This window comes from Lactuca virosa, chromosome 3 (assembly GCF_052849685.1).
Source record: "Lactuca virosa cultivar CGN04683 chromosome 3, Lactuca_virosa_CGN04683_v6, whole genome shotgun sequence".
Lineage (NCBI taxonomy): Eukaryota > Viridiplantae > Streptophyta > Magnoliopsida > Asterales > Asteraceae > Lactuca > Lactuca virosa.
In genome coordinates, this window is record NC_136428.1 from 85366793 (window position 1) to 85438881 (window position 72089).

General features: G+C 39.5%; 1 protein-coding gene, 1 long non-coding RNA gene and 1 pseudogene across 3 annotated transcripts; all 3 read right to left on the reverse strand.

The window, feature by feature from the left end:
- Positions 1-969: 969 nt before the first annotated feature.
- On the reverse strand, positions 970-3198 carry LOC145163755 (aluminum-activated malate transporter 9-like; annotated as a pseudogene). Its single transcript, XR_013739731.1, has 5 exons — positions 3045-3198; positions 2631-2899; positions 2417-2554; positions 2183-2329; positions 970-1151 (listed from the first exon to the last, which is right to left on the reverse strand). The product of XR_013739731.1 is annotated as an aluminum-activated malate transporter 9-like (transcript).
- Positions 3199-3408: 210 nt separating this feature from the next.
- Positions 3409-5102, reverse strand: LOC145166113 (uncharacterized). The gene is made up of 2 exons (XR_013740386.1): positions 4090-5102; positions 3409-3651 (listed from the first exon to the last, which is right to left on the reverse strand). It is a non-coding gene; the product is annotated as an uncharacterized LOC145166113 (long non-coding RNA).
- Positions 5103-19330: 14228 nt separating this feature from the next.
- Positions 19331-47286, reverse strand: LOC145163756 (uncharacterized). Its single transcript, XM_079082536.1, has 3 exons — positions 47186-47286; positions 21101-21782; positions 19331-20950 (listed from the first exon to the last, which is right to left on the reverse strand). The coding sequence occupies exons 1-3, from the start codon at positions 47284-47286 to the stop codon at positions 19331-19333; spliced, it is 2403 nt and encodes an 800-aa protein (XP_078938662.1).
- Between the last annotated feature and the right edge of the window lie 24803 nt (positions 47287-72089).

The window sequence follows — 72089 nt, forward strand, 5'->3', positions numbered from 1 at the left end:
TGACAGATTGTAATTCGGTTACTACACCTGTTGACTCTGCAGGAAAACTAAGTCATTCTACAGGAGACTTGATAGATGACCCAACCACTTACCGAAGCTTGGCTGGTGCCCTACAATACCTCACTTTCACTCGACCCGATATCTCATACGCAGTACAACAGGTGTGCATGCATATGCATGCTCCTCGTCTAGCACACATGAATGCTCTTAAACGCATTCTCAGGTATATTAAGGGGACTCTATCTATGGGTCTTCACATGCATCGCAGCAACCCATCCATTCTTACAGCATACACGGATGCTGATTGGGCTGGTTGTCTAGACACTCGTCGCTCTACTTCTGGATATTGCGTTTTTCTTGGTGATAACCTTCTATCATGGTCTTCTAAACGACAAACCACAGTCTCACGATCGAGTGCAGAGGCGGAATATAGAGGTGTTGCAAATGCAGTTGCTGAAATATGTTGGTTACGTAATTTATTACTCGAATTGGGTCATTCTCCAATGCGTACTTCTTTAGTTTACTGTGATAATGTTAGTGCGATTTACATGTCGGGCAACCCCATACAACATCAACGCACTAAACACATTGAGATTGATATTCACTTCGTTAGAGAAAAGGTACAACGCGGCCAAATCAGGGTTTTACATGTGTCGTCTTGATACCAGCTTGCCGATATATTCACCAAAGGTTTACCACAAGTACTTTTTCAAGATTTTCGATCCAGTCTAAGTGTCCGCAATCCTCCCCCTTAGACTGAGGGGGTATATTAGACTAGGAAACTTTATGATGTATATTATATATTTTGTAATTCTCATGGTACTAAACTGTAACATTTGTAAGTATATATATATATATATATATATATATATATATATATATATATATATATATATATATATATATATTCTAGTCAATGAGAAAGAGCGAGACACGTTGAATATTTTACAATCCATTAACTTCAACACAGAAGAGAGAAGAAGATTATCATTTGAAACAAAAGAAGTCTATCACTTCAAACAGAAGAAGTAAAAAATAAAATGTAATGTCATACACACTTCAAGTTATAACATATAGAAGAAGTAAAAGAACCTGATTTCATGTCACGAAATGCAATGCAATGCAATGAAGTAGTCTTCCCGTTCCTGATTCTTTGTTGTTGAATTGTGTTGTAAGAGTAAAAAATAAGAACATATATTAGATTTATAGGTGGAATAAAGTATTATGTGATATATTTTCGGATACTGATAACCATTCCAAAATTAAGCAAATTGATATCATACCATAAATACTAACATTAACAAATATACTAAAATAATTTAAAAATCAATATAATAATTGTCATAAGTCATACCAAAAATATTTTAAATCATACCACCCTAAATGAGTCTTCTTCATGGAGAAACCCTATCCGCTTATAAGCATATTAAGATATAATAACTGTCATAAGCAAATTGATATCATACCATAAATACTAACATTAACAAACATTCTAAAATAATTTAAAAATCAATATAATAACGGTCATAAGTCATACCAAAAATATTTTAAATCATACCAAAATTAATCACATTATTATAACATTTTAATTAAGATAATATCATACAAAAAATACTAACATTAACAAATATACTAAAAAAGTTAAGAAACAATATAATAATTGTCAAAAGTCATACCAACAAACCATCTTAAAAAATAGTAAAAAAATGTTTGGATTACTTTTTTAAGATCGGGTATGACTAGTTGTTAATCAAACTAATTTTTCATATTTTATTTTAGTCACTAAACTCTTTGTTTGTATGACCAATTAAAAATTTTATTATTTTTTATTACTTCCAACCCAGTTTATTTATACAAACTTAGATATTTTTTAAATCTTAAAAATTTGTAATTTATCTTAAAAATAAAAATTAATGAAACATATATGTAAGGGTCAAAATAAATTAGATTACGCTTCAAATAAATCAGTTTTCTGTATTAATACTTATTTTTTTTTTAAAAAAAAAATCCCAAGTTATTTAAAATGTGAAATTTCATTAAACATATATTTCAAATTTGAGATTAATTGTTGTTTAAAAATCGTTGTGATATTATCACAAACAAGAAATATAACATAGGCCAAGATTAACATTTTATAATTTTAATTTTAAATAGTATTATTCTAAAATATAATTCAAATTACCTGTATCTCCGAGAGTATACATCCATGTAATGCCATCACCATAAAAGAACAATGTCTAAGAGCACCACTAACTTTCACAAAATTTCTCCGTGGATATTTGTACATCTTGTAACGACCATGTGGAAGCTCCCAAATTGTAAATCACATCTTAAAAAACATATCAAACACCAAATCATACATTTTGACTTTTTCACCTAAATAAAAAAAGGGTTTGAACTTTGAATGTAAAATTACCAAAGTGTCCTCTTGACTTGTAGATTCCACAGCCGATCTATATCCAGTATAAAGCTGATCATCATAAGCTTGGTAATTGAGGATTTTTTATGGGATTCGTTTATATTCAACACAATTTAAGTATTGGTTAATAATACCGGAAAAGAAGCCATGACATAACATAACATATGAAATTTGTTACATTTAATCCTTATAAATCACAAACAAACAAACCTTCAAGGGAATTAGTAACATTGTAGAAATTCTTGACAACCAAATTATGCAATTCTTCACCAGCCCAAAATGGGATAAATGCCAACATTTACAAGCAAACCAACACCAGCTCCCAATGGAATTAGCAAAAACCTATCAACAGCTGTTCCCATAAACTCATTTGTTCGATACCCTGATGCAATTATGTAACAATAAGTCAAAGTAAACACTCTGAATCCATATTCATATGCCTTCAATGTGAGTAAAGTTTTGCAAAAGTTGCAAGTGATCCTACAAAAGAAATAGCAAAGTAATTTCGTTATGTAATAGGAATAAAAGAAAAGTAGGATGATATATATATATATATATATATATATATATATATATATATAATAAAGAAATGAATAAAAGTGCATCCGTAATTACTAATTAGTACCTATTGTAAATATGTTAATGATAATAACAACTTCATCCCATGCAGCCCCAAAGCGTTCACAAAAGTGAGCAAACTCAGCCATGGCAAGAGCGAGTCCACCAGCTGATAAATTCCCTAGTCCACGGTTCAATCCTTTGCTAAATGTTGCTCCTTTTTAAAATTAGGGGTAGTTAAGTAAATTTATATTTGTATGAATAATCAGTTTTCTTACATGGAAATTTGTAGTGTAAAAAAAGTAAAAATATAGATAACTTGTTATGGAAATTCAAACACCCTTGTTGGAAATTCATAATTTAGATAACATGTGAATCCAAATTCGCAACCAAAACAGTACCAGTGATTGTGAGTGTTAAGGCATTCAATCTTGGTAATGTGCTTCTGTAAATCATATTACCACACTCCATCATTGTACACGGAAGACCAACTCCAACGCCCAAAAACACATCATCAACAAAATCAAACAACTGAACTACAACTCTAAAACAAAAATACCTTTCTGTTTTCCTTAATATTTGTAATTGGAGCTATACTCGTTCTCCTTTTTTGCTTATTTCTCCCCTGATGCTTTCTCTGTTGTTGAAATCCAGCAATTGTTCTGTTATGCTTCCTGCAATTTAATGTCATACTTGAGGTTAAATGAGATAACAATAAAGAACACCAAAAATTTGCATAAGAAATTGTAAGTGTGAGTAATTCGTTCATAATTTTGTGCAAGTATGGAAGATGTGATGTGTTGGAGATCTTACAATTCACTCAGCAGAAAAATGTGTGTGTACAGAAGTTAAATTTAAAATAGACAAAATTGCAAAAATGGTCCAGTGGTATGCATTTTTTGGGGGTTTTAGTCCAAACCACGACTTTTTTTGGTTTCGTGGTCCTTTTGGACTAGTTTGTATGTAAAAATAGTCCCTCTGAAAATTGAAATGACTATAATACCCTTTGGGTATTTATTTTTCATTTTTCTTTCATTTTTTTAATTTAAAATGTATTTATTTATTTTAACAATTAAAAAATAATAGAGGACCTCTCTCTCTCGTATACCCACCTGTTGCGACCATGGATTCCCATTTCTCTTCTCTTCAATGCTCAACTAATCTTCCATAACCTAGAGAAAACTAGATTTTCAAAATGAAATCATAATGTAAATGAAAAGGCAGTTGGCGTGGAGCGGCAGATCTATGAGGGTGATAGGTAGTGTTTTCGATTGAAAAACACCCAAATCAAAATTATATCTGCAAGTATGTATCAGCAAAATTGATCAGAAATGGGTATCTCCATTCACGATGCCTCCTCTGTAGCTGCCAACAAACTTGCTCGATTCGATACACACACTTGATTGGGGTCCAATACACACATTGAAAAATTGAAACACATACACACACAGTGAAGAACATGAAAATAGTATGTAAACCCATTTGAAATTGGAATCGCTCAGTTGGATGGTTTTCTCATCGACTGGTGTGCTTCACGAACTAAATCCCACTCCCTCCCCTTCCGAATACCTTTGTTGCATATTCCCTCTGTTGTACATTTTTGCAGGTTTTAGAACTTACATGAGCATATTCCCACAGTTACCCACCTACAATTTGGGTCAAATGAATCTGAGAAAAAAAAAATATGAAGGAATCGATTTCACCTCTGTACCACAATCAACACCTTCGATCATAGTCGTCACCGGCCTCCACTGCAACAACCACCGATAGATGCGACACCGGAACCACCACCATCAATCCATACAAGAAACAATAGCAACAAGGTCGCTTCCTTCCTTCCTCTATCTCAATCTCGATTTCTCTTAATGATTGCTGATATACCCACAACATAGAGGAGCACATCGTTTTTTAATTACACAGTAGTGCATGTTCATCGATTTCTTTACAGCCGTCGGAGAATTTAGATTTGGCTGCTGAATCTTTTCCGGCAACCCAGCAAGTCAAGCCACAATGAAAACAAATAAAGCCGCTACACGTCGGTTTGAGCATAAATTTGATGAGGTTGGTTTCCAATCGATTTGGGTGTTTTGCTTTAGAGTGTGTATGTGTGTGTGGGTTCCTAGAGAGAGAGAGAGAGAGAGAGAGAGAGAGAGAGAGAGAGAGAGAGAGAGAGAGAGAGAGAGAGAGAGAGAGAGAGAGAGAGAGAGAGAGAGAGAGAGAGAGAGAGAGAGAGAGAGAGGTCCTCTATTATTTTTTAATTGTTAAAATAAATATTAAATTTAAAAAAATGAAAGAAAAATGAAAAATAAATACGCCAAGGGTATTGTAGTCATTTCAATTTTCGGAGGAACTATTTTCACATACAAACTAATCCAAAAGGATCACGAAGCCAAAAAAGTCGTGGTTTGGACTAAAACCCCAAAAAAATGCATAGTACAGGGACATTTTTGCAATTTTGCATTTAAAATATAGAGCGCTTTTAACATAGGGAAATACAAATCAATGGCGTTATTATTAATGACAGATCAAACAAATAAGTAGTGAAAAAGCCTCTTCTTACCTAATACAGCTTTCCCAATCTTGTTCAGACTTGGAATTGCCCTCAAAAGCAACGTAATCTGAAGTACAAATGAAAAGGTTTTTACGAATGGGCTCCATGTACAATTAGAGTTAGAGTCAACTAAATTTGTGAAGATGAAGGATATGACATGCTTCATAGATGTAGTGTACGAATACTATGATATCTTCCACTAATTGGAACGCAGAATATTAGGGGAAATTAGAAGGTAAACAATAATCCTAATAATTTATAGGATTGATTGAATTAAAAATTAACGATCGCAATACCTGCTTGTTAAGAGGATGTCGAAAGTCATCGGCGTCGAGATCACGAAAGAACAAAGGAGAGGAAGAAGAAGCTGCTTTAGGGTTTCTCGATGAAGAAGACTTATTTAGGGTTTTAGCGAGTAAATGTGAGTATAGGAATAAAAAATGTTGTTTAATTCCCAAATTAATTCTGTAAACGAATTCATGAGTAGCTGTATTGGATAATAAGTTGTACATCAGATAATAGGTATTGTACCTCTTAAATTTCAAGAAACACGCAATATGTTTAATAATATGATAATAAGTTTTACATGAAATAATAGGTATTGTACCTCTTAAATTTCAAGAAACAAGCAATATGTTTAATAATATAGTAAAGATATTAGTTTTGGTCTATATCTTAGTTACCATCAATGTCTTCCGTTAAATAGACGAATGATAAAATGCCCCTTTGGTCATTTTCTAATTTTATGTTGGGAAAATACTCTTTATAGACATATTTTGGGGTTGAATTTCAAAATATAGACACAAAAATTAGGATTTCCGGTTATAGACATGGATTCCGCGGAGGTAAGCTCTGAGGGTTCCGCGAAATCCACTGTAGCTCCACGGAATAGCAAAATCGTAAATAAATCAGGGTATTAAAAAAATAATAATAATAATAATAAAAAAACCACAAGATCCATTCCGTGAAGCTACCTCCGAGGAATTGATCTTCAGGAGAAAAAAAAAAATCCATCTCCAATGATTCTTTTATGTAAAGATCTCCGATTGACCAATTTTTTCCACCTCACATTCATTCCAAACAATGTCAAGAAAAATTCATACTATCATAATATTTTCTTGAAAATAATTAGTTGGGAATGAGTATAAACCCCGAAGAATCGATGTGGAAAAAAAATTCTGAAGATCCATTCCTCGGAGCTACCTCCGCAGAATGAGTTCATTCCTCGGAGGTAGCTCCGCGGAATGGATCTTGAGATTTTTTTTGCCACATCGATTCCTCGGAGAATAAGTTGATTCTGCGGCGCCCTCGGAGCTCAACTCCGCGGAATCCATGTCTATACCCGAAAATTTGACTTTTTGTGTCTATTTTTTGAAATCCCCCCCCCCCCCAAAAAAATGTCTATAAGTGGTAATTTCCCTTTTATGTTATCTTGTTTTTTGTCCCTTTCTCTTTTGTAATAATTAGTAAATTAAAGTGTTGGGCGGAGTTGCACAGCCGATTTGATGCCAATGGCTCGAGTGCTATCTTTTGGAGATAGAGATAATAGAGAAAAATATTGGCATCCAAGTGTGGTAGAGCAATGATGATGGAGACGAAGGATCAGAGGGCTAAAGTTATCGGAGAGTAGGCAAGGGGATAGGAAAAGAGGGCGGTGGAGGGTAGAGCAGTGGTAGGTGTGACATCCCGAAATTTAGGTCTAAAACCGTAAACAGTCAATTCATCGCGAGTTTTTTTATAACTTAACCTAGTGAGATTTAATGCACATTTTGGGGAAAAAATAGTGTCATAACAATTAAAATAAGATATCAGATGGTATCTTACTTTCAGTTGTGGAAAATCTCAAACGAATCACAAAACACAAACTGTAACCCTAGTTAATACGTTTGAAAAACAGAAAATTCGTATTAAGCGTTTGTAAGCGAAGAAAACACTCTAGTCTCGTAGTACATGTTCACCTGTTTCCGAAAATATAAGGAACGTCTAAAACGGAGTCCGTATGCAAAAGATACGACCGTTATAAGAAATCAAACCGGTATAATACTGATTCTTAAAACTGCATAAACTGATTTGATCCATTAAGACATTTGCACACTTCAGATGGAAATTCCGAGAACGTTTTTGGACTCAGGTTATGGTCTATTATTTAATTATGTACTTTGATGATATTAGGCCCATTAGCTTGGCCTAGACAGCTCTGACGTGTCAGCCTTGCCTGGTACGCTCCAGGCAGGCCTGCATGGCATTCCCTTGCCAGCCTTTTCTGGCGCTCCCTTGTCGGCCTTTCCTGGTGCGCGCCCGCCAGTCTCGCCAGGCGCCTCCGGGCGGCCTTACCCAGCTCCTTGCTAGTTGGGCCTGAATTGGGTTGGCCCAAGGCCTAACCTAATTCCCCTTGACCTAATTGTCCCCTATAAAGTGAACAATGCCCCCTCCATGGAAGAGGACTTTCCCCGGTGGCTCAGCCGCCACACTAGACTCCGCCCGGGTGGCTCATCTGCCACCCTCCGCCTTCGGCCGCCCTACACTATCCCAAGCGCCAAGATGGTTCTCCCCAGATAAGGAGAACCGTCTCATCTCTACCAACCAATCTAACTTGAACATCGGAGCCTGCTCTCGGGGCACAGTCTATGGTGCGGTTCTAACGACTTTGCTCTGTGATGTCCAGATCTCTGTCGTAGCAGAAGACCAGAAGATCCGCCGAAGGTCGATGTCGCATCATTTGGTGCCATCCCGGACTCGAACGAGCAACCACCATCTCAGTTGGTCTCAAGCTCGTTCTTGCCTAGCTCTATTTAGATCTGTTGCATTTTTACATCAGGTTTGCTAAGATTTCTTCATGTCTACCCTCATCTGATCAGATCCGCTTGGTTCTTGCCAAGATCTTTTCAGATCGGTTTTGCCATCGTTTAGATCTCAAGATCTACTTCATTTTCAGTTCAGATCTCTAGATCTATTTTTCGTTTTTAAGCTTAGATCTCAAGATTTGTTTAGTTTTTAGCTCATCTGAGCATCCATGAAGCTTGCAAAGATATATTGGATCTGTTTCCGTTTACACTTTGGTGGTTTTTCAACAACTTAAGGGAGGAGAAAAGAAAATTTTACAAGTTTTTATCCTTTTATCAAGTTCATATTACAAGAAAATCGTTTTTTAGTTAAGATTTTCTGTGTACAACCTCACTCCCTGCAACATTTATTTGTAAACAAAGTTGTGATACTTGTATATTTCACACAACCTTCAATAAAAAAGAATTTGCTCAGATGGTGGGATGTCAAGTCCACCAAGCAAATTACACCCTTTGTTTGCAAAGTCAAAGTCCAGGCCAAAGTCAAACTTCCTGACTGACCCTACTCGCCAAGTCAACCCGTTGACTCGTCGAGTCCTTATACTCTGAAAACTCTTAGAACACGACTCAACTCGCCGAGTCACCCCAAGACTCGTTGAGTCCAACGATCTCCGAGTCCCATCCTGTCCAACTCACTGAGTCACCCCTCGACTCACCGATCTGCGTCTTAATCAGAAGAGGTTTGGGGTTCTGCGACCTGACTCGCCGAGTCCAAGAACAGACTCGCCGAGTCCAAGGCAATCTTCAACAGACTCGTCGAGTTGTTCTTCCAACTCGCCGAGTCCATGCACATGTTCATACAACTCGTCGAGTACACCCATGTGACTCGCCGAGTCTCTTCAGTTCTCAATCCATACAGAGGCTTTTCGAGCCATGCAGGGGCTCCAATCCATAGATCCACTCTTCTACAGCCTAACCCTCACATAAAGTTGCAAACTTTACGTGAAACCAAGGAGATATAGGCCCAAAACACACTAGGGCTAGGGTTCATGACAAAGGGGCTTTACCAACAACTCTTAGACAGAAGCTTTATGACATTTTGGACCATCACAAGCCTAGATCTGAAGTAGCAACCTCAGATCTAAGCCTCTAACTTGAAATAGCTCACAATCATACCAAAAATGCCCCAAATCTCAAATGATAAAAGATCTAGATGCAAAAGAGCCCAAGCAACAGATTATTACCTCCAATATAAGCTCCAACTGAAGTAGATCCCGGATCTACACCACTCCTTAGCAGCAAACCTCTTGATCTTCAAGCTCCTTTCCAAGATTTTCTCCTCCAAAGCTCTATTCTCTCTATTAATGGAAGCTCACTTGATTCTAGGGTTTCTGGATCTCAAAAGGGTAGCAAAGAGGCTGAGGGTGGGTTATAATGTGCTTTATATAGGGCACAACCCCCGAGATTAGGGTTTTCTCTCTTCAGCACCGACTCGTCGAGTCCAAGCCGCCGACTTGGCGAGTTGGCCACTTAAACCGCGATAGAATCCCGCTCCGACTCGGCGAGTAAGCGGACCTACTCGTCGAGTCCCTTTCCTAAATTTACACTTTTGGCCCTTCATTGAACAATTGAAATTTTGGGTGTTACAGAACTACTATACAAGCTTTAAAATAACACATTACAACATAAAACTCATTATTGGACTATTTTTGTCAAATAAACAAAAGTTTGGGAAAAAGTTGTCATTTACGGTTTTTACAAGGCTCAAAAATGTCAAAACTGTTAAAATGGAAGTTTCTATGAACATTATGTTTTTCAAAGGACTAAAAATGAAATTTGTTTATTGGGCTAAAATTTTGGGCTTTTCGACCCATAGGCCCAAAGTTGCGAAAAATATGGTTTTAAGGAGCTGAAATGGTAAATTTCTCAAAACAGTAGGTAGATAAGTAAATAAATCTATTTTTGGGGTTAAAATGACCTTATTTGCTAAAAAGGATTGAAAATGCAAAGATTTTGGATTTTGGGTAAAAAGTGTAAAAGTTGCGAAAAGTGTGGATTAAAATGCAAGTCTTTTAACTAAAGGGTTGAAACTTTCTAAAAATTTACTTTTTGACTTAAAACATTATTTAAATAAGTGTTTGGGTCAAAAATGTCAAGAAAAATAGTTCAAGGGCCTAATATTTCATTTTTTTTATAAAAAGGACTAAAATTGCCAACTTTACCAAAATAAGGGGCTGAATAGGTCAAACTAATATTTTTGGTCAATTATGTTAATAATAAAATAATTGGGTCAAAATATACAAAACTTTATAACTTATGAGTTTTAAATAGAAAAATAACTATTTTTATAAATCTATGAATCATTATAAAACAAATTCGTGATTTTTACGACATATCGATTAAACAACTCGCAACATTAATACTATACAAAACAAGTAAACAAGTAAACATTCTAATGGTTGGGATTGAGAGATTCTAATCATGCTTATTGGGCCTTCGTGACTCATTAACATGACTTTTGGGCCTAACATAAATAATACATGTTATTGGGCCTCTTGTGACCCAATTACATGCTTAAGGGACCCTCAATGGTTTTTACATGCTATTGGGCCTCAGTGGCCCATTAGCATTACTAGTAAGGTCCAAATAAATCATATGCGAAATGGGCCAACGCGCTTTTCGTATACTCGACAACCTCAAATAACATACGAAATTAGTATGGTCTAGTAGTCCTCTTCTCCTCGTCTGTTAGGCTTACCCTCTCTTCAAGTAAACTAAAATCAGGTCATTAATCAAGGTTAATCAAATTCATGTGGATTAAGTGAGTAATAACGGGTGACACCAATAAGTTTCGGTCGTAGTCTGTAGTTGTAATCAAAGTCTCCTGGAGGGAGAGCGAGAGTTTGTGTATAGATCTATACGGGGTGACTCCCCCACACCTAAGCTGTTCGCTACAGTTAGACTCGGCCAGTCTAGGGTGACAAAGTCTTAAGATCAAATTTTGGTGTTCATTAGAATGCCAAGACAGACGAACTAGTCATTATCATGCATGGTTATAACGACTCACGTAGAAATCCGATATCATTTAAGTAATCAAGGGAAATCATATTCATTTTATGTGACGATACAATAATGTAAAACCATCATAAATTTTTATCGGAAAACATCGGGTTTTCCGGGGAAACCAATCTTGCTCATTTGTACTTTCAAAAACTATAATGCAAAACTTCTCATTTATTCATGTTTTGAAATCATTCACGCATATACTTACAGGATCATCACAACATTTTCAAGAAAAGTCTTAATACAGAAAATATCGGATTTTCTGGGTTTTACGAACGACATAAACTATTTTACATCAAACACACTTATGAACTCACCAACATTATATATGTTGACCGTTTTCAAAATAACTTGTATTCTCAGGTAATCGTTAGACAAGGAAGCATCCAGTGTGTTGAAAGTTTCTTTTGTAGTTGCTAATCACCAAACACTTTATATTTCGGAATCATGTAATGTAAACCTTGTACTTGATGTAAACAATGCCAGTTGTACTATGTAATGTTTGGTGATGAATGTGTTATGTTTCATGTATATTCATTGTGATGATATTTCAATTTAAGTCACGCGAGCCCTCGGACGTTTCCGCCGTCTGGTTCGGGGGTGTGACAATCACCAATGCAATCTAATAGAACCGGTGTAAATAAACTAACTAACTACAATTAAACTAAAAGGGGGGGGGGTGTTGTGATTGCTTGAAAACTAAAATACTTGAATAACTAAAAAGCTTGCAATTAAGCAAGATGGTGAGATGCTCAAATGTTGAGAATAATTGGTTAACCAAGGCAATTCAACACAATGAACATTTGTGTGTTTATCATTAGGATTCAACATGAAGCTTATCATTCATCCCAAATTGGTTATAGAAATCATGAAGCATGATATGCCAAGATTCCTCTTAGGTAGTATAGAGGTTGGGGAAGCCCACAACACACCTTCTTAATCAAGATCAAGGGTTTAATTGAAGCAATTGAACCCAAGAAGTTAATTAGCCTTAAGAAAGAAGGAATCCCCAATTCCTAGAGGATGTCAATGCTTACACATCCATAAAGGAGCTATGATTCATAAACTAGAGATTATTTTTACCATCATAAAGCCCTTGTTCTAAGTTAATTCAATGATTCAATGCAAAACCAAAGAAATAAACTAACAATAGCTCATTCAAGTGCCAAGCTCATGATCAAAGCATTAAACAAGCATAAGAAATATGATCTAGAACCATAAACATAAGATAATTGATAATCTAGCATGAATCCTTCAAAAACCCACAAACATTCAGAGGTTTTAACCAAAGTTAACCAATATAGAGAGTTTAGCCACTCATGGCAATAGAACAACAATCACAAAAGTCTAATTGCATAAAGAAACTACCAAATAACTTGGAAAGATGAAAAGAAATGAGTCTTGAGCTTCCAAATCGCCTCCTACAGCTCTCCAATGGTGTAAAATCGAGAGTATGGCTGCTAGATCTCATCCCCCAAGGTAATGGCAAGCCAAATGACCAAAATGCCCAAACTGGGCAGTTGCGCGGGTACCCGCGTGGCGAAAATTCCACCCGTGCAAATGTTGCTGTAATGCTATTGGTCCTTCCTTCCTCCACTCCACCCTTCCACTACCAAAGATTCCTTTGGTCCCCTCCATATCCATGTGATTTAAACTAACCAATCATCATTTAGCTACAAAGATGGATGCTCCAAGCCCAAAAATAGAAGTTTATGACCCATCTTCACAAGTCCAAAATATCCAAGTCTTCAATTCTTTAAGGCCCAAGTCTTCTTTTATGGATCCGTCAAGCCCAACAATGCCTCGAGAGCCCACAAGTCCGTCTTCACTCTAATCCACAATCACGATAAGCACCAAAATCCTGCAAAATACCTCATGCAACATAAAAAACACCCGGTACGATCCATACTAAAGAAAATAAATAAAATACAATGCAATAATGATAAAAAGATCTAAAAATCTAAAATAAACTAATAAAAATAAGGAAATAAAATAAGCTATCAAATCACCCCAAGCTTAAACCTAACTTGTCCTCAAGTTAGAACAAGACTAAAATGAGCTCGGGATAAGCTAAACTAAAAAGGAAAAAGAAAGGTACCATAGAACTTGGTCAACATCAGTCAACATGGTCAGAATTAGTCCTTCATGGACCCTACGCATCCTCAAAATGTTCCCCGATTTAGAGCCATAAACCACATTCTCAATCACTTGATGGGCGAATAGATCACGACTGGATGTAGTCGCGGTGTGCAAGACAAAGGAAACAGAGATGCGCCCAGTGGGGGCACTTTAAATCACTAATGTAGACCATAGTGCACGAAGGAAAGGCGCATCTTCACACACTATGACTCCTACATTTGTCAGGCTAAAGTGTTTAATACGAAATAGGGTTTTTGCAGCACGGCCTCCGGGCAAACATCCGGTTTCAGAGGCTTCTCCCTTGTACTGTCCTTTACAGTCTACCGTCTCATCGTCAAGGCCTTTTCTCACCAAAAATCAAAAATAAAATAAAATAATAAAAATTCTACTTAACCTAAATCTAAGCCTAGCAACTTAAATCTTCAATCTTGAACTTCTGTTATTTGGTATTCAGCTTCTTTGTTGCTTGATATTCGGTCTTCTTGAATCTTCATTTTTTTTGAACTAAAGCCTTGAACTTGGATTCTTGTTCTTCTTTTTGTGCTGCTCTTTTTTTCTTCATTTTTCTTCTTTGTTTTCACTTGTCCAATTTCTTCAATTTTTTTGTGTTTTCTTCTTTGAGGTCTAAGGAATTTCACCATGTAACAAAGGATGGAGGCTAACATGAACACCTAAAGATCATTGACAATGTGCCAAGATCAACTAAAAAGGGTGGGGAATGACTCAAAAATGGGTGTTACCGAAAAGACTTGGTCCAAAAGATGTGAATTGGGGGACCCACTTCAAAGTTCATCAAGCACCTCAATGCAAGGTGTGATAAACAAAATCTATCTAACTATCTACTCTAGACCCCTAGAAAAATGATAACCTATCCTAAAAAGGTGGCGAGAATCTAACTAAGCAAGGCTCGGGCGAGACTCGGGAGTACTAAGGGGTACTCCCCCCAAAACCAAGACGTGATTCTTCAATATCTTCAATGTCTTCATAATACCTTACCGGGCTAATCTTTTCTCGCACACATTGGCTTAACCAACCACATCCCTCCGCACCTAGACCCAATCAAGCTACCTGCATCTGACCCCCACACAAGCGGTCTTGAAATGGTCTGTGAGGCTCAAAACGTGCCCCACTTATCAAATACAATGAATTCCATATCAAGACCCGGGACCAATCTATGATTCAATACTTATGACTCGATGCTCTGGTACCTGTAGGGATGAGAAGACAAGAGAGAACAAAAATGCATGAACTTAAACTAGGATGCATCTAAAAAGTATGAAAATTAGAAAAGAAAGAAAGAAAATATGCAATATTTTTGAATTTTTCATGCAATTTTTATGAATGACCTAAATGAGTTACTCTAAATGCAACTATATACAACCTAAATGCAATAAAAATAAAATATAATAATACCTCACCCCAAGCTTAAAATGAAGCATTGTCCTCAATGCTTAGGATAAGAGTAAGGATGGATCATACCGGGATCAAGGTGGAGGAGGCCCACGAGGGGGGTAACCGGCTTCGGGCCGAAAATGATACTAAAGATTTTCCATGTAGTTGTTGGCGCGGGCTTGCTGCTCCTCGATGCGGCGAATGGCTGCTGTGTTCCGGTTGCCCTGGAGGCGCAATGAGGCAAGCTGACTGTAGATATCAAGAGGGAATTCGTGCTCGGGATCGGGCTCATTGTGTTGCTGATAGGAGTGGTACTCATGTTGCGGCTGAAAGTGTGATCCCGAGGGCTGATCATAAGGTGGTGGCAATTGTCGGATCGGGAGGTCATAATGGTCTTCGGCCTCAAATGGACTACCAGCATTGGAATTGTCGACTTGCATTTCATCATCATCATCGTGTAACTCGTCAGGCAAGAACCAAGTTTCAGGCTCGCTGGTGGAAAAGGCGGAGATGCTAGGATTAGGCAAGATGTAAATTGGTTCCTAGACATGATTGAGCCAAGAAAAATGGTTATGACGGGTAGGATGAGGTATCAGTAATTCCATCCGGGTGAGGGCTATGCAGTCAAGGAGATAGAGAGGTGGGTCATCCACTGGCACATACTCAGACTCGGGAAAGTGAAGGCCCACACCCAAACCAATTAGGGTAATGAAGCCTCCGATGCAAATATCATCAGTGGTCTTCGTGCGGATGCTGTCACATTTATCCAAGAAAAAGGTGGCGAAACCGGGGCAAGACCAATGTAGATGGCTCATGCAATAGAGGAAATAGAGCTCGACTGTGTTGATTTGTCCTGGCTCGTGACGAGCAAAGATGGAAGTTGAAAGGATTCGGTGGGCGATTCTCCAACAAGGATGGATGATGTAAGGATCTTTTTGTCGACTTGGATTGAAGTTTGGAAGACTTGTTATTTGAGTCCAAAACTCTACATTAGGAACGCTCTTGAATCGAGTCCACTGATGGCTATAGATGTCGGTGTTGAAGGTATTGTTTGTGCCGATGATGGTGTTGAGGGTGTCGTATGTGAGTCGGTGCTGCCGACCCTGCAGTTTTAATGTGAGCACCCCTGGTGTGTCATCCCGTGCATAAGTGGAGAGGAACTCTAGTGTGGGTTGTTGGTATGTGCGCGCGGAAAGAGCGAGGAATTCGTGCCAAACGATGTTGAAGAACAGTTGTTGCAGGCAATCGTCAAGGCCAAGGTGCGTCATTGAGTCTTGGTGGTAAAATTTGGTGGCTCGAATTGCACGTTTTTGGAGGTTTGAATTGAATTGTTTGATTTGCGCGCTAGTGAGGACAAGGTTACCCGCACGATCGGTGTTCTCAGTTGACACTTTTTTTGTGGATCGCGAGGATGAAGCCTCACGGGAAGAACCATGAGTTGCGTGAATGGTTTTGTCCCTTGCCATTGTACCTTTTTAATAGAACCTAACAAACACAAAAACTTTGCCAAAATTATCCCTCACACTCGCCTCACACCAATCCAATCAAATCAAATAACAAGAATTTAAACCGGGCAAATATTCCAAACTTGCAATTTGGCACAATTCAATGCAATCCAATCAATTCAAAGCAAACTAATTCTAATTCAAATCAATCTAATGCATAGCACAAGCCTATTGAAATTAGAAGTTGAATGCAATAAAATTAAAAGAAATGTACCAATTTCGTGTGTTGAAACCCGAAAATAAATCCGCAAAAACCGCACCCCAAGCTTGAATTTGACCCGCAAGATTGAATCTTTTGAAACTCCAGTGAGAAACAAAAATTTTGAAATTTTTGGACAAAACTAGCGGCGGTCGGCGGCGGAGCTAGGGTTTCCGGCGAGGAGATTTTTCCGAATTAACAGTAGATCGGCGTGTGGTAGAGTGTTTGGTGAAGAATGCCCCAAGAAATTTTGAATTTGACGGAGATTTGGCGTCGGAATCGGGCTTGAACGATTTTTCCGGCGAGTTGATAATGGTGTCGGCGGACGGATGTTCTCGGAAGTAAAAGGGTGGAGGCTGGTCGGAATTAGATGGGGATTAGGGTGGGAGGGCAGCGCCAGCGGTAGCAGCGAGTGGGGAGGCTGTATTGGTCAGCATCGCTTATCCGGCGACGAAGGGGTGCGAAATCGGGGCTGCCGGTTGGAGAAGAAGAGGAAAGGGGAACGACGACGCGATGGAGGGTTTGGCAGCGCCGATCGGTGGCGTAAGCAGTGGCAGCGGCAGTGGAGCTAGTCGGAAGGGAGTCGTCGGTGGCAGTGAACGGGAGGCATAAGGGGGGCGCTCCGACGGGTGGAAGGGGTGGTATAAGGTGGGTTAAAATGTAACGGGTCGGGTTATCGGGTCGAGATTTGGGTCGGATCCGGGTAATAAGCGGGTATGGAGCGGCTACCGGGTGGGCATTTCCTTTGTGGGTGGTATTGGCTGGCCGCGCAGAGGAAGGGTTATCTTTTGCCTTGGCCGCGTAGGAAGCTGCGAGGGTGGGAGTTAGGTCGCGCGAACTAATCAGATGCAACCCCATGTTGGGGTAATTTGGAACTCGGAACCTGCGCGGCTGGGGGTCGGTCGCGCAAAGTCTGCGCGGGTACCCGCGCAAAAGTCAAATTTGTGGAGTTTTTCAAACTTCACCAAAATCATTGCAAGACTTCCATAAGCTTATTTTTAGGCCAACTTCAAGTTTAGAAACACCCAAAACTTCAAGCGGAGATTATTTATTTACAATGCATTTATTTAACGTCTTTGCCAAGACTTAGCCCTGTTTTCATCAACCTTCGTAATTTGGATTTTCCAATGTTATGTTGTCAAATTCTCCTGTGTCAAAGCCTTCATAAAATGGTTTCAAGCGATGCCCATTCACTTTGAACACTTGGTTTGTTTCCAAACTCTTAATTTCAACCGCACCGTGATCAAACACTTTTATAACAATAAAAGGTCTGTGCCATCGAGATCGCAACTTTCCCGGGAATAGCTTTAAGCGTGAATGATAAAGAAAAACTTTTTGGCCAGGAATAAAATGCTTACGAGTGATGTGCTTGTCATGAAACGCTTTTGTCTTATCTTTGTAGATGCTTTCATTTTCATAAGACTCGTTTCTTAACTCTTCGATTTCTTGAAGTTGCATCTTTCGGTACTTTCCACTTTATTCAAGGTTGAAATTGCACTTTTTAACCGCCCAATAGGCCTTGTGTTCCAATTCCACCGGTAAATGACAAGACTTTCCATAGACAAGGCGGAATGGAGACATACCAATAGGGGTTTTGTAGGCGGTCCGATACGCCCACAATGCATCTTCTAACTTCAAGCTCCAATCTTTTCGTGTGGTGTTGACCGTCTTTTCGAGAATTTGCTTGACTTCTCTATTTGATACTCCGGCTTGGCCATTCGTTTGTGGATGGTAAGCGGTTGATACCCGGTGTGTGACACCATATCTTTTCATCATGGCTTCCATCATTTTGTTGCAAAAATGAGTGCCCCTATCACTCACCAAAGCTCTTGGTACACCATATCTTGCGAAAATGTTTGACTTCAGTAAGTCAATTACAGTTTTAGAATCATCATGCCTTGTAGCCTTTGCTTCCACCCACTTTGAGACGTAATCAACCGCCAAGAGTATATAAGTGTATCCGAAAGAGACGGGGAAAGGGCCCATGAAATCGATTCCCCATACATCAAAGATCTCACAAATAAGGATAGGATTTTGAATCATTTCATGCCTCGTGGATACGGTTCCCGTTCTTTGACATCTATCACAACTTTTGCAAAATAGATAGGTATCTCTTGACATTGTTGGCCAATAGAGTCCACATTCTAAGACCTTTCGCATGGTTTTGTTTTGACCAAAATGTCCTCCGCATGCATACTCATGGCAAAACTTCAAGATTGATTCGACCTCATTTTGATGAACACACCTCCGTATTAGTTGATCCGGACAATGTTTCCAAAGATAAGGGTCGTCCCACACATAGTATTTGGAATCACTCTTCAACTTGGCCTTTTGGTGCTTGGTAAATGTGTGAGGAATTTCTTTAGTAACAAAGTAATTCACAATATCCGCATACCATGGGATGGTGTTTGAAATGTAGAAGAGGTGTTCATCCGGGATTTCATCAAGGATAGAAGATAAGGAATCACCAATATTCAACCGACTTAAGTGGTCCGCAACTAGGTTTTCGGCACCACTTTTGTCCTTTATCTCAAGATCGAATTCTTGTAAAAGAAGAATCCACCGAATCAACCGTGGCTTGGCATCTTTCTTGGTCATGAGATACTTCAATGCGGCATGGTCGGAGTATACAATCACTTTTGTCCCGAGAAGGTATTGCCGGAATTTCTCCAAGGCGAATACAATGGCTAGAAGTTCTTTCTCGGTGGTGGAATAATTGGCTTAAGCATTATGCAAGGTTTTGGAGGCGTAGTAGATAACATGTGATGCTTTGCCCTCCTTTTGACCTAAAACCGCTCCAATTGCAAAATTGCTTGCATCACACATTATTTCAAATGGAAGCTCCCAATTTGGAGGTTGGATTATTGGAGCGGAGGTGAGCAAGTCTTTGAGTTTGTTAAAGGCTTCTTGACATGCAACATTAAAGTCAAAATCAACATCTTTTTGGAGAAGGAGGAACATCGGTCGCGTAATTTTCGAGAAATCTTTGATAAATCTTCTATAGAATCCCGCATGGCCCAAGAAAGATCTTACTTCTCTAACACATGTTGGGTAAGGAAGGGTTTGGATGACATCAATTTTGGATTTATCAACTTCAATTCCTTTTTTGGAGACGATGTGTCCCAAGATGATGCCTTGATTGACCATGAAGTGACACTTCTCAAAGTTTAACACCAACTTCTTCTCAATGCACGTTTTCAAAATCTTCTTAAGGTTATCCAAGCATTCATCAAATGAATTGCCATATACTGTGAAGTCGTCCATGAACACTTCAATTATATTCTCAACATACTCGGAGAAAATGCTCAACATGCATCTTTGGAATGTGGCGGGGGCATTGCATAATCCAAATGGCATCCGCTTGTAGGCAAACGTGCCAAAGGGGCATGTGAAGGTTGTCTTGTCTTGATCTTCGGGGGCAACAGGTATTTGATGAAAACCCGAGTATCCATCGAGACAACAATAATGTGACTTGCCCGCCAATCTCTCGAGCATTTGGTCGATGAAAGGAAGAGGAAAATGATCTTTTCGTGTGCTTGAATTTAACTTTCTATAATCAATGCATACCCTCCATCCATTTTGAACTCGAGTGGGCACCATTATTCCTTTGTTATTCTCAACAACCGTGATTCCCGTTTTCTTGGGAACCACTTGAACCGGACTAACCCACTTGGAGTCAGAAATCGGGTAAAGCATATCCGCATCAAGGAGTTTGATTATCTCTTTCTTGACAACTTCCATCATGGGAGGATTTAATCGTCTTTGAGCTTCCCTCCTAGGCTTACAATCATCTTCCATGAGTATCTTGTGCGTGCATACATTAGGGCTTATCCCCTTAATGTCCACTATTGTCCACCCCATGGCCTCTTTATGATCTTTCAAGACTTCAATCAATTGGTTCTCTTCAAAGTCTTTCAATTTAGAAGAGATGATCACCGGTAGAGTTTCATCTTGACCTAGATAAGCATCTTTCAAATGGCTAGGTAAGACTTTCAATTCAAGTGTGGGTGGGTGGATTATGGAAGGTGGCATCTTGTTTGGAGAATGAGATAAGGCAACTTGAGAAACATCCTTTTTTGTTGACTTGTTAACTTCTAAAGTTTTCACAATTTCTTCAACTTCGGAGTCCAATGTATACATATCCAATGTTTTCTTCAAACTTCCACCATCAAGACTTATGTTGAGCACCATCTTCAAGAGATCCCCATTTGATAACTCGAATAATTCTTGGGTGATTGGCTCAATCACATCAACCCGATACAATGGAGAAATGTTGCTAGGATATCGCATTGCTTCAAAGATGTTGAAGTGAATGGTCTCTCCATCAAACTCCATGGTGATCTTCCCATTATGGAAATCAATAATCGTGTGAGCAGTATTCATGAAAGGTCTTCCAAGGAGGATCATAGATGATTGGGAAGGAGTCTTCTCTTCAAGGTCAATGACATAGAAGTCCGCGGGAAATACTAGTTGATTGATTTGTACTAGTACATCCTCCAATACGCCTCTTGGAAATACACTTGACTTGTCCGCTAATTGAATGATGACTCCGTTTTCTTCCAAAGGTCCAACATTGCGAGATTGAAAAACCGAGTATGGCATTACATTGATTGAGGCTCCAAGATCTAACATGGCACTTTCAACATGCAAATTACCAATGGTACAAGGAATAGCAAACATTCTCGGATCCTTGCATTTGGGTGGTAATTTCTTTTGGATAACCGCATACACATTTGCATTGACTTGAATCTTCTCATTTGCCTTAAATTTCCTCTTGTTGGTGCACAAATCCTTAAGAAATTTGGCATAGCATGGAATTTGCTTTATGGCATCCAATAGTGAAATGTTGATTTGAACTTTGCGGAAAGTCTCAAGAAATTCCTTCTCTTCCTCTTGTTTCTTTGAGGGAGCCAACCAGGATGGGAAAGGTGGTTGTATGACCAATGGCTTGATGTTCTTTTTAGAAGAGTCGGGTTGATCAATGTTGGGAACAACCGGTTCCTTTGGAGTAGCTTCAACCTTCGGAGGATCAACAACAATAACCTCATCATCTTCTTCTCTTGAAACTCTTTTGGGGTTGCTTTCTCCAAGGGTTTTCCCACTTCTTAAGGTTATTGCACTCACATTGGGGTTCTTCTCGGTTTGATATGGAAGTTTGCCCCCTTTGTTCCATCTTGTTGAGAGCAGTGGCCAAGTCTCCAATTTGTGCTTCAATGTTGGAGAAGGTGCTCTTAGTCTCTTGTTGAAATTGGATTTGGGTTTGAGTAAGAGAAGTAACGAGTTATTCAAGGCTCATTTGATGGTTACCACTTGATTGGCCTTGTTGTGGAGGTTGTTGGTAATTTGGAGGGTTAAAAGAAGTTTGTGGATGTGGAGGTTTTTGAGAGGGGTATTGTGGATGTTGAGGTCTCATCAAAATGTTTGGTGGATTTTGCTTTGGTGGGTATGGGTTGTTTGGGTTATTCCTCCAATTTGGGTTGAAATTGTTTTGAAATCCCATTGGTCTTGGTTGACCTTGATATTCTCCCATTGCATTCACATCTTCCGGTTCATTACCAAGTGATGGACACTTATCCGTATAATTCCCCGTCATTGCACAAATACAGCATACCATCAATTGTTGACCACTTCCCACCACCATTTGACTTAGAACATTAGTCAAATCTAAGAGCTTTGATTCCAAGTGTTGGGTGTTGCTAACTTCACCAACCACTTGTGGGGAATTTATCTTCATTTCATTTCGAGTCCCAAAGTTCCTTTCATTTTGAGAAATGGTTCCAAAAAGCGATCTTATCTCTTGAGGTGTCTTGTTGAAGATGTCACCACCACTTGAAGCATCAATCATCCTTCGATCTTTTTCATTCATACCCTCATAAAATTGTTGAAGAAGTAGTTGTTCGGGAATGTTGTGTTGAGGACAACTTGTACACAACTTGTTGAATCGCTCCCAAAAATCATGAAAAGTCTCATTCTCCCCTTGGCGAATCCCCAAAATGTCACTTATTTGGCTTGAAATTCGGGAGGTGGGATAGAAGTTGCTATTGAAGGCTTTGAGTAACTCTTCCCATGTGTGAATAGATCTCGGTGGTAAGTTGAATAACCACTCTCTAGCTTTATCTTCCAAGGTGAGTGGGAAGGCGGTTAGCTTGAAATCATCCAATGTCACATTTTCGGGCAACATGCTAAGACATATCATATGAAAAGACTTCAAATGATTTTGAGGATCTTCTCTATCCAATCCATGGAACTTGGTAAGTTGATGTATGAAACTTGACTTCAATTCAATTCCTCGGCGGTTTGCGGGATAAACAATAGCAAGGGGTGTATGAGTAACATATGTCTCCATCATTTGTCTAAGTGTCAACTCTTGAGGGGGGTGAGTGGATTGGGGTTATTGGGATATTGTTGCATGTAATTGGGTTGTTGTTTGTAAGGTGGATATGGGTATTGGTGTGGATTGTAGATTGGTGGTGGATAAGGTTGGTAGTTAGGGTATTGGTTGTGGGGAGGTTGTTGTCGTGGGTATATTGGGTTTTGGTACATTGGAGGGTGTTGGTAATTGGGTTGATTTGGGTAATGTACTTGTTGAACTTGAAAAGCATTGTTTTGAGGTTGGTTGTTTCGATGGAAGTGTTGGTTTTGTGGTTGTGGTGGTTGATAATTGGGTTGGTTTTGAGGAGGGGCTTGATTCCAAGGTGGCATATCAATGATTGGTTCTTGTGGTTGTTGTCTTGGTTGATGGGGTGGTGTATTGGCATCTTGATTGTTTGGGTTTGGGTTGGGATTGTGAGGTGGAGTGTGATTCATGGCTATGTAGTTTTCAAACGGAATATCTTCAAAGGATTGACCAACAATTGGAGAATTCTGGTCGGTGTCGGTATCACTTGAAGTATGAACTTGATATTCTATGTTGATTAGTGGAGAAGAGGAAGAAGCTTGAACGAGTTGTTGTTGCTTTGCTTGTTTGGCTAACTTTTTCAACCTTTTTGCTTCTTTTTCAATTTCCAGATTGTAGAGTAGTTCACCGGTTCTTGTAGACCTAGGCATAAACAATCAAATAACAATAACCAATTTCCCCGGCAACGACGCCAAAACTTGGTGGGATGTCAAGTCCACCAAGAAAATTACACCATTTGTTTGCAAATAAAACGTAATATAATGGTAAAAAGGGGTATCGATCCTCAGGGAAATGGTTGTATTCAATCACTGTCACAACTAGCATTCTAGCTAGGAAATTCTGTACTCTTGTAAACATTATATACTGTAAACTCGTAAACCCTAATCCATGTTATGCTTGAAATTCAACCTATGGAAGCACATTCAAACCTATATTCATCAAGTAAAGTTGAAAACCCTAGAAATCCTGGTTTAAGTCCATTATGGATTAGGATCTCCTTATTGGGCCTAATGAGCCAATAAACTTCCAATGTGACTATTTTGGGCTTAGAACTCGTAATTGGGCTCTAATTCAACCCACTTTCATAAAATTGAACATTTTGGGCCATAATGGGCCTAAAATGAAATAAATTACCTTAATGGGCCTTGTTGGGCCATAACAAATCCAATAAGCCCTAATGGGCCATAAAACTCATTCTTTTATGCAATTTGGGCCGTAAACTACCCTAAGGGTCCAATGGGCTGAAAACCATCAATTTGGGCTTCATATTATGGACTCTAGTACAAAAGGCCCAAGCCTTTCTTTCCCTTCTCTCTCTCTCGGCCCAACTACAAAAAAAAGGGAGAAGAGTTGACTTTTAAGGTTGCCACCTCACTATTACACTTCATACTCCCATGTAAGACCCAACATGTATCCAAGCTAGTCATTCACCACTCTCTCTCCCCTCTCTTCTTCTACTCTCAGCCGAGGATCACCAAAACATACACACATCACAACAAACTCTCTCAAATTCTCTCAATACTCATCCATATTCTTCATCCAAAATTCTCAAAACTTTTGCTTGTGTTTCAAGAGGTTTTCACAAGATAATCATCATTCTTGGTAAGTCTTTACACCTCCAAGTTTTATCATTCCATTCTTTTGATAGATCACTCTTTTAAGCAAAGTTTTGGTGATTTTGCTTCCTTGAGCTTCTTAAGTTCTAAATCAACTCTAGGAGGCTTGCTAGGACCAAAAATCTTCTTCACATCTTCTTCAAAACCGAAGCAACTAAGCAAAGGTGAGTTCATACCCCTCTATTTTCGGTTTTCATATGATTTATGGGGGAGAATACAAGTAAAATGTGAAGATCTATGTGTATTTGTATGTTATGTGTGATTTCTTGTGTTTTTGTGGTAAATATGTGCTAAAAATGAAAGATATTTCGAGATCTATAGTTCAAGAAGGAAAAATATGTGATCTAGGTCATATTTCACTTAACATGTCAAGATAAACTTGTAACACCCATAAAAATTGAGCCAAATTAAAACATTTTAATTAATTCAAAAACCATTAAGTTCATACATCTCGTTTTCAAAATAGTTTAAACATCAGAGTATTCCCCAGAACCATATCACATAAATCATAAAACATGACGAGCGGTACGATCACGCCTTCGCCTTGCCACGATCTCCTGAAGTACCTGAAACAATACACTGAAACTGTAAGCCCGAGAGCTTATTGAGTTACCCCCAAAATACCAACCACACATAAACATACTCATAACATATCACAAATAGAACAGCCATGCACATCGGGTCTACTGTGTGACTGGTCCGCCCGCACCGAGCCTTCAATCCACCTGGTCCACCCTCTGAGTCCAGCCATGTACATCGAGTCTACAGTGTGAATGGTCCGCCCGCACCGGGCCTTTAATCCACCCGGTCCGCTCTCTGAGTCTACAGTATGTCTGGTCCGCCCACACCGGGCCTTCAGTCGGCCTGGTCCACTCTCCGAGCCTCGGCACGTCTGGTCTGCCCTCTTGGGGCCTTCAGCCTATCCGGACCGCTCGCTGGGCCTTCGGAATATCCGGTTCGCCCTGGGTATGTTGGCCTACAATACAAAGCAGGACCCGCCTCAACCCAACCCCCGTCAAACAACCATGTACACATAAAACAATTCATCACATAACAAATCCTTAACCAAACTATCAGTCTAACAGATCACATAGCATATCAACATCCTAACCAGGATTCCGACCTAACCGGTCACTAGCATAGCATTACCCTATATACCGGGTACCGACCTTAACCAGGTCACTAACATAACATCATCCTAAATACGAGGATGCAGATCTAACAAAGCAATACCCGAATTTCCATCCGATAAAGGGCCGGCCTTGGTGCCGTAGACCCTGTCGATATAGTGAGGATAACTCACCTGCAATTGGCGACTGGAAAGATAAGACCAAGCTGCTCCGACCACCGACACGATCTTCACCACAGAACACTACCAAAGAACCAATTCCATAAATACCCTTGAAGGTCAAAGTCAAAGTCCAGGCCAAAGTCAAACTTCCTGACTGACCCTACTCGCCAAGTCAACCCGTTGACTCGTTGAGTCCTTATACTCTGAAAACTCTTAGAACACGACTCAACTCGCCGAGTCACCCCAAGACTCGTTGAGTCCAACGATCTCCGAGTCCCATCCTGTCCAACTCACTGAGTCACCCCTCGACTCACCGATCTGCGTCTTAATCAGAAGAGGTTTGGGGTTCTGCGACCTGACTCGCCGAGTCCAAGAACAGACTCGCCGAGTCCAAGGCAATCTTCAACAGACTCGTCGAGTTGTTCTTCCAACTCGCCGAGTCCATGCACATGTTCATACAACTCGTCGAGTACACCCATGTGACTCGCCGAGTCTCTTCAGTTCTCAATCCATACAGAGGCTTTTCGAGCCATGCAGGGGCTCCAATCCATAGATCCACTCTTCTACAGCCTAACCCTCACATAAAGTTGCAAACTTTACGTGAAACCAAGGAGATATAGGCCCAAAACACACTAGGGCTAGGGTTCATGACAAAGGGGCTTTACCAACAACTCTTAGACAGAAGCTTTATGACATTTTGGACCATCACAAGCCTAGATCTGAAGTAGCAACCTCAGATCTAAGCCTCTAACTTGAAATAGCTCACAATCATACCAAAAATGCCCCAAATCTCAAATGATAAAAGATCTAGATGCAAAAGAGCCCAAGCAACAGATTATTACCTCCAATATAAGCTCCAACTGAAGTAGATCCCGGATCTACACCACTCCTTAGCAGCAAACCTCTTGATCTTCAAGCTCCTTTCCAAGATTTTCTCCTCCAAAGCTCTATTCTCTCTATTAATGGAAGCTCACTCGATTCTAGGGTTTCTGGATCTCAAAAGGGTAGTAAAGAGGCTGAGGGTGGGTTATAATGTGCTTTATATAGGGCACAACCCCCGGGATTAGGGTTTTCTCTCTTCAGCACCAACTCGTCGAGTCCAAACCTCCGACTCGGCGAGTTGGCCACTTAAACCGCGATAGAATCCCGCTCCGACGCTGCGAGTAAGCGGACCTAATCGTCGAGTCCCTTTCCTAAATTTACACTTTTGGCCCTTCATTGAACAATTGAAATTTGGGGTGTTACAACTCTCCCCCACTTAAATTAGGCTTCGTCCTCGAAGCCTACTGCAGTATACGCCTCAGAACGAACCCCTTGCACTGCAGAATCCGACTTCTCAATCAACTCATGCTCTTACAAACCCTACTTCTGCATCTCTCTTAAAATGGCTTATTCTCACGTGGCACCCTTGCCACTACTTCAAGCCGATCATCGGCCTTTCAACTCAATAGCACCACGAATTAACCATGAATCACCCGATAATACTAACCCTTTATATCAGGGACACGCTTCCGCGCCCTGCAACGCTAGATTCCACAAACACCCACTGAGCTCTGCTAAGAACTAATCCATCTTCCTTCGCCCAAAATTGGTGATAACCCTGATGACTTGCAACCTGGAACGAATCCTCATGATGGAATACCCCAGATTGGAATACCTCCACATACATAACTCAAGCCTACAACCATACTCGGAACTAAGGACCTTGTCCTTGCGTCACCCTCGAACCCTTCGGTTCGACACAACGGAGTGCAACCCACTCACACCTCCCTATCACGATGTCTTGGTCCTTGACCTCCGACTGTAGTATCCTTATACAGTCCTCAACACCGGTCCAGACTACTCCCGAGTCTGTTAACCTGCTATCTCACCTTCCTCTGTCCCAATCTCCAATCTAGAACCACTTTCCTCCTCCTCTTCCAAGGAGACTGAAAACATGTATGCGCATCATCCAACATTGCCACAACCTCAACGGGCAGCCAACCCGTATGTACTTCCATACATCCGGTGCAATCCCAGTGCTTACTACCAATAACTGAAGCACTTCGATCATCCATTTACTCCACTGCCTTCCTTTCGGAGGACCCACACTCCTTCCGGAGCTACATACCTTTCCCTTCCAGGAAATCTACTCAACAACCCTTACCGCACCTATAAGTGCCACTGAGCAAAACTCCACTCTACACTATCCATGTAGAGCAACTGCTATTCTCGAACTCCCATATACTCCGAATCCGATCACATACTAACAAGGCCCATGCACGGCCTCCAGCCAACTTCATCATCATGATCAATACTTTGGGCCAGACCATATCGATTACTATTGCATGGCGACATATTCACTCATTCTCCTCCTACCGATCCACTAACACATATAGAGTCTTCAGCATGACTGGACCGCCTTTCCAAACCTTCAACCTATCTGGACCACTCTCAGAACCTTCAGCATGTCTGGACCGCCCTCCTGGGCCTTCAGCCTGTCTGGACCGTTCCCCGAGCCTTCGGTCCGACTGGTACGCCTTCTGGCCTTCAGTCTATCCGGACCGCTCAAAACTATCGTACTTCACCCTGAACCATCCCTTCCAGGAATCTCTCTCATGCAGTCTGTTCTAACCCTCTTGGGGTTCCGAACTCCAGTTCCATTCCCGGAATCCTTTCCATGGCCTAAACCCATGCCTCACATCGAACAACTACCTTTCCTGAAACCATGGTCTGTTCCCTGCCCCACTTGTCTATCACTTGCTCCAATCATGCCACACTCTCGGCTAACAACACTGATGAATCTTAACAGCTAACCAACCCTGAATACTTGCTGTTTTCACCGGAGAATTTTCCAATTCTCCCCCACTTAGTGTACCAACTACTAACTTCCGCTGACAAACCGGCATAACTCGATCGACCTTACTTGATAAAGTCCCCCCCTTTACCAGGAACTAATTCTCTCCGGAGTGAGCAACCTCCACAGTATACTCTCCCGTCAACGCACATCCCGAACTCCAAGGAAGTTCGAATCTCAACCGAACACTTCTCGCATCGCAGTTGCTATTCCAAGCAACGAGATCATAAACCTTATCTTTCGACCAAGAATCCTCCTGAACGCTAACCAACTACAACTCCTAACTACTAAGATCCTCAATCATACTACGAAACATGCGGAACAAGGCAGACAGATTTACAATACCACATAATCAACAAGATAACAGGATATCAAAATGGAAACATACCCGCAGCTGCATCCGACTCTGCCCTGACCTCCTCTGCTGTAAGCTGGAAAGCGCGTCCCTAAGCCCTCGGAGGCTCCGCTTCTCCCTGACCTCTACCTGTAATCCTCAAAGTGGCCGGTTCTGGAGCCTGCACTGGTCTTGCAACAAGTTGTGGACAGTTGACCCTCAAGTGTCCAACCTGATGGCAATGATAACAAATCCTCATATCGTGAGCCGGGACCGACTGACGGTAATCCCTCGCATAATGCCCCTCTTTCCCACACTTGCGACACGCACCACCGGACCTACAAACTCCGGCATGACCCTTCCCACACTTCTCACAAGTGTGGCTGCTCTGACCTCCAACCCTAAAGTCAACGGTTTTGGACCGTTTCGGCGCCGGATGCGACTGCACCAGGGCCTGCCTCTCCTCTCGCAACTGCAACTCTATCTCTAACTCCCGCCACCTGGCGGCCTCCTGTAACTCTAACAAGGTATCACATCTCTGCGTGGACACAAACTGCCTGATGTCCCTTTTGAGCATACTCAGATATCGGGACATCTGAGCCTGCTCCGAAGCAAACTCCAGGCAAAACATCGCCCTCTCAGTAAACATCCTGGTGATCTCCGTCACCGACTCTGAATCCTGCTTCAGCTCCAGGAACTCCTGACCCAACCTCTCTCTCTCTCAACCCGTGGAACATAACAAGTGCTGAACATCTCCCGGAACTGATCCCAAGTAACCGCAACCCGCTGCGCATCCGAATAAGATCCCGTAGTCAACCTCCACCAATCCTTCGCCCCGAGCCTCAAAAGGTTCAGAGCACACCTCACCCTCTGATCAGCAGGGCATGAACACGTGAAGAAACATCCTTCCACGTCTGACAACCATCTCATAGTAACGATCGGATCCTGAACTCCATCGAAAGTAGGGGGCTTCGTATTATCGAAGTCCCGATACTGAAAACCTCGACTGGTTCCTCCCCCTGCCGCTGCTACAACCATTGTAGCTGCCGCGGAAGCCGTCTCCGCAAGAGCTGCATAGCGCTCATCAAAGTACTCAACCATGACGGTCTTGATCGACCCAAACATCTCTGGCAACTCAACCCGGAACATGGTAGCAACCTCATCATGCAGGATCTCATGAATCCTGGTGTCCAACTCGTCCGTACTCATCTGACCAATGACCTCGGGTGGTACTGGTCCATCCTGACCACCCTCTCCTGATCCTGATCTCGAACCGGATCCTGCCCCGACACGTCTCGTAATCGCCATACTGCAATACACCAATGAGACCCTTAGACACATCACATATCTACCCGGGGAACTATCTCATAACTGATACCCTAGAGAGTTGTGACTTCCCTGATACGCGTATGGGTCCTGTGCTTTCAGTAGTACGGGCCCATACTACCTTCCACACCTACCCATATTTGTCTCAAGTATCACCACAACACTCTAACCATATACACTCACACAGCGAACGCTCAATCCTCACTCCTAGAGGAAAGCTGAATATCTCATATAAGGAAAACCCTAGGCTAGTAGGCATCACATAATCAGGCAATTCTATCATGCAATTCCTGAAATTCCCTAGCCTAGTACTAATATGTTGTTCTAACATATCTCATAATCAATAACTTGTATGGTATTTTTGTTGGATTAATGTCTAAGTCCATAACTATAATTGGTAAGACTTGACCCGACCCGGCATGGTCCATTTGGGTTGCATGGCATCATGCATTTGGATAGACTATAATGAGAGAAATAACACTTAAGGTTTGTTAATATATTATAAGTTATAATATATTAATAACATTATTTAATTAGTATTGATCAAGAATTAATCTAGAATTAATTAAGTGATCAAAAGAAGACTAATTAAATATATGGGTTGATTGTGTAAATCACCCATACTTGTATAGTGGGCTAATGCTCCATGGATTGTCAAGTTGGGCTAAAACCCATAAGATGCTCCATGGATGCTCCATGGTATGTTTGAACCCATGGATCCAAGGAAATGGAAAGTCATGACATTTAGGGTTTACCCTAATTGTCACTAACTATATAAGCATCTTATTGTTGACAAAATCGGTCACTAGAGGATGATAATAAGGGATAGCCGATTTTCATGAAGTGTGGATGTTCTCTCAAGTTATTCCAAGTGTATTTGGTGTTGTGTGAACCATTTGAGGTGTCACACTTGGGGCACTAGGTACTCAAGCTTCATGAAGTCATTCTACATCAAAGAGGTATGTATTCTAACTTGTTATATTTCATATGAATCAAAGTTTTGTATGCTAGTTAGTATAATACCTTGGATATTCATATTTGCATGTATAATAGAGAAAACATAGATCCAAGGTATTTAGGGTTACATGTACACTTAGGAGTGTTAGAATGCTCAAAAACCAACAGTGGTATCAGAGCCTAGGCTTGTTTTCTTGTTATACTTGCAAAAATGGCTGAAAAATCGAATTTTGTTGCTGTCTGAACAGCAGACTCGCCGAGTCCATGAAGGGACTCGACGAGTCCAAGGCAAAATGCATCCAACTCGCCAAGTTGGTTCATGCACTCGACGAGTTGGACCCCCTGACAGCATATATTCGACTGTTTTGGCTAGAAATGGACTAGGAACATTACCCTAAGCTGTTTTTGAACTTATAAACTTGTTTTTGATGTGGTAATGTTCATAATAATCCAATTTCAAAGATAATTGTCAATAGATTCATGTTTTTTATTAGTTTAAGTGTTGTGCTAATTACATGAAAAAGTTTGATTCCAATTATCTTGTTCATATGAGTTGCTTAGATTAATAGAAAAGGTTGATTGATTATGTGTCTTTGATCCATTTTAATCTAAGAGTGGATTCTAAAATGTGTTTGTGTAACTTGTCCTCAAGTTACATGAAAAGTCACATTTAAGTTTCTTAAAACTCATAAAAGTTGGCAAAGGTTACAAAATGAAGAGTTTTGTCTTCATTGAATGGTTTTATGACTCCATAACTTGTCCTCAAGTTATGGAGGTTCAAGAGTCACTTCATTAAGTAATAAAATGTGTAACCTTAAGTAGTTCCATAAGTTACAAAAATAAAGAAAAGTTACATTCTTTTATTAGTTTAAAGTCTTCCATAACTTGTCCTCAAGTTATGGAACTTGAAGAGTTTTTTAATTAAAACTACTTTAAACACATAAGTTATGGAATTAATTAGTTTTGAATATTTTCAAAACTTGCCCTCAAGTTTTGGAATATGTAAAGTTTCCCTCAAGAATACTTTAATTCCAAGTTAAGCCCTTAGAGTTTCAAAAGTTAAAATTCAACCCTTATACTTTATAATATTATAAGTTAATAATATATATATATATATATATATATATATATATATATATATATATATGTATAAGAGCAAGTTAGTCTTACAATTAGTAGGCCTCATTCACGAAGCCGGTCTATAAGGGGGGTATAACGTTGTTGCCTATAAAATGGCAGCTTAATGGGTGTCCACTCTCACCCACCGCTTCCTTGACGGGTGGAGGGTCGTTAGCCGAACAGGTAGGAAAAGGACTGTAATTCTCCCTTCATTAAAAGTATTAATGATAAATACTAAGTAACTAAACACTTATAAATTCCCAATCTTAGTTACTTAGGAAAATGTGAATAAGGTGTTAATCCATGAAATTACACATTGCACTTTGTTTAAACCGTTAGTAGAGCGTGTGTGGTTAACCGGCACTCTAACCTGGGTTTAACAAGGTAGGCAAAGGGTAACTTAATATTTATCATAGTATCGGTGGAGCGTGTGTGGTTAACCGGCACATCGATTGAGGGGTAAATATTAAGGGTACCAAGTATATTTGCATGGTTATTCACACCTTGTTTTGTGATCCTCGGCATCCCCGTCACAAAACCTGAAGGGCACACTCGAGATTGAAACATGCCATTGAAAAGTTCAATGAATCTCAAAAGATCTAGGAGTTTCAAATCCAAGTAAAAACCTAATTAAATTATTTCGTTTTCATGGTGGAAATTGGTGAATCGTCATTCGCCTACCTTCAAATATTTTATAGCTTGGATTACGGCATCCCTCTTCCAAGTTATAAAAGTATTGTGTTGGGTCCTAGACTTAATATTTCATATTGGGTGTTATATTAAGGACTTTAAATCAACTATCTTGAATATCTCCCAAAAGATGTCTAGTTCAGACATCTATGATCTTCCCAAATCTCTTGGAACTTCACTTCCTCCACCTCCTCCAATTATTCTCCTTAACCCACAAGTTCGAGGTCACTCAAGTCCTAATGGCAAGCAAGGTCTATGTGTGATCACATCTTGGAGATGAAGTCACATATTGACAAGCCGGGAGAGTTGGGTGTCAAAGTTTTAAGAAGGTTGGATGTTCCATCACTTTATAAGTCACATAGTTAGTTCCTTTGGGACTAATATGAAATAGACTATGACAAGAACCTTAATGATCATATCTATTTGCTTGGTGCTACTGAATCAGCAATGATTTGGAGGACTAGTAAAGCAAATTTGATTAGAAGATCAAATTCCCAAACTTCCATGGACTTTGAAAATGGTAACATTGGATATCCAGAAAAGCTTTCGCTTCCCAATGGAAAGGGATTGGCCATAGTCAACTCGGTTGACCAAATGGTAAAGAGAAAGGCAAGTCTGTGATAGTCCAGTACACCATTCCCAATGAGTCCATTTGTTTCTCTTGCCAAAGGAAGGGGCATTGATTGCGAAGCTGCCTATTTACCTGAAAGATCATAAGGTTGATCAAGTCAAGAAGTTTGACTCTACTTCAGGTAAAGTCCACTATCTAACTCTGTTAAGTTTCTATTATGAGATTCTTGTTACATTATGTGACTGGGTCACATGTTGATGTTTTAAGAATCAAAGAAATGTGAAGAAGCTTAAAGGAAGTATATGCTGATTCTGATCGCGAAGGTGGATTTCGATCGCATCAAAATATTGAGCAGTTGCTTAAGAAGTTATGATATATTGCTAAGGAATAGATAACAACAAGGTTCCATGTGGATTGTAAGGATAAGTTTTTCCGCAAAGTTTTAAATTAAAAGAAAAAATTGTTTAATTTTATTTATTTGAAGTATCCTTACAATGACATTTGTGGAAAATTGTTGCTTATATGATTCCACTGACAGCAATATTGGAAAATGGATTTGATTCTTTCATTTGTGGTAGTGTCTAAATTTACCAAATAAGGAAATATTCTCATCACCCAAGTTTCAGTTGGATAGAAACTTGGAATCATGCAAGTTGTATAGTATGATGAATGAGAACTTTCAGCTTTGGAAAATTAAGACTAATTCCTTGTTCACATGTATATGTGAGTCAAGTAAAGGGCTAATGGGATCGAGTACACATTCTTGTGCACTGGTCAAGTCCACCACAAAGATCAATAAGACTATTCGTCATGATTTACTAAAGTTTAGTAAATATGGTTATACTTATAAGTTTAAGTATAATTCTGAAGCATTGGAAAAGTCTCGATGTATGGCAGAACGAATGAGAAGAATCGAATTAGGCAGAAAGATAAAAGTTTCTCAAATCTGAAAAGATGGGAGAGTACTTTAGTATCTTGTTTGTGATCATCTCAATGATTTAGAAATCATATCACAATTAGTCCTCTAAAGGTCATCTTAGTGCATTCTTATGACTAAGAAGAGGAGTCATGAATTGTTGAAATGGTTAAATCAAGAAGATGAGTCATACCTCGTTCTAAAACAATTCTTAGAGTCATACTCCAAGATTGTAACTTGAGTGACATATCTTAAAGAAAGGTTTAAAACACTTGTCAAATGTAAGAGTATAAGTGTCCTACTCTTGTACATTTAAATTGGTAAGTTGTGATGTTTTGGGTTAAACAAAGACCAACTTAGGCCAAGTGTGTGAAGTGTTTGTCTTGATAAAGAAGCTGCACTATCCCTTGAATATTTGGCAAGATAGTCTTATATGTCAAGAGGACAGTGGGAGTCTTAGAGATTCTGAAAGCTTCAAGGTCTAATCAAGAATAAAAACCTGTAGTTTAACACTAGAACACGATGTGAGGTTTATAACCTATCATGTTGACATATTTCTATTTTTGTGCCCATTCCAGTTAAAGTTGGCTTTGCATATGAGTTCTTAGAGTTCTCAGTTGGTTGCATAACAACTTGGAAGCAATGGCAGGCCCTTGAGCTGCCAGGTGGTAAGAAATTCAGATTGAGTTCAGTCCATATGAGTTTGGATTTGTCATTAACCGTGTCTTGTGATTATGGTTTTCACAGATTCACATGGATAAGAACACATACACCATAAAATCTAAGGGTCATAAGGTTTCTCTCCGATTCATGAAAATGATGGTGAGGAAACACTTCCATCAAGTAGATTTGAAGCAGATGGCAAAAGGTCTAAACAATTGAGACTATGATTACGACATCCCTTTTCATAGTTCTGAAATTGTTTAGACACACATACATGCTATCTAGGGAAAGGTGTATGAGTTTGATAAAGTTTTTTATCAAAGCATCTCATATCAGAAGTCTGAACTTTGGTAAGGAAGTCAATAAAGTATTGATTTCTACAAGTCCAACTGATTTCTGAGTACATGTCAAAGCTAGTGGGAGCATAAGTGTTATGCTAATAATCATCATGTTAGTGGGAGCATGATAATTATTGTTAGTGTTGCAAGTTAGCAAATGTTAATTATAGAAAACAAAAGTTTTAATTCGTGAAGTTGCAGGGGTTGAAAAAGTTGTTTTGCTATAATTAAGGGAGAGGATATACTTCATTTAAGTTCTAAAGGCTTAGATTGAAACATTAATCATCTTTAGTCAAGAATATATATATATATATATATATATATATATGAATTTCATGTTGGATTGGTTCAACTTAAGGAAATTCTATATATTGCGTTCTCAAAATTCGATTATGATTACGGCATCCCTCTTCATAGTCAAATTTTGAAAACATGGCAAATAAAAATATTGTAGCAAAAGACTGGTCTAAAATCATGTCTTTATGTGAGACATCATGAATCATGTACCATTTAATTTTGGGTACAGGATCGATTGCATGTGCTATAATATTTGTCATTTCAAAATTTTTCCAAATGCCCAGAGGCATTAAGAAGGGAAAAAGTCTAGAATTGGATATGACTAAAATGATTAAGCAATTGTCGAGGACAATCAGAGGTTTACCAAAGATTGGTTGCTCAGGGACAGTTGGAAGTATAGTGCTAATTTTGGAAGGACCATATTGACATATTCTGAAAAGAGGCATCTCTTGTTCAGAAGTGATAGTCAAAATGAGAATATCGAGTTGTCTCCATAAGTGGAAGTTATATGTGTAAGATTAGAAAACTTAATGCAAGAAGCATGTCCAAAGCAATGTACTTTGAATATGAGACTTAGTTTCCATGGAGTTGATCTCCATTGGAATACCTTATAATGACTGTTGACAAGTCTTTGTGACTTTGTACATATTCATTACAGGAGGGTCAGTGCATATAAGTTTAAAATCTAAACAGATTTCGATAAATGATAGGAATTTGAAATTCTCACATTTTTCGATAAGGATTTGGGAGTGTGAAAAGAGAATCATTGAAAGTATGTTCAATCGATCTATTTCACAAAGTAAGGATCATAGACAAACATAGAGTGCATACTTGGTGTATGGCAAAGCTATTGTTTAAGAAAAACATAGTGTACATGCTTGGAGCATGGGACAACTAGTCTTGTTTTTAATTCAAGTATAAAGTTGATAAAACCGAAACAATGAATAATGAGTAATCATATGGTGATAAATAAAAAGGTGTTTTATTTATATTCATAGGTTTTGATACCATATTAGATTCAATTATTCTTGTGTTTCACTTTGCATGTTTTGACTTCCAGAATAAACTAGGTCATTCTTCCTGAATGGCTAAGTTATTCAAACTATCCACAGTCGGTCATATGTTGGAAGTAGATATGAATCAAGACTATCATGGGTTGGCTTGTAGAGGTCTAAGATGTTGGACAAAGCGGTGCTACAACACTCATGAATGCTCATAAGTTCTGAGTATTGGATTCAACCCACGCTCATTTGAATCACTTCATGGATTTTATCACGAGTGATCATGAGACGATAATATCTTATATTCTTCAAACCTAGAGATATGAGTTGTTACTATGAGTTGGTTATACATTGATTGCACGAAACCGTATTGGTAACTCGATGTTATAAAACGTGCCTTTGTGTATGATTCAACAAGTAGTAGAACAAGCCATATGAGTCGATGTTTATCCATTCCTTTTACCTTCGGGATAAAAGCGATATCTGTGGGCCCCTCGATGATTTAGCGATGACACATGTGAGTGCTTGGCCAAGCCAGGACTGATTTGATTTGTTCAATCAGTCAGTCGTCATAGTTCGAAAATCGGGAAACAACAAATGGACAGAGAGAATGATTTATAATCCATGTCTCAGTCCATATGATATCTAGAATGGAGGAATATATGATCACTTATCTAATGGACAAGTCATTGACAAAGGTCAGAGATCATCGGCAAGGTCAGAGTTCGACGGATGCTTTTGAGAGCTACGATTGCCAGTCGGTTCTTGAAGTCATACGCAATAATAGTTTTAGACTTATCCAAGTAGGAGACTGTTGGATTAATGTCTAAGTCCATAACTATAATTGGTAAGACTTGACCCGACCCGGCATGGTCCATTTGGGTTGCATGGCATCATGCATTTGGATAGACTATAATGAGAGAAATAACACTTAAGGTTTGTTAATATATTATAAGTTATAATATATTAATAACATTATTTAATTAGTATTGATCAAGAATTAATCTAGAATTAATTAAGTGATCAAAAGAAGACTAATTAAATATATGGGTTGATTGTGTAAATCACCCATACTTGTATAGTGGGCTAATGCTCCATGGATTGTCAAGTTGGGCTAAAACCCATAAGATGCTCCATAGATGCTCCATGGTATGTTTGAACCCATGGATCCAAGGAAACGGAAAGTCATGACAATTAGGGTTTACCCTAATTGTCACTAACTATATAAGCATCTTATTTTTGACAAAATCGGTCACTAGAGGATGATAATAAGGGATAGCCGATTTTCATGAAGTGTGGATGTTCTCTCAAGTTATTCCAAGTGTATTTGGTGTTGTGTGAACCATTTGAGGTGTCACATTTGGGGCACTAGGCACTCAAGCTTCATGAAGTCATTCTACATCAAAGAGGTATGTATTCTAACTTGTTATATTTCATATGAATCAAAGTTTTGTATGCTAGTTAGTATAATACCTTGGATATTCATATTTGCATGTATAATAGAGAAAACATAGATCCAAGGTATTTAGGGTTGCATGTACACTTAGGAGTGTTAGAATGCTCAAAACCCAACAATTTTGGGGTCTACTTACTGGCTCCGGCTGATTTCTTGTGTTTTTGTGGTAAATGGGGGAGAATACAAGTAAAATGTGAAGATCTATGTGTATTTGTATGTTATGTGTGATTTCTTGTGTTTTTGTGGTAAATATGTGCTAAAAATGAAAGATATTTCGAGATCTATAGTTCAAGAAGGAAAAATATATGATCTAGGTCATATTTCACTTAACATGTCAAGATAAACTTGTAACACCCATAAAAATTGAGCCAAATTAAAACATTTTAATTAATTCAAAAACCATTAAGTTCATACATCTCGTTTTCAAAATAGTTTAAACATCAGAGTATTCCCCAGAACCATATCACATAAATCATAAAACATGACGAGCGGTACGATCACGCCTTCACCTTGCCACGATCTCCTGAAGTACCTGAAACAATACACTGAAACTGTAAGCCCGAGAGCTTAGTGAGTTACCCCCAAAATACCAACCACACATAAACATACTCATAACATATCAAAAATAGAACAGCCATGCACATCGGGTCTACTGTGTGACTGGTCCGCCCGCACCGGGCCTTCAGTCCACCTGGTCTACCCTTCGAGTCCAGCCATGTACATCGAGTGTACAGTGTGATTGGTCCGCCCGCACCGGGCCTTCAATCCACCTGGTCCGCTCTCTGAGTCTACAGTGTGACTGGTCCGCCCACACCGGGCCTTCAGTCGGCCTGGTCCACTATCCGTGCCTCGGCACGTCTGGTCCGCCCTCTTGGGGCCTTCAGCCTATCCGGACCGCTCGCTAGGCCTTCAGAATATCCGGTCCGCCTTGGGTATATTGGCCTACAGCACAAAGCAGGACCCGCCTCAACCCAACCCCCGTCAAACAACCATGTGCACATAAAACAATTCATCACATAACAAATCCTTAACCAGACTATCAGTCTAACAGATCACATAGCATATCAACATCCTAACCAGGATTCCGACCTAACCGGTCACTAGCATAGCATTACCCTATATACCGGGTACCGACCTTAACCAGGTCACTAACATAACATCATCCTAAATACCAGGATGCAGATCTAGCAAAGCAATAACATAACAACAATACCCGGATTTCCATCCGATAAAGGGCCGGCCTTGGTGCCGTAGACCCTGTCGATATAGTGAGGATAACTCACCTGTAATTGGCGACTGGAAAGATAAGACCAAGCTGCTCCGACCACCGACACGATCTTCACCACAGAACACTACCAAAGAACCAATTCCATAAATACCCTTGAAGGTCAAAGTCAAAGTCCAGGCCAAAGTCAAACTTCCTGACTGACCCTACTCGCCAAGTCAACCCGTTGACTCGTTGAGTCCTTATACTCTGAAAACTCTTAGAACACGACTCAACTCGCCGAGTCACCCCAAGACTCGTTGAGTCCAACGATCTCCAAGTCCCATCCTGTCCAACTCACTGAGTCACCCCTCGACTCACCGATCTGCGTCTTAATCAGAAGAGGTTTGGGGTTCTGCGACCTGACTCGCCGAGTCCAAGAACAGACTCGCCGAGTCCAAGGCAATCTTCAACAGACTCGTCGAGTTGTTCTTCCAACTCGCCGAGTCCATGCACATGTTCATACAACTCGTCGAGTACACCCATGTGACTCGCCGAGTCTCTTCAGTTCTCAATCCATACAGAGGCTTTTCGAGCCATGCAGGGGCTCCAATCCATAGATCCACTCTTCTACAGCCTAACCCTCACATAAAGTTGCAAACTTTACGTGAAACCAAGGAGATATAGGCCCAAAACACACTAGGGCTAGGGTTCATGACAAAGGGGCTTTACCAACAACTCTTAGACAGAAGCTTTATGACATTTTGGACCATCACAAGCCTAGATCTGAAGTAGCAACCTCAGATCTAAGCCTCTAACTTGAAATAGCTCACAATCATACCAAAAATGCCCCAAATCTCAAATGATAAAAGATCTAGATGCAAAAGAGCCCAAGCAACAGATTATTACCTCCAATATAAGCTCCAACTGAAGTAGATCCCGGATCTACACCACTCCTTAGCAGCAAACCTCTTGATCTTCAAGCTCCTTTCCAAGATTTTCTCCTCCAAAGCTCTATTCTCTCTATTAATGGAAGCTCACTCGATTCTAGGGTTTCTGGATCTCAAAAGGGTAGCAAAGAGGCTGAGGGTGGGTTATAATGTGCTTTATATAGGGCACAACCCCCGAGATTAGGGTTTTCTCTCTTCAGCACCGACTCGTCGAGTCCAAGCCGCCGACTCGGCGAGTTGGCCACTTAAACCGCGATAGAATCCCGCTCCGACTCGGCGAGTAAGCGGACCTACTCGTCGAGTCCCTTTCCTAAATTTACACTTTTGGCCCTTCATTGAACAATTGAAATTTTGGGTGTTACAGAAGTACTATACAAGCTTTAAAATAACACATTACAACATAAAACTCATTATTGGATTATTTTTGTCAAATAAACAAAAGTTTGGGAAAAAGTTGTCATTTACGGTTTTTACAAGGCTCAAAAATGTCAAAACTGTTAAAATGGAAGTTTCTATGAACATTATGTTTTTCAAAGGACTAAAAATGAAATTTGTTTATTGGGCTAAAATTTTGGGCTTTTCGACCCATAGGCCCAAAGTTGCGAAAAATATGGTTTTAAGGAGCTGAAATGGTAAATTTCTCAAAACAGTAGGTAGATAAGTAAATAAATCTATTTTTGGGGTTAAAATGACCTTATTTGCTAAAAAGGATTGAAAATGCAAAGATTTTGGATTTTGGGTAAAAAGTGTAAAAGTTGCGAAAAGTGTGGATTAAAATGCAAGTCTTTTAACTAAAGGGTTGAAACTTTCTCAAAAATTTACTTTTTGACTTAAAACATTATTTAAATAAGTGTTTGGGTCAAAAATGTCAAGAAAAATAGTTCAAGGGCCTAATATTTCATTTTTTTTATAAAAAGGACTAAAATTGCCAACTTTACCAAAATAAGGGGCTGAATAGGTCAAACTAATATTTTTGGTCAATTATGTTAATAATAAAATAATTGGGTCAAAATATACAAAACTTTATAACTTATGAGTTTTAAATAGAAAAATAACTATTTTTATAAATCTATAAATCATTATAAAACAAATTCGTGATTTTTACGACATATCGATTAAACAACTCGCAACATTAATACTATACAAAACAAGTAAACAAGTAAACATTCTAATGGTTGGGATTGAGAGATTCTAATCATGCTTATTGGGCCTTCGTGACTCATTAACATGACTTTTGGGCCTAACATAAATAATACATGTTATTGGGCCTCTTGTGACCCAATTACATGCTTAAGGGACCCTCAATGGTTTTTACATGCTATTGGGCCTCAGTGGCCCATTAGCATTACTAGTAAGGTCCAAATAAATCATATGCGAAATGGGCCAACGCGCTTTTCGTATACTCGACAACCTCAAATAACATACGAAATTAGTATGGTCTAGTAGTCCTCTTCTCCTCGTCTGTTAGGCTTACCCTCTCTTCAAGTAAACTAAAATCAGGTCATTAATCAAGGTTAATCAAATTCATGTGGATTAAGTGAGTAATAACGGGTGACACCAATAAGTTTCGGTCGTAGTCTGTAGTTGTAATCAAAGTCTCCTGGAGGGAGAGCGAGAGTTTGTGTATAGATCTATACGGGGTGACTCCCCCACACCTAAGCTGTTCGCTACAGTTAGACTCGGCCAGTCTAGGGTGACAAAGTCTTAAGATCAAATTTTGGTGTTCATTAGAATGCCAAGACAGACGAACTAGTCATTATCATGCATGGTTATAACGACTCACGTAGAAATCCGATATCATTTAAGTAATCAAGGGAAATCATATTCATTTTATGTGACGATACAATAATGTAAAACCATCATAAATTTTTATCGGAAAACATCGGGTTTTCCGGGGAAACCAATCTTGCTCATTTGTACTTTCAAAAACTATAATGCAAAACTTCTCATTTATTCATGTTTTGAAATCATTCACGCATATACTTACAGGATCATCACAACATTTTCAAGAAAAGTCTTAATACAGAAAATATCGGATTTTCTGGGTTTTACGAACGACATAAACTATTTTACATCAAACACACTTATGAACTCACCAACATTATATATGTTGACCGTTTTCAAAATAACTTGTATTCTCAGGTAATCGTTAGACAAGGAAGCATCCAGTGTGTTGAAAGTTTCTTTTGTAGTTGCTAATCACCAAACACTTTATATTTCGGAATCATGTAATGTAAACCTTGTACTTGATGTAAACAATGCTAGTTTTACTATGTAATGTTTGGTGATGAGTGTGTTATGTTTCATGTATATTCATTGTGATGATATTTCAATTTAAGTCACGCGAGCCCTCGGACGTTTCCGCCGTCTGGTTCGGGGGTGTGACAATCACCAATGCAATCTAATAGAACCGGTGTAAATAAACTAACTAACTACAATTAAACTAAAAGGGGGGGGGGTGTTGTGATTGCTTGAAAACTAAAATACTTGAATAACTAAAAAGCTTGCAATTAAGCAAGATGGTGAGATGCTCAAATGTTGAGAATAATTGGTTAACCAAGGCAATTCAACACAATGAACATTTGTGTGTTTATCATTAGGATTCAACATGAAGCTTATCATTCATCCCAAATTGGTTATAGAAATCATGAAGCATGATATGCCAAGATTCCTCTTAGGTAGTATGGAGGTTGGGGAAGCCCACAACACACCTTCTTAATCAAGATCAAGGGTTTAATTGAAGCAATTGAACCCAAGAAGTTAATTAGCCTTAAGAAAGAAGGAATCCCCAATTCCTAGAGGATGTCAATGCTTACACATCCATAAAGGAGCTATGATTCATAAACTAGAGATTATTTTTACCATCATAAAGCCCTTGTTCTAAGTTAATTCAATGATTCAATGCAAAACCAAAGAAATAAACTAACAATAGCTCATTCAAGTGCCAAGCTCATGATCAAAGCATTAAACAAGCATAAGAAATATGATCTAGAACCATAAACATAAGATAATTGATAATCTAGCATGAATCCTTCAAAAACCCACAAACATTCAGAGGTTTTAACCAAAGTTAACCAATATAGAGAGTTTAGCCACTCATGGCAATAGAACAACAATCACAAAAGTCTAATTGCATAAAGAAACTACCAAATAACTTGGAAAGATGAAAAGAAATGAGTCTTGAGCTTCCAAATCGCCTCCTACAGCTCTCCAATGGTGTAAAATCGAGAGTATGGCTGCTAGATCTCATCCCCCAAGGTAATGGCAAGCCAAATGACCAAAATGCCCAAACTGGGCAGTTGCGCGGGTACCCGCGCGACGAAAATTCCACCCGCGCAAATGTTGTTGTAATGCTATTGGTCCTTCATTCCTCCACTCCACCCTTCCACTACCAAAGATTCCTTTGGTCCCCTCCATATCCATGTGATTTAAACCAACCAATCATCACTTAGCTACAAAGATGGATGCTCCAACCCCAAAAATAGAAGTTTATGACCCATCTTCATAAGTCCAAAATATCCAAGTCTTCAATTCTTTAAGGCCCAAGTCTTCTTTTATGGATCCGCCAAGCCCAACAATGCCTCGAGAGCCCACAAGTCCGTCTTCACTCTAATCCACAATCGCGATAAGCACCAAAACCCTGCAAAATACCTCATGCAACATAAAAAACACCCGGTACGATCCATACTAAAAAAATAAATAAAATACAATGCAATAATGATAAAAAGATCTAAAAATCTAAAATAAACTAATAAAAATAAGGAAATAAAATAAACTATCATCAGATCTCTAGATCTGCGCTAGTTTTTGTTCATTCAAACATCTTTCGAGCTTATAAAGACATTTTATATCAGTTTTGTCATTCTTTTTGGTGACTTACTCATAAAGTCGAGAAGAAAAGAAGTTTTTTATGAGTCTTACCCCATCCTTTGTTCATACATTATCATAAAACCCTTCTCTAGCTGTGCATTTTCATGTATATTTTTACCTACTATAACAACTGTTTGTATATACAGTTGTGTTGTTTGTGATGGGTTTTATGCATAAGAACAATCCTATGTGCTCATACAAACCCTAATGCTTGGATCTAGGTTCCTCTATTGTACATGCATTGAATCCAAGACTTGAAAACCCTAGTCTAGCATACATAATTCGAAAATTAACTTAATACATCAGATCTAGATGTTTACCTCTTCAAAGATTGGCTTAGATCTTCTTTTCTTCTTTTCTTGAGCTTAGAGTCACAATTGTAACTCCTCTAATGGATCACAAACACCTCAAGCAAGAAGGAAACTTTGAGAGAGGAGGGAGGATGCTAATTTTCGGCCCTAGGGTTTCTCTTGGAAGCAAGTCGCCGAAAATTGGAGCCTTGGGGTCTTATTTATAGTGCAGGCTGCTAGGGTTTCAGTCTAAACCCTAATGGATACCTTAGCCACCAAGTAGCCCAAGGAACCTTCTGGAATAAGGCCCTTGGACGAAAATATGATGATCCCTCATCATAATTTCGCTCCCCCGTTGTCCATTAGGTTTCCCAACCCAAAACTCAACTATCACACATTTGACAGTTTGTACCCCTTTATTTAATTAATCTCTTTTAGTCACCAAATTAATTCCTAATTAATTTATGACTGATACTAATTAAATAAATATGATTTCTCCTTTAATATATTATTCTTATAATATATTAATAAACCATAATATCCTCTCTCTTTCCTCAAATTACCTTGTCAAGTTGCTTTGGTGAAGGCAACCCAAAAGGACCATGTATAACCGGGTCAAGTACATACCAAATATAGTTACGGGCTTAGACACTAATCCAACAGTTTGTACATTTTACAAAACCCTCAGAAGAAAAAAAAGAGTCGTGTGTGCCTTTTAGCAAAACACATCAGTCCATCCCATCAGTCAAAAAATAAAAAGAGAGAGATGGGTAGAAATGGAGTTCTACAACTGTATTAAAAAAAAAGTTCACAAGTCGACAATAGAAAGAAGAAATTTTTGTGTGCCTTTTTTAGAAAATATATTCCATTACCTTTTACCACACTTAAAAAATACATCCTATCCTGCAACTTTTACAATTTACAGCTCAGGATTACAATAATTTGTACAAAAAATAACATTACAAGAAAAGTGACTGACGTTTTTATCCCTCAACAACAAAAAAAGTGAAGAAAGTATAAGGATGGTTTATGTTGCACCTTATCTAGTCGACAAAAAGGGGGGGGGGATAGCTGGTACCCCATAGCATACGGTACCACTAGGGATGAGATGTAGAACCGGAAAACCGGACCGAAATCGGAACCGTTAGAACCGGTTCCGGTTCCGGGATTAAAAATTGGCTTTATCCGGGTTCCGAGTAATCCGGGTTTGGGTCCATCGGATCCGGGTAAACCGGGTCTAAAAACCGAAACCGGTGTTAGGAACCAGAACCACTTTTAGGGTCGGAACCGGTTTTTGTGAAACGTTTAAAAGATGCATATCTCATTCGTTTCAACTCCGATTGACATGCGGTTTTTTCCAAAGTGTAGTTTAGAGTCTCTACATGATTTTAGACTATAAATTTGCCATTTTTAGTTTTATATTCATTGACTTACAGTCCCCCAAACCGAGATATCAAAGCTGAAAGTTTTTAGTTCTTCAGTTTTTTTGTATTATGTGAAAGTTTTAAAACATGCATATCTAATTCGTTTGAAGTCGGATTGACATGTGGTTTTTTCCAAATTGTAGTTTACAGTTTGTACATGAGTTTAGACTATAATTTTGTCATTTTTGGTTTAATATTAAATGATTTACAGTCCCCCGAAGTCGGGATATCAAAACTGAAAATTTTCAACTTTTCAGCTATTTGTTTTTTACTTTGTATTTTGTGAAAATGTTAACACATGCATATCTCATTCGTTTAAAGTTGGATTGACATGCGATTTTTTCCAGAGTGTAGTTTAGAGTTTGTACATGATTTTAGACTATAATTTTGTCAATTTTGGTTACATATTCAGTGAGTTACAGTCCCTCAAAGTCGGGATATCAATATGAAAATTTTCAAAGTTCAACCCACTAAATAGTAAGTAATTCCCAAAAAATTCCAGTTTTTCTAGGTTTTCGGTTCTAAACCCACTTTATCCAGTTCCAACCTACCCACTTTGATGTTTCCGGGTTTTCCGGTTCTAGACCCACATTACCTGGAACCGAACCGAAACCGGTTCCTATATACCGGTCCGGTTTCCGGTTCTACAAAATCCCATTAACCGGTTATGGGTTTTCCGGGTCCGGGTGCATGCGGTCCGGGTTTGGACCCACTTTCATCCCTAGATACCACTGAAAAGCATGAGATGTCGTTTGGAAAAGACAAAACACTAAGCATGGGCCCCACCTCGTTAATCTCTATTCTCTGTACCTCCTAACCATCTTCAACCGGTGAGTGCCTTCTCCAAAATCCATCTTGCCACCGACAACAAAACTAAAGCATCACCAGCCAACCACCGGGTCGAAGTCGGACCATCGTCGATCGGTACGCTGCCTAACATCGCCCTTCTGATTAAACCAGCTGACACAACCTTCGAAAACACCTCACCATCAGTGGTAGGAATCATACCATCTCCGTTGATATCAGCTACTTGAACGCCCCCTCGGACGAAGCAACTTCCACCACCTGCAACCATGAACCAACTCCACCACCTGCGACCAACGGAACAACGCCGCCGGAAAGATTGCCCATCCTCTATAGCCGATGATGACCCCAGCAACAACAGCTCAACTCTGATACCCACTAACCCCCAGTCGTCGAACACTTTCAACCATCGCACCCCCGATCTCCATCTATAGATTTGGCACTGCCGACGAACTTACAACTTCGTTCATCTCTACAACTCGACCATCTTTGGTCGCCGGCCACCTTCAAGCGACATTCCAGTAAAGCAACGCCATCGGGTTCTCCTAGCGCCACCAATGGTCTCCGATTGCTTCCTCTACCGAATCGCCCCCGACGACAGTCTCCGAGGAACCACCATCGTGAATCCTAGGACCTCCAAGATCTAGTCAATACCTCTTCTTCTTTTAGGTGTCTCTCCTCAGCAAATAGCAGGCAGAAACAACCGAAGAAGAAAATAAACATGGTGGGCCACCTTTGTGCCCTTGTGTACAGTCAGTTTAAGAAAATAAATAAATAAATAAATAAATAAATAAATAAATAAAATAACAAACAAACAATTTGGGCTCACAACTTGTATGTGCGCTACCATCTACCACCTAGGATCCTCTTATACTAGAATGGGCTTCAACAATCTTGGCTTTTTCTTTAAACTTGTCCATTTTATTGGGCTGCCTCAATAGCAATAAATGGCCCACTCCTGCAAAACAATAATAAGCAATTTAACGTTGGCATGCCCCGCTCAACAGAATACGCTTTCAGAATACGCGTTGCGGCCTGGACCACTCGACATTTTGAAAAAAACAAATATGTAACGACCTAATTTTTCAAAAGAAAATTTTCATTTTTGATTAGTTAAAACACATTTCCATAAGCCACTAAATCCAATTACAATTGTTTCCAAAACTCATGTCAATTACAATTTTATTTCAAAATGTCAGAGTGTCCCATAAAAATGCCCGAGTGAGAGTGCACGTCGCGCCATCACGCCTTGCCCTTGCCCTTGGGCTCAGATGTACCTGAAACAAATCCACAAACTGTAAGCTAATGCTTAGTGAGTCCCTTCAGTCCTTCTTGTTTTCGGTCCTTTCCAGTGGGATCCAGAGTCCCAAACTCCAGATCCAAGCTCTACTAGTGCAGATACCACGTAAAGTTGCAAACTTTACGTGCATGCAAGGCCCTTCAAGGCTATAACTTCAAGACTAGGTTTTTTACAAGGTTTTTGTGCATGGAAAGTGACTCAACTGCATAAATGAGGCAACTTTATGTCATTTGGGACCTAAAGAGGTCCAAATCTGGAACCATATCCTTGTGATAAGCCCAGATCCAAGTTTGACTCCATTTTGCACCAAGAATGGCCATTTACTTCCAAGAAAAGAGATCGAAGCAACTAGAGATCAAGGTCACGACTTTATTCCTTAGGATGCTGGCCAATATGATGTAGATACTAGATCTACTGCTCCTCTCATATCTCCTTCTTCTTCAAGCTCTAAAATCCTTCACAAATACCCCAAATTTGCTCACAAAGGCTCTTTCTTTAACTCAAGAGGGTACAAGGTCGATTTAGGGTTTTCTCTGGCTGATAGAGTGCTAAGGGAGGCCACAAGAGGCAGGTTATATTCTTTAAATATGGTGCAAAACCTAAAAATTAGGGTTTCCCTTTACAACTCCTACTCGTCGAGTCGGGCCTTCTGACTCATCGAGTAGGTCTCGATCACGCGTCCACCAATAATGCCTATACTCGACGAGTTGAACTCCCACTCGCCGAGTCCACGCACAAAACCTTAAAACTTAAATAAATAAATTAAGTAATACGTGGAATAGGTGTTACAAATCTCCTCCACTTGAACTAGACTTTGTCCTCGAAGTCTGCTGACTCAAATAAGTCGGGGTAGTGGTCTCGTATCTCATCCTCCGGGTCCCATGTCCATTCGGAACCCCTTCGGTGCTGCCATTGTACCTTTACCAGCTTTACTTCCTCGTTCCGAAGAACCTTGGTCTTTTTATCTAGAATCGCAATAGGCCTCTCAATGTAGTTCAGGCTCTCATCCACCTGAATGTCGTCCAGAGAGACGACTGCAGTCTCGTCTGTGACACACTTCCTAAGTTGCGATACATGGAAGGTGTTGTGAATCTGGCTAAGCTCATCCGGCATATCCAAGCTTTAAGCCACCTTGCCCACTCGGGTCGTGATCCTGACCGGTCCAATATATCGGGGTCCTAGCTTGCCCCTCTTCCGAAACCTGATGACTCCTTTCCATGGCGACACCTTTAGTAACACAAAGTCCCCCACCTGGAACTCAAGATCCGATTGTCGCCTGTCAGCATAACTTTTCTGACGAGTCTGCACGACCCGCAGCCAGTCACGCACCTGCTGAATCAGTTTTGTAGTCTTGAGCACTACCTCAGTTCTCCCCATGACTCGATGTCCAACCTCATCCCAACAAACCGGAGTCCTGCACCTCCTACCATACAACATCTTAAATGGAGATCGGTCGATACTGGCATGGTAAGTGTTATTATATGAAAACTCTGCTAGTCGAAGTTACGTATCCCAACTCCCTCCAAAATCCAACACACATGCTCGCAGCATGTTCTCCAGTGTCTGGATCGTCCTCTCGCTCTGGCCATCCGTCTGGGGGTGATATGCCGTACTAAAATGCAGTTGAGTGCCCAGTTCCTCATGGAACTTCTTCTAGAACCTAGATGTAAACCGACCATCCCTGTCAAAGACTACCGATACTGGCACTCCGTGTCTCGCCACCACCTCTCGCACATAAATATCCGCCAACTTCTCCGCAGATATACTCTCAGAAATCGGAATAAAGTGGGCACTTTTTATCAATCTGTCCACAATCACCCATATGGCGTCCACGCCCCTCGCTGTTCTTGGTAACTTCGTAATGAAATCCATAGTGATCTCTTCCCACTTCCACATGGGAATGGGTAGCGGTTGAACCTTTCCATGAGGCCGCTGGTGCTCTGCCTTGACCTTCCTACAGGTCAAGCACCACTCAACAAACCAGGCGATCTCCCGATTCATGCAGGCCACCAATAATTCATCCTCAAGTCTCTATACATTTTCGTAGCCCCTTGATGTATAGAGAACTTGGACTTGTGTGCCTCCCCCAATATCTTCTGTCTCACTCCTCCGGTCACCGGTACCCATACCCGACCACACTGTGTCAACAGGCCACGACTATCCTTAACAAACAAAGGGTATTGTCCCCGAATCCACTCAATCTTCCTATTTTCCTTCTTCACACCCTCGACCTGGGCCTCCTTGATCATATCGAACAATGGAGAGATCACCGTCATCCTCAAACAAACGTTCCCAATCGGGGAACTTGCCGCCTTGCAGCTCAAAGCATCGGTCACCACGTTGGCCTTCACTGGGTGGTATAGGATCTCACAATCATAGTCCTTTAGCACGTCCAACCACCTCCTCTGTCGCATGTTGAGGTTCTGCTAATCCATCAAATACTTCAAACTTTTGTGATTAGTATAGATGGTACACCGCAGTCCATACAAGTAGTGCCTCCAAATCTTGAGGGCGAACACCACTGGCCCCAATTCCTGTTCGTGAGTGGGATAATTATCCTCATGAGGCTTCAACTGACTCGAGGCGTAAGCTATCACATGCCCCCTCTGCATCAGTACTGCACCTAACCCTGAAATCGATGCGTCACAGTACACCACCAAATCATCTAACCCCTCGGGTAGTACTAAAATCGGAGCCTCGCATAACCACCGTCTCAGGGTCTCAAAAGTCGATTGCTGATCCGCTCCCCATCGGAATGTCAAATTCTTCTTGGTCAAGCGGGTCAAGGGTACATCAATCTTGGAGAAATCATGGATGAATCTCCGATAATAGCCCGCTAGACCCAAGAAACTATGGATCTCGGAAGCATTCTTCGGTACTTCCCACCGCATCACTGCCTCAACCTTGGCTGGATCAACCGAAATACCCTTCCGGTTGATGATGTGCCCCAAAAACTGTACCTCTCATAGCCAAAAATCACACTTGGAGAACTTGGAATACAGCCTCTCCGCCCTCAGGGTCTCCAATACCTCCCTCAGATGCTGCTCGTGCTGCTCCTTGGTCTTAGAATAGACCAGGATATCATCAATAAAAACGATGACCGACCGATCCAACATCGGTCTACACACCCTGTTCATGAGATCCATGAATGTTGTTGGGGCATTGGTGAGCCCAAATGGCATCACCACAAACTCGTAGTGCCCATATCGAGTCCTGAAAGCTGTCTTCGGTATGTCCTCATCCCAAATCCTCATCTGATGGTATCCCGACCGAAGATCAATCTTGGAAAACCAAGACGCACCATGCAACTGATCGAACAAATCGTCGATCCTCGGTAACAGATAATGGTTCTTCACCGTTAGTTTGTTCAACTCTCGATAATCAATGCACATCCTGTGTGATCCATCCTTCTTTTTCACAAACAGGATCGGAGCTCCCCACGGGGAACTGATCGGACGAATGAACCCTCGGTCTAGTAGCTCCTGAAGCTACGTAGATAACTCCTGCATCTCGGGCGGTGCTAACCGGTACGGTGCCTTCGCTATCGGAGCGGCACCCGACACCAAATCAATGCGAAACTCCACTTGCCTCTCCGGAGGCACTCCTAGTAACTCCTCGGGAAAGACATCCTGAAACTCATGTACAACCGGCACACTACCCACATCTGTTGTGGTCTCAACCCTCGTATCTGAAATATAAGCCAGAAATCACGTACATCCCTGTTGTAGAAATCTCCTAGCTCTCGCAGCCGAACAGAGGGTTGGCCCCTGCGAGGCCCTCTCACCATGTATAACCAGTTCTCCCCCACTTGGGGCTCGAACCCTCACTAACTGGCGCTCGCAATCGATCATGGCCCCATTGGCCCCCAACCAATCCATCCCGACAATCACCTTTAGCCCTCGCAACGGTATCGGGACTAAGTCAACACGAAATCTCTCTCTCCCAGCACATTCAGGGCACAGTCTTGATATACCCTCCCAGCACTCACAGTGCGGTCATCCGCAATCTCTACCTCGAGCAGGGAATCCAAAGTCCCTGGTGCATCCCGAAACTTCTTGCTGAGCGCAAGAGACACGAACGATCGGGTAGCACCCGGATCAAACAAAACATGAGCCAACATAACATTGACCAAAAAGGTCCTTATACAAGCACGATATACACATAAGCAATGAAAATAAAAATAGAGTAGAGAAGTATAAATACATACCAGCCACAACTTCTGGCGCTGCCCGAGCCTCCTCGGTAGTCAACTGAAATGCACCGCTCTTCACCGCTGGAGCATCCGCCTTAGCAGGGCGGCCGTCAGTAATCCTCAGTGTGGCGGGCGTAGGCGCCGCCACTGCTCCTCCCCCTCCTAGCAACCTCGGACAATCGGCCTTTTTATGGCCAGTCTGGTTGCAGTGGAAACATATCAAGCCCTTCTTGGGGAAATTCCTGCTCACGTGGCCCAGCTAACCACACGTATAACACACCAGGTTCGACCCCCGACAAGCTCCCCCATAAGATCTCCCACACTTGGCACACCGGCCACGGCCATGCTGGCCCCTACTGGATGAATCCGAGGTCTTAGGGTTTTTCGCCTGACCTACTGCTGCCTGTGCCTGCTCAGGCTTCCGCTTGGTGCGGAAGTCCAACTCTGTTTCCCGCTCACGGGCCTTCTCTACCATCTCGTTCAGGGTTTTGCACCCTGTAAAGCTCTCAAACTCCCGGATATCATCCCTCAGCATGGAATGATATCTCATACGCCTCATATCCTCATCTGTAGCGTACTATGGAATCAACAAAGCTCGCTCCCGAAACTTGGCGGTGATCTCTGCCACAGTCTCAGTGGTCTGCTGAAGGTCATGAAATTCCCTCACAAGTCATTGCACCTCAATAGGTGGTGCAAACTCCGTATCGAATCGCCAAACAAACTCGGTCCACGTCATCTCAGCAACACCGACTGCTCCCACCTGGCTAGTAACATCGCCCCACCAATCAAGGGCTCTGTCTCTCAGCATACATGAAGCAAAACCCACTTTTGTAGCATCCGGGAATGAAATCATGCGATGGGGTTCTCGATATCTTCCACCCAGCGTCGGCTCACAATGGGGTCCCTGACCCCGAAAAACTCTGGCGCTCCACACGCGTTGAACTCCCGAAACGAGGGAGTCCGGGCCCCGATCTGGCCCGCAACAGTTTCGGCTCTGAATGACCTGGGCCTCTCCTCCATGATCTCCATCATACCCTCCTTGACCGTCCTAAAGATCACTGGGGTCGCGTCAAGGATGCCCTTCGTAACCTCGACTGCAATGATCTTGCGCAGCCTCTCATCAATGGGCTCTGCACTACTGCCCGACCCGGATCCAGATCCTGATCCCCCTCTCCCAAATCGTGTCACTACCATGATGAACTGAAATGTCATAAACCATAATAATGAGGACATCTACATAGGGGATCTTCCCACACCGTTCCTCCTTAGAGCTGTCAGATTCTAGCATTGGCTCGGGTACAAGTCCTGTGGTTTCAGTAGTACGGGCCCAATACTACCTTCCATATCTACCTGTACCTTTCCCTAAGGATCTACCTGATAACTCCAATTCGTCCCAAATAACCATATCCTACAGACTACTGCATATCTCAAATCCTAGGCTTTCCTAAGATTTGCTATACTCACATCAATCAGACCAATCATAACAGGTTTCCTTTATGCATGCAAATTATACACATAAAAGGATCAAATAGACTTTCGAATAAGAGATTCTACCCTAGGACCACAACCAAACAAGGAACAGGAAATAAGGCCAAATCAATCATTCTTAGGTTATAAGCTTCTAACCGTATATAATTTTAAAAGCATACACATAGCAATATCCATACGATTATCAAAGCTCAAATATCAGTATATCATGGCTAACACATTGGGGAACTACTTACTTGGCTCAGCTGATCACGCACATTGCACTCTTCTCTTTTCCAATCTCAAAAGTTTTTAACTTTTATTTTTAAAATTTTTTTACCATTTCCTTAGTTTGAGTCCTAACACACCCGAGAGTGTGCCCGAATCCCTCAAACCAAGGCTCTAATACCAACTTGTAACGACCCAATTTTTCAAAAGAAAATTTTCATTTTTGATTAGTTAAAACACATTTCCATAAGCTACTAAATCCAATTACAATTGTTTCCAAAACTCATGTCAATTACAATTTTATTTCAAAATGTCAGAGTGTTCCACAAAAATGCCCGAGTGAGAGTGCACGCCGCGCCATCACGCCTTGCCCTTGCCCTTGCGCTCAGATGTACCTGAAACAAATCCACAAGCTGTAAGCTAATGCTTAGCGAGTCCCCCAGAGCATACCCCACACACAATCCACATAGCACATATCAAGTTAACTATAAGAGCTACACATATCACAGATGTCATGCATACAACATATAAGGAAGCCATGGAAACCCTCCAGGGTCTTATACTTAATGCCACGGGAACCCCCACGTGGTCTTGGTTGTCTGCCATGGGAACCCCCACATGGTCTTCCTGCCTTAGGAACCCCCATAAGGTCTTCCTGCCTTGGGAACCCCCACAAGGTCTTCCATGCAAATGTCATACAAACATAACGCATAACCAATCATCAATCCACATATCTAAAAATGGGTTGGATTTGGTGCCTTAGACCCATTGGTATGGTGAGAAGACTCACCTCTCGATTGTCGAGCTGACAAGCTAAAATCAGGAATGTCCCATGCGCTGCTCTAACTCAGCTGCCTATAATCAGCATGTGATTAACTTGTCAAAATCACATAAATACCACTCAAAGTCAACCCTGGTCAACCTTGGACAAAGTCAAGGTCATCAGTCAAGGTCAACAATCCATGTTGACCTTAACTCGTCGAGTGCATCAGCAACTCGTCGAGTTCCCTGAGTAACTAGCCAACTCGCCGAGTTACCTGTGTAACTCGCCGAGTTCCTCTATGTTGTAGGCCGAAAACTTCACACCGAAAACCCTTGACCGAAAACTCTTGGTCTGCTCCACCGAAAACACTCAAGATCCCGAAAACGGGGAAACCCTTCCTGACTCCTCGAGTTGGCTAAGCAACTCGTCGAGTCCCTTCAGTCCTTCTTGTTTTCGGTCCTTTCCAGTGGGATCCAGAGTCCCAAACTCCAGATCTAAGCTCTACTAGTGCAGATACCACGTAAAGTTGCAAACTTTACGTGCATGTAAGGCCCTTCAAGGCTATAACTTCAATACTAGGATTTTTACAAGGTTTTTGTGCATGGAAAGTGACTCAACTACATAAAGGAGGCAACTTTATGTCATTTGGGACCTAAAGAGGTCCAAATCTGGAACCATATCCTTGTGATAAGCCCAGATCCAAGTTTGACTCCATTTTGCACCAAGAATGGCCATTTACTTCCAAGAAAAGAGATCGAAGCAACTAGAGATCAAGGTCACGACTTTATTCCTTTGGATGCTGGCCAATATGATGTAGATGCTAGATCTACTGCTCCTCTCCTATCTCCTTCTTCTTCAAGCTCTAAAATCCTTCACAAATACCCTAAATTTGCTCACAAAGGCTCTTTCTTTAACTCAAAAGGGTACAAGGTCGATTTAGGGTTTTCTTTGGCTGATAGAGTGCTAAGGGAGGCCACAAGAGGCAGGTTATGTTCTATAAATAGGGTGCAAACCCAAAAAATTAGGGTTTCTCTTTACAGCTCCTACTCGTCGAGTCGGGCCTTCCGACTCGTCGAGTAGGTCTCGATCCCGCGTCCACCAGTAATGCCTCTACTCGACGAGTTGAACTTCCACTCACCGAGTCTATGCACAAAAGCTTAAAACTTAAATAAATAAATTAAGTAATACCTGGAACGGGTGTTACAGAATAAGGAAAAAGGAATTGGGCTAGTCACTTCCAAATGGGCTCCTATATACTTATTTGGGCACTTTTTCAAGTTAGCATTTTTATTGGGCTAGTTCATTCTGTTGGGCCATATCAATAGCAAAAAATGGATCGCCTTTGCAAGAGAAAAATCAACAACTCAATGTTCGTGTGACCCGATTCAGTTAAGCTAAATCCGGTTCAAGAAGACGCGGTCTGAACAACTCAGCTTTTTCAATTAAAAAGAAGAAGAAGAAGAAGAAGATGATGATGATGAGGGATAAGAGTAGTGCACTACTGCTAGTCCACAAAGCATTTCCAAATGATCGTGATAGAAATGCCCAAATTAACGACCGTCATCAGTCTATTCCGAATGCAAGGTCTACCTATATCTCTTTTCTCAAGTAAATCATCACCACATATATATTATTTCTATTTAAATCTAAAATATTTACTAGAACTTTATTATGACAATCATGCATGCATTTACCTTCAGTGAGTTAAGGTATTTATGAAACAAATGCTAACCTATTATACATAGTAGAAATATTTCCACATGCAAAGATGCCACATTTTAGTAACTAAATTAGAGAACAATCCTTGAGTTAATAAGACAATCTTGCTATCATAGATGCTTAGTTACTGATTGCTTGCCACTCAATAAATTACCCAATATACGAGTAGCTTACCTTACAAGCTTATACAAGCGCACATGTTGTGAACAACTTCTAAAACTGCATGCTTACATACCTTTGATGGGTTATGAGCATAACATCATTCCTATGGTGTTCATGCAACCCTAATTGCTTTGATCTAGGTTTTCTACTATGAACATACAACATTGAATACCAAAGCATAAGCCCTAAAGTCTAGCATACAAATCTGAAAATCACATATGATTAGGGTTTAGATCTTACCTTGATTGTTATGTAGCAATAACAATCACAATCCTTCTTGATCTTGACTTCTGAAAGCCTAGTGCCTCAAATGTTCCACCTCTAATGGAGTCACAAACCACTAGCAACAAGGATGAACAAGAGAGAGGAGAGACTCAAAAGTCGGCCAGGGTTCCTTCTAAAGGCATAAGGGCTGAATTCTTAAGCCTAGGGGTCCCTTTTATAGTTAAGCTTCTAGGGTTATCAACTAGGAAACCCTAATCCAGTTGCTTAGTCCTTAAGCAGCCCAAAGGATCCTTCCAGAAGTCCCATTGGACGATTTCTATATGGACTCCCATATAGAATTCGTCCATTGTTTCCTTATGGATCCTAAGCCCAACTTTGTAACTATATTATAATTACAATATCAGTCCCCTTGAATTAATTAATCTCTTTGGACCACAAAATTAATTCTAAATTAATTCTTGATCAATATTAATTAAACAATATGATTTCTCTTTTAATATATTATTCACATAATATATTAATAAATCATAATTAATCCTCTTTCTCCATAATTCATCCTATCAGTTGATATGGTGAAGGCAACCCAAAAGGACCATGCTCATAATCGGGTCAAGTACATACCAAAATAGTTATGGGCTTAGACACCTAATCCAAGAGTCTCCCACTTGGATAAGTCTAATAACTATTTTGCAGATACGACTTCAGAACCTGATCAACAATCGTAGCTTTCAAAAGTCGCTGTCGAACTCTGATCTTATCAGTAACGCGTCCTTTAGATAAGGGATCATATATTCCTCCATTCTAGATATCGTATGAACTGAGACGTGGATTTTAATCATACTCTCTGTTCATTTGTTGTTTCTAGATTTCCGATTTATGATGACTGACAATAGACTACAATGGAACACATCAACTTAGTCCAGGCTTGGCCAAGCGCTTTAGGGTGTCATCACTAAATCATCGAGGGGCCCACAGATATCGCTTTTATCCCACATTGGGTAAAAGGAACGGATAAACTTCGACTCAAATGCTTGCTTGTACTTGCTCATCAAATCACACACAACAATATGTTTTATAACACCAAGTTACTGGTGCGTTTACATATTATCAATGTGCAACCGACTTGCAAACTACAACTCACATGTCTCCGTTTCAAGAATATAAGATATTATCGTCTCACTAATCACTCGTGATAAAATCCGTGAAGTGATTCAAGTGAGCGTGGGTTTAATCCAATACTCAAATCTTATTTCAGGAGTACTCATGAACACTGCAGCAGACTTTTGCTATGTCTAAACGCTTCAGACAATCTACAGTCGGATTCATGACAATCTTCACTCATACCTACTTCCAAAGTATGATCGATTGTGGAAAGTTTGAATAACCTAGTTATTCGGTAAGTCAAAACATGCGAAGTAAAACACAAGAATAATTGAATCCAATATGGTCCCAAAACTTTTAAGTATAAATAAAACACCTTTTATCTAGTCACCATATTGATTACACATTATTCATTGTATAATGTTTCGGATAATCAACTTAAAACTTGAATCAAAAACAATAGTTGTCCCATGCTCCAAGCATGCACACGATGTTTACCTATGGTCCTAACGTTGTGAAATAGATCAATTGAATACATTCTCAATGACGCTCATTTCACAATTCCTAATCCTTATCACTAGTGTAAGAATACCAAATTTTTGCCACTATTAGAATGTGTTAGATTCTAACATTTTATGCAATGATCATTTTGTAATGTCATAGCACCAAAGTCACCAAGACTTTGCCAATGAAATTACAAAGTGCTCTATCGGAGATTGTTACAAGATAGCTCCATAGATATGAAGTCTCACATTCAAAGTACATTCCTTTGACCATTCTTCTTGCATAAAAGTTTATAATCTACATAGATTCTCAACATCCAACTCCCATTATGGAAATATTTCCATATTTCCCATATGACAACTCATTCTTAATAGAGTCCTATCTATTCATAATAATGCCAATATAGTCCATTCAATACTTTACTTCCAACTGCCCACAAGCGACCAATCCTTAGCGAACCCCAAATCGTCCTTGACAGTTGTTTAATTATTTTAGTCATATCTGGCTCTGGTCCTTATTCCCTCTTAATGCCCTAGACATTTATAAAATCAGAACGGACGAATATTACAGCATATGCAATCGATCCTATACCCGAAGCGTATGGGATACGATACGTAATGGAAACGTGATACTTTACCAGTCTCTTGCCATAATATTGCCATATATAGATTTCTCTTATGTTGAACCTTTTCACCATAAAATTTATATATGTCCTTTGACTAAATTTGATTAAAATTTATCGATCTAAGCTTTTAGATTTGAAATGAAGTATAATATTCTCTCCCTTAATTATAGCAAAACAACTTTTCAACCTCTGCACCTTTGCGAAATGAAACTTTTGTTTTCTATAATTAATATTGCTAACTCGCAATATTTAACATAATAATCATGCTCCCACTAACATGATAATTATTTCCTTACTAGCATAACACTTATGCTCCTACTAGCTTTGAAATGTATTCAGAAATCAACTGGACTTCTAGAAAACAATACCTATTGACTTTCTTTTCAAAGTTTAGATTTTTGATACGAGATGCTTTGATAAGCCTTTATCTAAGCTTCTCAAACTTATACACCTTTCCTAAGATAACTCATATGTGTGTATGAACTAATTCGGAACTTAAAACAATAAGTCCCAAATGTTCAGACTAATTGCCAAATCTCACAATTCGAACTATGAAGAGGGATGTTGTAATCATAATCGAATTTGAGAATGCAATTTACGCAACGCTATCTCCTTAAAATCTTCTTAGTGAAAGCGTTTCCTCACAATCATTTTCATGAAGCGGAGAGAAATCTTATGACACTTAGATTTTATGGTGCATGTGTTCCTATCCATGTGAATTTGTCATGACCATTATCACAAGACAATGTTTGTGACATATCTAAACTCATATGTACCGAACTTGTTCAATCTTAATTTCTTGCCACCTTGCAGCACAAGGGCCTACCATGTCTTCCAAGTTGTTCAGCAGTTCACCCTTACAGATCAATGTACTTTCCATTGATCAAGGTGTATTGCCTTTATGCAGTCAAATGAGAACTCTTAGGACTCACATGCACAGTTAACATAACTGGAATGGCACAGAAACAAGAATATGTCAACACGATAGGTTATAAACCTCAAGTCGTGTGTTAGTGATTAACAATAGGTTTACTCTTGATTAGCTCTTGAAACTTTTCAAGATCATTAAGACTCCCACTGACCTCTTGACATATAAGATTCTCTTGTCAAGAAACATTCCTTGACAAACAAATATTCAAGAGTTAGTGCGGGTTCTTATCAAGACAAACACTTTACACAATTGGTCTTAGTTGGTCTTTGTTTTATTCAAAACATCACAACTTACCAATTTCAAACGTACAAGAGTAAGAAACTTTTCCACTCTACATTTGATGAGTTTTATAAACCTTCTTAAGATGATGTCACTCAAGTCACAATCTTGGAGTATGATTCTAAGACTTGATTTTGGTTCGAAGTATGATTCACCCTTTTAATTTAACCATTTCAACAATCCTTGATTCCTCTTCTTAGCCATGCTAGTGTACTAAGGTGTCCTTAGAGGATCAATTGTGATTTGGTTCTATAATCACTAAGATGATCATAAAACAAGATACAAAAGTGATCTCCCTTCTTTTCAGATTGGAGAAACTTTAACTTTCTGCCTAATTGATTCTTCTTATTCGTTCTGCTTCACGTTGAAACCTTTTCAACGATTCAGAATTACACTTAATCTTGTAAGAATAACCATATTTACTAAACTTCTAGCAAATCATGATGAATATTCTTATCGTTCTTTGTGGTGGACTTGGCCTAGTGCACAACAATGCGTACAAGATCCCCTGGTCCTTCACTTGACTCACATACTTATGTGAACAAGGAATTAGTCTAAATTTCTCAAATACGAAGGTTCTCATTCATCACACAAAACAAGTTGTATGATTCCAAGTTTCTGTCCAATTGAAACTTGGGTGATAAGAATCTTTCCTTATTTGGTAAATTTCCGACATTACCACAAATAACATAACTAAGAATCACATCCATTTTCAATTTGCTAAACATACAAACATTAATTTTCGCAAAAAGTCATTGCAAGGATATAAATAAGACAAAAAATAAAATTTATTTTATTTATAAAAACGCGGAAAAACTTGTCCTTACAACGCAATTACAAATGAAAACTATGTTTCTTAATATTCCTAAGCAATCTATCATAACTCCTAAGTAGCAGCTCAAAAATCCGATCATCGAACCATGCGATCGAAACCCATCTATTCGCGATCAGATTCAACATGCTTCTTCCTTTAAGCTTCCTTTCTTTTCTTCGATTCTACAAAACATCAAAATGCAATCTTATCACATCATGTATTAAGAATCCACAAATAGGAACTTAATAGAGTTAGATAGTGGATTTACCTGAAGCAGAGTCATACATCTTGACTCTCCCATCTTCGCGATCTCTCAGGTAGATACGACAGCTTCGTAAGTAATGCCCCTTCTCTTGGCAATAGAAACACACAGACTCTTTTGGAACAGCATATGGGACAATCTCATATTCAACCTTTCTCTTTACCATTCGGTCAAACGGTTTGACCTTGGCCGATCCCTTTCCATCGGGAAGAGAAGACTTTCCTGGACTTCCAATGTAGCCATTGTCAATGTCCATGGAAGTTTGGGAGGTTGATCTACCAGAAAATTTTGCTTGACCAGTGCGCTAAATCATTGCTGATTCAGCAGCGATAAGCAAATAGGTAAGATCAATGAGGGTCAAGTCGTGGTCCATCATATAGTACTCTCTCATGAACTTACTATATGAGTCAGTAAGTGATTAAAGAACCAACTCAACAGCCAGCTTCCTTGAGACATCGACACCCAACATTCCCATTCTATCAATATGCAACTTCATATCCAAGACATGAGCACATACATACTTTCCATCTTCGTGTTTGCTTGCCAAAAGGGCTTGAGTGACCTTGAACTTTTCAATTCTTCGAACACGTGGGTCAGGGAGAATTATCGGAGGAGATGGAGGGAGTGAAGAGTGATTTCCATTTCCACAATCCAATCGTGGAACATCATCTTCATGTGGAAAGCTTTTTCCAAAGGATCCAGGAAGACCATAGTTGTTAGATTTTGACATCTACAAAACGGGCAAAATTCAAGTTAGTTGATTGGATCCTTAATATAACACCCAAATGAAATATCAAGGCTACCAATTCCACCATGAAAAACGAAAAGAAAATTAGGTTTTAAATGAATTGAAACTCCTAGATCTTTTGAGATTCATTGAACTTTTCACTGGCATGCTTAATCTCGATTATGCCCTTCATGTTTGTGACTGGGATGCCGAGGATCACAAACAAGGTGTGGATAACCATGCAAATTAGCTTGGTACTCTCGAAGATGTCTATCACCTAATCAATGTGCCGGTTAACCACATACGCTCCATTGATATATGATAATCTACGAGCTACCCATTGCCATCCTTCATTGGTCCCATATTAGTGTGTCGGTTAACCACACACACTCCACTAACGACCAACAAGGTGCAATGTGCAATTTTACGGATTAGCACCAATTCCACATTTTTCCTAAAGTAACTAAGATTTGGGAATTTATAAAGGTGTTTAGTTACTTCGTATTTCATTATACTTATAATGGAAGGTTGTGTCTTATCCTGCCCGTTCGGCTAACGACCCTCCACTAGTCAAGGGTGCGGTGGGTAAGAGTGGATACCCATTCAATCGCCATTTTATAGGCAATTTCCTTAAACACCCGTTAGAGACAAGCTTCGTGAATGAGGCCTACTAACGGTAAGACTGACTCTTTACGTATACATATATAATATATTAAACTTTTAATTTTATATAGTATAAGGGTGTATTTTACACTTTTAAAATACTAGGTGGTTTAATCTATTAATAAATTAGACTTTTAATTTGATTAATCTTAAAGCATATTGTTATGGATTTATTAATTCTCTCTTTTAATTAAGCACTTAATTAATTTAATAAAACCATAAGGGTGCAATTTGAACTTTTCAAAATGCTAGGATTTTAGAATTTAATATTTCAAAATTAAACTTTTAATCAAATTTTAAATTCCAAAACTTGAGGGCAAATTTGAAACTTTTTCAAAATATTAGGGTTTAACTACTTAAATTTCAAAACAAAAACATTTTAAGTTCAAATTTAAACTATAAAACCTAAGGGGTGTAATTTGAAACTTTTACAAAATTACTAGGTTAAATATTTGACTCATAATAATCCTATATTATCCATATTTAACCAAATCCACCAATTTTGATAAGGACAACCATACCAAACTTAAAAAATCGAATTTTGGCAAGAAAAATGAGTTTTGGTAATTATCCTCAACAAAATCTGGCCAGAAAATCAAAAATCCCGGCACCAGAGCCCTGGACTCGTCGAGTCCACTGTGGAACTCGTCGAGTTCATGCAACTCGTTGAGTTCATGCAACTCGTTGAGTCCATACATGGACTCGGCGAGTCAGCCATTCAGAAGCCAAAATTTTCGATTTTCTTGATCTTTGGCAGTTCACTTTTGCATCCATTCACTAGAAAAACGACATAGGCTCTGATACCACTGATAGGTTATGAGCATAACATCATTCCTATGGTGTTCATGCAACCCTAATTGCTTTGATCTAGGTTTTTCCAACTATGAACATACAACATTGAATACCAAAGCATAAGCCCTAAAGTCTAGCATACAAATCTGAAAAATCACATATGATTAAGGTTTAGATCTTACCTTGATTGTTATGTAGCAATAACAGTCACAATCCTTCTTGATCTTGACTTCTGAAAGCCTAGTGCCTCAAATGTTGCACCTCTAATGGAGTCACAAACACCACTAGCAACAAGGATGAACAAGAGAGAGAGGAGAGACTCAAAAGTCGGTCAGGGTTCCTTCTAAAGGCATAGGCGTCGAATTCTTAAGCCTAGGGGTTCCTTTTATAGTTAGGCTTCTAGGGTTTTCAACTAGGAAACCCTAATCCAATTGCTTAGTCCTTAAGAAGCCCAAAGGACCCTTCCAGAAGGCCCCTTGGACGATTTCTATATGGACTCCAATATGGAATTCGTCCATTGCTTCCTTATGGATCCTAAGCCCAACTTTGTAACTATCTTATAACTACAATATCAGTCCCCTTGATTTAATTAATCTCTTTTGACCACAAAATTAACTTTAAATTAATTCTTGATCAATATTAATTAAACAATATGATTTCTCTTTTAATATATTATTCACATAATATATTAATAAATCATAATTAATCATTTTTCTCCATAATTCATCCTATCAGTTGCTATGGTGAAGGCAACCCAAAAGGACCATGCTCATAATCGGGTCAAGTACATACCAAAATAGTTATGGGCTTAGACACCTAATCCAACAACCTTAACTGCCATTATCATGCATTATGGAATTGGCTAACTTATTATTCTTGTTTACAATGGCATGTACAAACGAATGAGGCTCGAACGTGCAATCACAAGCCAATATCATATATCCATTCGTTCTCACTCCCCACCCTTTCTAAAAAAAGAGGGTAAAAGGGTTAGCACAACACTATACAGAAGCGTTATTCAGAGCAAAGAGCTAAACTATATAACAAGCGAGCATTGCACATGATCGTGCATTCCCGGGAAGACATTAGTGTTATAAATGAAAGAGCAGCCTTACGGCCCAATCCTTAGCGGCTGCATGGCCTGGATCCCAACAGTCGTGCAGACCAACCCTTGGCAGTCTCTTCGCTCATCTCTCAACAATCGCGCTGCCTGGATCTCAGCAGACGCACTGCCCGACTATCAACAGCCGTGTTGACCAGCTCCATGCAGTCTTGTACTCAACTATCATCAATCATGTTAACCAACCCTGGTAGTCTCGCTACTCAGCTTTTAGCAGCCGCACTGCCTGGATCTCAGCAGTTACACCGCCCGACTCTTAACAGTCGCGCTATATAGCTCTTGTCAGCACTTGTGTCGCCTAGCTCTCTCCAGCAGCTGTGTTGTCCAGCTTTTAGCAGCTATACATCCATCATTCCCATTCTCCACCACCTCTAAGAAAAAAAAAAGGGGGGGGGGGGAGAAGGGATGTGTAACATCCCAACAACATGACCCAAAAAATTCATTTTCAATTTAAGTAAAAACAGTATTCCAAAACATTGTTCATACAAACCAGAAACATAAGTATATCAAACATCATAAAAATCAGAGTGTGTACCGAAAAACAGAATCCGTATGGTGTGTGCGATGCAGACAACTCGAGCTCTTCCCTTTGGAACTGGAAGTACCTGAAACATAAACTAAAAACCGTAAGCGAAAAGCTTAGTGAGTTCCCAACACTACTCCATACCATACATATTAAATCATATATTGGGCCCCCGCCCTACATTGGGCCCCACCCTCCCTCGGGCACCGCCCGACATCAAGCCCATCTCGGTATACAAATCTGTTATTCTTAGGCCTCGCCTGACATCGGGCCTCGCCCACTACACACATACGTAACACATAATCATCCTAACACATACAATATCATAAGACAATAACATACATTCTAGCCATCGGGTCACGCCCGACATCGAGCCCCGCCCGATATACATAGCATCACATAACACATGCAAGGATCACGCAGACTCCTAACATTCTGACATAACAGTAAGGGCCGAAATTGGTGCCTTCGACCCGCTAAGCTCAGTGAGGAAACTCACCTCGAATGTTGAACGATAACTGAATAGGTCTCTGCTCCGAATATCAGCTCTACCCGACACCTAAACAGTAACAATTCCTCAGATACAACTCAAAACACCTCCACAACCCTTTTTAGGTCAAACTTAGTCAAAGACATAACTCAAAACAGCTCTACCCGACACCTAAACAGTAACAATTCTCCGGTGAGCCGCCAACCCTTATGGATCCCCTAGAGTCTCCGCCTTTCTCATTTTCTGACACAATATCATCGTCGTCCAGCACTCTAACACCACCCATTGACATCGTCTATCGTCTTCATCAAACCACCTTCAGCCACCACCATCATTAACACCATCGATATGTATCATCGATCGTCTTCGGACTCCTTCAGAAACGTTCATACGCCATTGATCTGCGCTCTAACTCTGTCAATCTGCACCATCGAACATGTGCTCCATAGATCTGCACTCTGTCAATCTGTATCATCGAACATCGGCTCCATCACCATAGATCTGCACTCCTTCCTTTATCTTTCCACGATTAGGGTTTCCAGCCGCCACCACCACAAGTCGAGCTATAACAACTGGAGAAGTCAACTTGAGCTATAGATCTGGACCGCAACGCTAGGGTTTTCTCCGCTATTCTTCTCCCTCTTCTACTGGTACGACCATCAGTGTTGGTTTCTAGCTAAAAATAGGCAGATACGACAGTGGTGGTGGTTTTTAACAGAGAAGACAAAGACAAAGGGGTGCACTATCGGCGACGGTGGTGGTTTTGAAGAGTGTTTTTTCGATGGCAAAGGTGGTGATGCTTTACTCCGGTGGCAGATGTCGTGGTTTACCGGTTGGTTTAGAAGGAATGGGTTGTTCCCTGAGATAATGGTTTGGATAGGGAGAGAGAGGACAGTGACGAATGTAGTGGGTGAGTTTGACTTTTAATTTTAATATTTTAAATAATTTAAGTATTATAACACTTACAAAAATAGGAAAAAAGAAATCATAAGGGCATAAAAGTCATTTTAAGTGTACAGGGATCAAATTCACTAAAAATATCTGAAATTGGATCACTTATGCACCATCAAATTTTTTTGGACCAAAACTACATAATTTTGACAACTACAGAGATCATTTTTGCAATTTTGTCCATCAAAAATTAAATTTTTTTTTATTTTCCTTTTTTAATTGTTTTGGTGTTGATGGTATTCCCCAAAAAAATTCTTTTTCTATTTATTCTTGGTAAACACATCTTAAGAACATGAATATATATTATTATCTCATCGTCTTTTTGAATTTTATGGTTGTAATGATATTCATCTTGCTTGGATAGTATTTTTGATAGTTAATTTGTTATTCAGAAGTTTGAAACTTCATCGAGACATATTTAAAAGTGAACTCCTTTTTCATAAAATTTTCGATGACCTTATTTATTCGAATCAATGATCCTTTTATAGAAAAATTACATATGAATTGACATACACATGTTATTGGTACCAACCAACAACACTTAATGACTATCTATTAATAGTCAATTATTTATGATACATACTGTTGTTATACAGTGCTAGACTTTACTAGGCATACATTATGCATAACATTTAATGCTAGACAATAATTCACAAATACAACAAATTACAATCGTACTTTTACATTTAGACTACATTGTGCAACTTGGGTTGCATGACATGTGGTGCTTTAACATGAATTCACGATAATTGGAATACGTCAAAAATGAAATACTTGAAGAATTTGAAAGTTTATCCCCCACCCCGGCCCCACCACTAGGGATGAGATTTAGAACCGGAAAATTGGACCGGAACCGGAACCGGAACCGGAAACGAAACTGTTAGAACCGGAATACGTAAAACCGGTCCGGGTCCTGGGTTTAAAGAATGACTCTATCCGGGTTTCGGGTCCTTCGGGTCCGGATAAACCGGGTTTAAGAACCGGAACCGTGTTAGGAACCGGGACCGATTTTAGGGTCGGAACCGGTTTCTGTGAAAAGTTTAAAACATGCATATCTCATTCGTTTGAAATCGGATTGACATGAAGTTTTTTCCAGAGTGTAGTTCAAAGTTTATACATGATTTTATATTATAATTTTGTCATTATTGGGTTTATATTCATTGACGTACAGACTCTCAAAGTTGGGATATCAAAGCTGGAAATTTATTTTTTTCAGCTTTTTTTTGTATTATGTGATAGTTTTAAAACATGCATATCTCATTTGTTTGAATTCAGATTGACATGAGATTTTTTTCAGAGTGTAGTTTATAATTTGTACATGATTTTAGACTATAATTTTATCATTTTTGGGTTTTTATTCATTGACTTATAGTCTTTCAAAGTCGGGATATCAAATCTATAAATTTTATGTTTTTCCAGCTTTCTTTGTATTTTGTGATAGTTTTAAAACATGCATATCTAATTCGTTTGAAGTCGGAATAGCATGCGGTTTTTTACAAAGTATAGTATAGATTTTGTACATGATTTTAGACTATAATTTTGTCATTTTTGGTTTCATATTCATTGATTTATAGTCTCCAAAAGTCGGGATATCAAAGCTGCGATTTTTTTTTCAGCTTTATTTTTGTATTCTGTGAAATTTTAAAACATGCATATCTAATTCGTTTGAAGTCGGATTGTCATGAGGTTTTCTTCAACGTGTATTTTAGAGTTTGTACATGATTTTAGACTATAAATTGGTCATTTTTGGTTTAATATTCAATGACTTGTCCCCCGAAGTTGGGATATCAAAGTTCAAACACTAAGTAATTACTAAAAAATTCCGGTTTTTCTGGGTTTTCTGGTTCTAGAACCACTTTACCCGATTCCATCCGACCCACTTTGATATTTCCGGGTTTTTCGGTTCTAGACCCACTTTACCCGGTACCTTACCCGAAACCGAACCAGAATCGGTTCCTATATACCGGTCCGATTTCCGGTCCTACAAAATTTCGTTAACCGGTTCCCGGGTTTTCCGGGTCCGTGTCTACCGGTTCCCGGGTTTTTCGGGTCCGGGTCTATCGGTCCGGGTTTGGACCCACTCTCATCCCTACCCATCACAACTTTCGGAGACAAACACATTGTGACATTAGAGAGTAGATACAACGTTGGAAAAAAACTATAAATGGAAGACTATGATGACAACGAAAAAAAAAAGACAAGACTATGATTTGCCTTATACATGATACTCAAAATGATGATAAAAGAGTCAATATATATCGACAGAAGGCAAACGGGCAACAAGTTGCGCTGCTAGCCAATAAGTCTTTTGAAAAAAAATATATGTGGATCTAGGAGATATAACATTAGAACGTATGACTTGTTGAACTCTGTTGAGGAGCTCCACCGCCTCTGGTACGGGAAAACCAAAGGTATCAAATGCAAAAGTTATAAACACATGTTGATTTTCTATGTATGTATTCTCGTGCTTTGCCACTTTACACGTAGCGGCTTTAAAGCGGCATGTCCCGCTGTGAAACCCCCGCTCCTCAAACCGACGATATGGTTTCTAAAACATAATATGTTTTCCCCTAATCCTAATTTATAATCAAATAGCATAAATATCTTTTTAATTTGAACAAAAATGTTATAATTTTATATTATATTTTTACAATATAAATACCTTCTCTGCACGGGACCGGTTTTCTTGGTCCGGCAATATATGTTTCAGGTTATTTGGTCTAGATCCGATCCAAACTCTGACTCGGTTTAATCAAAGCCTAGATTGATCGGTTGAATCAAATGTTTGAGCCATCGGTTTGAAGCCTATAAATGTACCAACTACAATAATGACACAAATATAGTTTCTTTCGACTCCTAAATAATTTATGTAAAAGTGAATTTTTTTTTATTAAAGTTTAATTTTTAGCTTACAAAATTTATTTAATTAGAGTTTGTATTTATTTGTAGGACAGATATTTTGTGTTGAAAATGCAAGATTCCTGGGATACAACTTTGACCAGATCATAAAAGCAAGTTGCCAATAGTTTTTTTTTTTTTTTTTTGTAATAGATGAGATCCCCTACATCTGGACCAGGTCGATCTTATCCTCTTGCTAAAACGCTCACGTTCAAATTAATATCCTTCCTAGTGTTTTACGGTTTTACCTCTTTTTTCTTTGTAGAACATCAGATACATCCTTTTGACATGGATTAAAAAACCGTATACCGTTTTTTTTCTTCATAATTCAACTTTAAAACATAATGTATAACTACACACACTTATTTGAGTAATAAAATGTCAGACATGGCCGAGCTAACCCTCTAATATTTTACTTAATGGAGAATGAGATATCTAAAAGTTTTAATGCAAAACTATAAATTCTCATTAAATAAAGACAAAACTTCAAAAATGGTCCCTGTGGTTTTCGAAAATATCAAGTTTAATCCCTAAGTTCAAAAAACCTCACAGATGGTCCCTGTGATTTCAAAACTTTTAACATTGGATCCTTCCGGCTCACTCCGTTACCATTTACCCGTTAAGTAAGGGGAATTTTTGTCATTTCAAAACGCAGGGACCATTTATGAGGTTTTCTATTACTTTTTTTAAATAAATAAATAAAATTTAATATGCAAGGGGTCTCTCTCTCTTCAAAATACACAAGTAATTCGATCATGTTCTTCCTGATAGCCTTCCCCACTCACCACCCATCCTTGTCGTAAGCATCAACTATATCCAACAAAGAAAACTCAGTCGCCATAACCTCCGGCGGAAGCGGCCGGATTTGATCGGCGGTGACGATCTCTCTCAAAGGAGCAAAACCGTCGTCGTTTAGAAGGGTTCTGAAATTCTACCCTCATCTTTGTTCGTAATTTCTACCCTGTCGCCTCTTTCATACGCCATTGTTGCCGATGGTGTTTTTTTTTCTGCAAATCGGAATAGTAAAGGTTTGTGTGAATTTGAGCTTGGATCTGAAATACACTAATTTACGAATTGCAAACACATATTTTGAGTAATTTTGGGGAAAATTCGATGATGAGTTATGTTGAATTGAATGGAGATTATAGCAAAATCAATCGTCAATTGCTTCCAAAAATCAAATAATAATGCTAGAAGAAAAATTAAAAGAGGATACAGAATCAGAATTACTCTTTGATGAATGTATGCGACCTTATCGAAAACCAAATTAGCCTGAGATGACATGATACTTTGATACCATGTGTTTGATCTGAAATTCTACTTTGTGTTTAATGGGTTGAATCGAAGAGGACATGTTGCTGGAACAAATTTCACTATGTTAATTCAGTGATGTTTTGAAATATGGCAATGAATTTGCAGATCAAGAAAGAATAAGTTGACTTTGTCACACAAACACAAGAGAGAGAGAGAGAGAGAGAGAGAGAGAGAGAGTGGGACCTTTAATATTAAATAATAATAATTATTATTTTTTAAATAATGCAAAACTTCATAAATGGTCCCTGTGGTAGTGAAAAGACATTAATGCCCTTTACTTAACAGCCAAAAGCTAACGGAGTTAGCGAAAATGACCATATGTTAAAAGTTTTGAAACCACAGGGACCATCTGTGAGGTTTTTGTAAACTAAGGACTAAAATTGATATTTTCGGAAACCACAGGACCATTTTGAAGTTTTGTCTTAAATAATCTCATACTTTAAAAGTTGCATTCAAGTTGTGTAGCTAACCTCATTTTTGCCTTTCTTGGTTTTGTTACTGCTTTTAGAGTTATTCGTTTTGTAACTTTTTTTTATAACTATGATGTTTAATTAACTAAATTTATATATTTGAATTCATCAAACAAACTTTTAAATTTAAAGTATTGCACAGGCAGTAAGAGAGGAGAGTACATATCTATTTTGTTGGTGTTGAGCCAATAGTTATCTTCATTGTACTTTGTTTAAGAATCCCCACATGCCTTGGTCATTCTTTTTCTCTAAGCAATCCGCAAGATGTCCTTCCGAATCTACTTTTCTATATATATTTCTTTATTTTAATCGTAAAATAAATTAGGCTGTAGCTAAAATTATTTTATGTTAAAGTTATCAAATGATAAGCTTATTACATTTAACTCTTAATGATAAAAAAAACGATAAAATTACTAATTTAAGTATTTAAGTAAAAATGCAGATGTCTAATCCTCATAATCAAAGGTACACATTTGACAAAATTACCAATTTAACTAAAAACGCATATTACTAATTTAAGGTGCGAAAAAATAAACTACAAACATTTGACAAAAAAATAAAATCAAAGGTACAAGTTTTTGATGCACAAATCACAGGTAATTGTGCATCG

Bases quoted from the DNA above. Each gene is read 5' to 3' on its own strand.
- LOC145163756 (XM_079082536.1), bottom strand. From the start codon at position 47,286: ATGGGCAATCTTTCCGGCGGCGTTGTTCCGTTGGTCGCAGGTGGTGGA. The intron at 21,783-47,185 runs GTAGCTGATATC...GCTCTCAACAAG, and splicing joins TCGTCCGAGGGGGCGTTCAA to ATGGAACAAAGGGGGCAAAC. The intron at 20,951-21,100 runs GTACTAGTACAA...CATAATGGGAAG, and splicing joins CAAGAGGCGTATTGGAGGAT to ATCACCATGGAGTTTGATGG.